The 72089-nt window shown below is 39.5% G+C and overlaps 1 protein-coding gene and 1 non-coding gene across 5 annotated transcripts; both read right to left on the reverse strand.

The window, feature by feature from the left end:
• Positions 1-4823: 4823 nt before the first annotated feature.
• scaf8 (SR-related CTD-associated factor 8) lies at positions 4824-35354 on the reverse strand. 4 transcript variants are annotated; one of them, XM_043263383.1, is made up of 21 exons: positions 35167-35346; positions 34056-34139; positions 29405-29499; positions 15299-15343; positions 14683-14844; positions 14085-14241; positions 12032-12159; positions 11783-11959; positions 11600-11679; positions 11066-11198; positions 10848-10979; positions 10618-10727; positions 10329-10522; positions 9690-9790; positions 9303-9416; positions 9052-9208; positions 8796-8926; positions 8299-8437; positions 8079-8144; positions 7749-7973; positions 4824-7058 (listed from the first exon to the last, which is right to left on the reverse strand). In XM_043263383.1, the coding sequence occupies exons 6-21, from the start codon at positions 14161-14163 to the stop codon at positions 5560-5562; spliced, it is 3465 nt and encodes a 1154-aa protein (XP_043119318.1). In that variant the 5' UTR covers positions 14164-14241; positions 14683-14844; positions 15299-15343; positions 29405-29499; positions 34056-34139; positions 35167-35346; the 3' UTR covers positions 4824-5559. The 4 variants fall into 4 exon arrangements, with proteins under 4 accessions (XP_043119318.1, XP_043119316.1, XP_043119317.1 ...); XM_043263381.1 differs by lacking the exon at positions 29405-29499 and having other exon boundaries at positions 35167-35354; XM_043263382.1 differs by lacking the exon at positions 29405-29499 and having other exon boundaries at positions 11078-11198; positions 35167-35353.
• Positions 35355-42151: 6797 nt separating this feature from the next.
• Positions 42152-42270, reverse strand: LOC122362403. The gene has a single exon (XR_006253103.1). It is a non-coding gene; the product is annotated as a 5S ribosomal RNA (ribosomal RNA).
• Positions 42271-72089: the final 29819 nt, after the last annotated feature.

Genomic DNA, 72089 nt, shown 5'->3' on the forward strand with positions numbered 1-72089 from the left:
AGTCCACCATAACATTTTCACAAGCAACCTCCATTGCCCTTATTCCTGCTCATAGATTGTGATTCACCCTCCGCTTTCCTCTTCTTCCTTATTGGCGACTTCTTTCGTGTAAATACTTTTTTGCGGGTCTTTATTAAGGTCAATTTAAGACTAAGACCAAGTAAATAAAACGTTGAGGGCAAATTGAAGGGTTTACAATGAGAATAAGTCTAGGGTGCAGGAGATGCGCTGTGCTAATCAGTTTGAAAATACAACTTGCAACAGCTCCATTAGTTTGCAATTCATTATACAAAAAAAGCTCAATGAGAATAACGGAAATACATGTTACTATACCTTCTGATCACACTGCAAAAAGTGCTGTTCCTCAATATGTGTCTAGTTTTTCCCAGTCTACATGTCTTGATTTAAGAAACTTCAGACATGTCGAGAAGCAAAATGACCCAAGTCTCGTTTTCTGAGAAACTGCTTAAAAGTTAATAAAATATGAGCCTGGTTTCTCCAAAGGCTTTTTTTTTTCTCTTCATTCTGTGAGGGATGGGGTTTTGGTTCCTTGCTGTTGTCGCCTCTGGCTTGCTTTGTTGGGGAAACTTCATTTCTAGCGATTAATCGCCAATATGATTACAGCGACCGTCTCTGCATTTAATAGAAAATTAAGCATTTAATCTAGTCATTATACATCATCATCACCCTATTCTCTCCTATTTGATACCGTTCGGTGCTTTGACACAATCTGTATTGTTAAAAGCTCTACATGAATAAAAGTGATTGGCTCAGAAAACTCAACTCGAATTTAAATGGAGAACGATTTTAGACTTTATTTGGTAACACTATTTCGATTGTCCACTTAATACATTCTGCTAACTGCAAGTAACTTTAGTGTAACTTTTGTAACTTTGATAACTAGCAGTCGTTAGCATTGGTAGCCTGTCTACTTAGTATCTTTTAAAAATTTCTTTTAATAGGTTCACAACATACTGCATACTATCAGAAACTTTGCAAGTGTATGTCAGCTTATTCTACTAAACCTAAACCTACCCTAACAGTCAACTTTTCCAGTTAGTAGACGTGTAGTTATCAACTAATGAGAATTAGTTGACAATTACAAAGATACGCATAGTTAGTAGAATGTCTAAAGTGGACTAAGCGCAACCCATTTATACTAATATTGTTCTGTATCTTCCAAGCGTAAGCTCACTCCATTATCCAATCGCTCCAAAATATTTATTCTATAACTACATTTAAGCATGCTATTTCATAAGACATTTAAGGCTGTTTAAATTCTTGTATTGAAAACAAGCCAACAGTACTATGGAAGATTAATTTTCTTGCAATGCGACATTTAACGTCAAAGCTTTATGAATTTAAGACTTTAAGACTTTCTGCTTTGATTTAAGACTCAAGGCCTTAAAGGGATTGTTGACCCAAAAATGAAAATTCTGTCATCATTCACTCGCCCTCAAGTTGTTCCAAAGCTACATGAATTTCTTTCTTCTGCTGAACACAAAATAAGATTTCGAAAACTGGGGGGTAACCATAGAGGAACAGCCGGAAGGTGAACAAATGATTTTTTTGGGTGTATGCTCTCTTTAATTTGTGGAAAGGAGAAGACTTATCACGATTTTACATGGAATGAATGCTACTTGTGCTTGTTTTATGTTGAACGATAGTGCTTTTTACATTGCGTATGTGTCAACAAATTAAAACCTAACAACTAATAAGCCGAGACAGATCTAAAGATATCTGCAAGATGTCACGCGTTTTGAGTAAATTGATTTATGATCAAATAAAGCCCAAACGTTTCATTTTAAAAATGGGAAGAACGCTTGCAGCAGCTACAAACAGATTCACTTTGAGCGCTGCTGAGATCAGTGTGTTTTAAGTGAGATATTGCAAGATAGCTTAACCAAAAAGAGTTAGAAGCACGGAGTTCCTGTCGGAGCTTTGGTCCTCAGAGAGCAGCTCAAGCCGAGGCCTCTGACGACGGCTGAAGAGGTCACAGAATTGCTAAGAATGCATGCTTCACACTCCATGCTCTGCCTCCAGTCCACGGGTTATTTTATAAAATACAAATGCAAAAATCTAAAACTATACCTGAAGATATGCGTGGAGATCAATACTGTTTCACATTAGCTGAGCCGCTAAATTTTGCTGAAAAACCTATTATGCACAATCCACTAAAGCAGTGTGATATTGATCGTGCATACTTTTTAGCAAGTAAATGCCTTTTAGCATGACTGTAGTATGCCTTTTAACTATGAAATCTTCACTGGTTTAATATATTTGAATGGTGTCAGTAATATTTCAATTATTAACCTGAGGCAACTTGATATATATATCCATTCATCCATCTATCCATAAAAGCCTGATGCATCAAATGATTTTTTTATTTATAAAGTTTTTTTTTTTTAAACATAGTATTTATTGCGCTATAGTTTCATTATGTAAAACCAAACACTATAAGAATTCATTTATGCCTGTATTTAAGATAATAAATATATATATAAAACTAACTCTACCTTATTTCATCTAAAGTTTAAATTAATTAAAAGGGCAAATGCGTTAATGTACTGAATTTTATCTAAAGGTTAAGTTAATTAAAAGGTTTTTTCCCTTCATACGCCAGGCCTCACATGTCGTACTGTACTTGGCTCAGTGCATCCATCATTATCTTTTGTTGTTAATGTGGCAATCTTTAGGATCTCCGTTTTCAATCAGCAGGTCATGGGGTGGTTATGCTGGTTCGTATCTGAACCTTGTAAGAACCTCCTTGAAACAAAAGGTAGATTTCTGCAGATTAATCAACTTTACAGCCTCAGTGATTTCCTGGTACTAATAAGACTGCGCCTCCCTGTCCGGTATTCATGCCAGGAGCAGATGGCCGGATAAACAGCACCATCAAACTGCCAGCTTATAAACCAGAAGTATGTTTGCTGACATACATTGCCAGTGCAATGCTAATTACTCTCATGATGCACCTGGCTATCTCATGAATCGTCGATGAGTCGTCATCGATATTGGCTTATAGGGTCCCACTTTATATCAAGTGGCCCTAATATACGTGTACTTGCATAGTGACTAGATGTCTACGTAGTATGTAACCACAGCGTAAGCACACATCGGTACGTAATACACACAGCTCTAACGTTTGTTTAACTACACATACGTGTAATGACATCGGGAATAACAGTTTTTGGTAATGAAAGTACAATGTGTGACAGAACTATTTGCGCTTTTTGATAAAGAAAGTGTTACACTTGATATTAAGTAAACCTTCCTATGGATTTTGCATGTAATTACTCTGATGTTACACAGCAGGAGCCGGTATAAGTTAGGCTTTACATTTAGATCGTAGCAGTGGGTCAAAGGTACTTTTTTTTTTACCTACTGGTTTAATGAATACTACATGCTACTCACACTCACGGCTACCATACTGCATAGGAATTGCGGCAGTTGGAGCACTTTTGGAGTTATGCAAGTAATCAAAAGAGCTGAAAAGAGTTTTGTCACATCGTAAAGCTCACGAATACATTCAAGTTTCATAAACGTTATCTGTAAGAATAAAGTGGGTTTTAACTTAAGAGACGCGATCGATTTAAATGGAAAGATTGAAATTGGGCTTTTATTTACATGAACACTCAATGTACATACATATAAAAAGTGCAACTATGCACACATCATGCACAAAAACTAATCATGTGAGATATAGCATTATTAAAAAAAAACAAAAAAAAAAACAATGCGGAACTTGGTTTAAAATTATATTGCAGGGAATGCATTTATTTCAACTAACCCTTTGAAGTTCTAATAACGAACTAGGTCTATTTGAGGTGTTATATGCATTTGGGCTACACATTAACCACAGTTTTGTTAAAGCATTTCTGGCTGCTTGGCAAAACGTGGTCATATTCCAACATGTCACCTACCTTCCTGTTATTCCAAAACTGAGAACAAGACTGAGCCTGTGCAGACTACATGTTTTAACAGTAATTCTAATTTTGGTTAGAAACATTTCATTCCTACTTCACAACTACTCAAGCTGTCAGTAATTGAATGGATATCTCAGGAACTACTAAGTTTTTGTTTATGTTGATGTATACGCAGACACACACACACACACACACACACACACACACACACACACACACACACACACACACACACAAAAGACACTGATGTGCGAATCAGACTTATTCCTAAATGTCAAGTAATTAGTCAATAAGACAGAGTTTTTCGTGACGTAACTTATAAGATTAGACCTACATTCAATACATTTTAGAAGAAAGCAGGTATACTTTAATCAAAATTATATTTCACAATGAAAAAAAAAAATACTCATTTGTAAATTTGCGTTCTAGGTTTTTTTTTTTTTTTTTTTTTTTTTTTATTCCTGGAAGTAAATGGCTAATTATTACAGTCTATTGCAACTATTTCACAATTTTGAAAAAAAGGTGGTTAACATTCTGTTATGTTCAGAAGACAGTATTTATGTAAACAATTTTTATGTGACTGAACGCTAGAAGTGTATGTTGACATTCGGTGTGTGTGTGACAAGTGAAGCGGTCTCAAAAACAGGTGTGTGCGTAACATATTTCCAATGCATTAAAACCATAATCCGGCACTAAAAGCAGATCTATTGGGTATAAGGGAGTAGGAGGAAAGCGCAAACCTAACAGCAAACATCTGGTGGCCACCCAAAGTTTAGTTCACAACCGAGAACATTTGATCTCTTCCATGACACTTGGGCCATTATCACTTGGCTCATGGCTTGAATGGTTTGTGTGCAGATGGTTTCTTTTCTCGATACAAAACACAGTCCTAAAGAATTTTTTAACAATCAGAGCATGTTTATTTGAAACTAAAACAAATTGCACCCAACATCCATATTTCCTTTGACTGCCTTTTCTGAGCTCTTGTATTTCCATGGAAGATTGATGAAGAAAAATCACAGACATTTAATATTGGGATAATACATCGTAGTTTAATTTTTTTTTTTTTTTTTTGTAAAGGATCCTTTTCAAAGCAACTAAAACGCAGTACTGTTCTCACTGTATTTGATGTATGTATATTCTGCTTTAGAGACAAGAAGCATTGGACACCACAGAATCATTCATTTCAAATTTTGCAGCTGCAGTTTTGAAAAGTAAAGACGAAAAAAAAAGAAAAAAAAAAGCCAGTGCTGATTTCAAGTAATCCAAAGGAGACAGCCAGCATCTTTACACTCTTCCATAGGAAGGTCAAACCTCTTTTCCTCCTGCATTTACAATTAGGCTACACAATATTTTGGCAAGCGTCAAAAAAGGAAAAAAAACACCTAGTTAAAACAATGGGGCTGCTTTAAAAACTAAAAACAGGGAGTAAAATAAAATATTAAAATCCCACCTACCATTTAGATCCTCTAGTGTGAGCCGCCTAGAATGCATATACATTTGAAGCTTCAGAGGCAAGAATCATTCGTTAAGGTGTCTGCTATAATCTAGAGAACTGAGTGGGTCCTGTGAGAGCTTTCAAAACGATTACAGAGATGACTATACAAAATGATCTTTACCTACTGAGTGATGATTATGTTTCCTCAGTGTCTGTTTTCTCTAGCTCAGGTTCAGTCTCAGCGTTCACCTTTGGCCCAGTCTGTTCAGTGTCTGTATCCACAGAGGAAGAAACAGACATTTCTGGGGTCTTCTCTCCTTTCAAGGGCTCGCTCTGGAAGCAGGTGGGTGTGGAGGTGAGGGATGGAGAGGGGCTGCGAGAGGGCTCTGCAGCGCTCTGGGACGCAGGTTTTGAATCGGCCTCCATTCCATTGACACATGATATACTCTCCTGCTCTTGACTGTCTGCTGTCTCTTCAGGGGGGCTGAGTGACTTGGGCCGTGACTCTGGCGGTACCTCTGGTTGTGGTTCAGCATCTCTTTCTGTAGGTTGCGGTTCCGGATGAGGGGGGTGTTGGGGCGACTTCATTTGCGCTTGTTCTTGTGCTTGAGGCTGAGCGACCAATGGGGTCGGCAGAGGGAGCAGCGGCTGCGATTTGGGGAGCAGTGGTTGGGGCTGAGATTGTGAAGAAAGAGGTGTCCAGCGCTCTTTGTCCTTCTCGTTCTCCCGCTCTCTGTCCCTTTCCCGCTCCCGTTCTCTCTCGCGATTCCGCTCTCTGCCGCGTTCTCGGTCCCGATTCCTGTCTCGCTCCCTTTCACGTTCTCGGTCTCGCTCCCGGCTATGACGATTGCCATTCATTTCGCCCCGGAAGTCCATGTCCCTATCATCGCGGTCCTTCTGCCTTTCCCAAGGCCTGCGACGATCATCGTAGTCCTGGTGCATGTTGGCGTTAAAAGAAGGCCCAGTTGCTCGATTCCAAGCAGGTCCCGATGAACCTCCGCTGCGGCCCTCGAAACGATTCTGAAAGTTCGGGTTGGAACGATCCTCCTGGAAACCCTTCGGAGGTCCACCAGACATCCCCCTCATGTCTCGCTCATCAAAGTCCCCCCTGGGTGGTCCCCAGCGACTTTCTGCTCTGAAACCGCCAGACATATTTTCTCGTCTTCCTTCTCGACCGTCGGCTTGCAAGACCGTTCTCGGAGGCCGTTCTAGTAAAGGTGGTCTGACTGGCACAGGCTCTGTACGCATCTCCAAAGGAGGCGTCTTTAACAACCCCGTGCTCTGCTTCTCTGGTGGTGGAAAGCGATAGTCCTGATCTCCTTCTTGTTGGGCACCTACATCTGACCTGGGTGGTGTTTCATTATCAGTCTTGGCCAGACTCTCAGCTCCAGCAGACGAAGGGTTAGGTGCCCTTGCAAAAGAGCCTTCAGCACGGTTGAACTGCTCCATTTGAGAAAATGGAACCCGAACGCGAGCTTGGGCTTGGAGTGAAACATCCAGGACACTGTTGGTCTGATGTGCAAGGCCTGGCTGCATGAGCAGGGGAAAGCGGCCCCCAGGTCCCTGGAGCAGGTTGGGTCGCAGTTCCAGAGGAAGCAGCCCTGCCATCCTCTGGCCAGAGAGAGGATGTGTTAGAGACGCAGATGGGTGCATGCCGAGGAGACCCATTCCACTGCGTACTGCGTTTTGCATTCCTGTAAAAAAACAAAAAAAAATTTAATTAAAAAAATTAAAAAGATAAATACAAAATATTGGTGTGAATGAAAATCTGCTCAATCTTCCTCTCTAGTAAATCCATAAAGTAATCACTGGTATTCATGTTTAGATAAAACGCAAATGCATCATGCCAAGCTTAAGGATATAACATACATAAATTGCTTCAAGGATATAACAAACTCATATAAATTGCTTCAAGATTCTCCTTTTGTGTTCACTGCTGTCAAATGATTAATTGTGATTAATCCAAATATAATATAAAAAAAACAAAAACATAATATGCGCTTGTGTACTGTGTGTATTATATAAAATGTAATAAAAAAAGTGTATGTATATATATATATATATATATATATATATATATATATATATATATATATATATATATATATATATATATATATATACATACACACACACACACACACACACATATATATATTTAAGTGCTCTTGTTTTTAATAGACAGACACACACACACACACATACATACATATATATATATATATATATACATATACATATACATATACACATACATATATACACATATGAGGCAAACTTTTATTTTGGACTCAATTAAACGCGATTAATTGTTTGACAGCCCTAGCCTTGCTGCATATAACTTGTATTGACATTCCGTAAAATGTTCTTATAAACCCATTTACCCTGTAGTGTTATTTCAGAAGCTGCCTCCATCGTTTCTGCAGACTGGGGCGTTTTGTCTGTGCTGCTCTGCTGATGCTGTGCTCCCACAGGGTTAAAGACTCCTGCCCCGGGCATTGCTGATGGAATAAAACTCCCAGGAATAGTACTGGTGGGAGGAATCATGGCTCCAAACGGAGAATCCTTGCTGTTCTCTTGAGTGGTTTGCAATGAAGGCTGCACTAGAGCTATAAAAGGCGACAGTGATAAAAGACCCATTTAGGAGCTTGAAAATTTGACCTTAAGGACAGTGCAAAATAAGAATGACAACTTTTAGAGACTGCTTAACATACAGGTCTGAGCTGAAGCAAGACTGGTTCCAACTGCAGACGGTCCTACTCCTGGCGTGGCCATGAAACCTGTGAAAGAGACATTTACAAACTTTATTTATATAGAGCTTCTAACAATACAGAGTGTGTAAAAGCACTTAATATTAATTTGGGAATAGAGCATCAATAATATATATTGACAACACTAAATACTCAATTTAGTATTCAGGTTGGCCGCGTGTACCTGGAGGAGGCTGTGAGGCATTAAACCCAGCCCTTAGAAATGGTGGTGGGGGACCAAAGCCGGGTGGGGGCATTGCCATGGTGACAGGGAAAGATGGAGGCACAAGGCCAACAGCAGGGACCGTCTGTGCGACTGGAATCTAAAACAAAATAAGCAACATTGTTGAGTAAACAGTAATTAATTATTAATTCAGCTGTGGTCATACCCTGCTGACTATCCTAAATGTGTCTTTACAACCTTTCTGGGCCGCAATCGTGCACTGTGCTGCTGTCTATTCAGTGTCTGAGAGCTCAACAAAAATATCTCAATGTGTGTCCTGAAGAAGGTCTTGCATGTTTGGAACGACATGATGGCGAGCCATCAATGACTAGATTTTCATTTTAGGGTATCCCTTTCAGTTACTGTCATAAATTAAAGGCTAAACAACACCATCCCTATTATCATCTAGTAATCAAATCAGTAAGAAACCTAAACAGGTTTTGCTCCTTTTGTCATACCTGCATGGGCATCATAGTGACAGGCTGGGTAAAGGCCTCACTGGATGCGCTGCTTGCTGTACTGGTTTCAGCTGTGACAGCCTGGCTCTGAGTCTCTTTGGCAGTCTCAGTATTTCTCTGTGATTCCCATTCTGCATCATTAAAAAAACCCCAACAAAACAGTATTATTATGAATGGGAAAAGTACTCTGTAGAAGATCAAATACAAACACACACACACTACAAACCAAACTTTCATCTGTTGTACAAGTTCTCACCATTGTTAACAGTCTCCTGGTCAATCATGCCTCCCTCTGCAAAGTCATCCAGATCATCCAGTTTTACCTTCTCCCATGGGATATAAGTCACCCCGAGGTCCACATCCCAGAACTGCTTATACTCCTGTTTCACCCCTTTATTAAGGGCCCAAGCAATCTACAAGCATTTCAACATGTTTAAGACATAGCCCTCTCCCAAAAACACTATAACATTTTTTCCGAAGATTTCAGTGAACATTCTTCACACATACTTTGATGACCTTTGAACCGATTTTGTAGGAGCCTGTGCTCAGTTTTTGAAGAGCACGGTATGCATCCTGACGATGAACCATACAGATGTAAGCACAGCCTCTGGGAGGAATCATCTAGAGAAAATAAAAAGTTAAAATTCAGATGTATGCAGTGAAAAATGTAGATTTCAGTTTCACCAGCTCTATTTAAAAACAACACCTGAAGACCTACCGAGCTGCCCAAAAACACTTACCGTTTTAGGGTATTCCTACTAATTAAACTTTAATTTAAAAATATCTAGGGACTCCAAAAATGTCTTTTAGGCTAGATGGCATAACTTACCTAATCAAAAAGTACCGTGACTTAAAGAGCATTCAAGTGCTTAAATTTACAGAAATTGAACTCACATTGATAGACTCAATCTGGCCAAACTCTTCAAAGAGGTTAGTAAGATCTTGTTGGGTGGCTTTCTTGTCCACTTGGCCCACCCATAGAGTAGTGCTGCAAACTGAATAAGGCAAAAACAAATAAGAGGTAAACTTTTGGGCTGCTTTACCATTCATGTGTGCATGTATACATATTCATACACACACACACACATATATATATATATATATATATATATATATATATATATATATATGGAAATGAACTTGTATTACATAAATAATTTGTCAAAAGTTACAATTTGTTGAAGACATTTGCAAGTACTCTTTGTAAATATTCATGTCTTCTCAAGTCTTCTCTTAGTCAATACATAACTGGCTAGAAAATGCATGTAACAGTTCTGTCAATGGTCCTTAAAGACTGGCACAGGACATGTAAATTACATCATAATTTTTGGACAAATTATCACTTTAAGCTCAAAGACCAAAGCAACAGTCTGTCAGTAAATTAGATGGTTTGTGATTTTCCACATATATGAAAAACTTTATTTTCTGTGTTAAATTAACTTTTAAACATGTCTAATTACTGCAAAGCAGTCATTTCTTAAACTTGTCCCTCTTTTAAATACAGAAATCACAAGCAGACCTCTGTAATCTTACCACTTAGAACCCTTGAGCGGATTGGAGGAAGTCCTTTTTTCTGCCGCTCCTTTTCTCTTTCCCGTGCTCGTCGTTCACTAGAATAAGAACGTGAGGACTTCCTCTTTCTGTCCCTTGAGCGAGACCTCGATCTCTTCCTGTGTTTGCGCTTTCGAGACCCCGAGCGAGACCTTGACCTCCTTCTCTTAGGTGACCTGGAGATGTAAAGAGATTTTCACATGAAGCCCTTTACCTGCGTTTAGAAAACGAAAACATGACGAGAACTATTTAACGACACTGCTACACCGACCTGGACCGAGATCTCGAACGTGTCCTTGAACGGGTGCTGCTGGTTTTCTTTTCCTCAGCCTCAAAGAGCTCCTCATCTACAGTATCCTGTCCCTCATCAATATCCATGTCCTGCAAAAATGCACAAGTGAACCTAATGCTCCACTAATGTTTCAATTATTAATTACAGACATCTAACGGCAATTTCACCACTTTAATATAGGCTTATCCTCAACGTTTTTCAGATCGTACCTGTTGCTGGTTATCAATGGAGTCATCCATTTTTGCTTCTTGTTCTGGGAGCTGTGGCGGGGCGCTGCTCTGGCCAGGAGGAGCTGAATTTTCAGTACCAAAGATGGCATCCTGGCCCTCCATGTTCATAGACTGTCAAAAATAACAAGGCACATTAATAAATATCAAGGTACAAAAATAACGTAAGGGCTCTGACATAGTATGTGAAGAAAGATCACAGTTTTATGTGCCTTCTGTTGATGCTGCTGGTGCTCCATTAGCTGCTTCTGAAACTGCTCGAGGTTTTGCTGCTGAAGATGCTCAGCCAGCTGATGAAATATTGAGCTATTGATGGACTCGGGCACCACAGGTCTGAAAGAGACAGTAAGTTACTCTACCCCAAAATAAACATTTTGTCTTTAAAATCACTCTCTTTAAGTCGCTCTAAACACATAAAAGCTTTGTTCACCTTTTAAGATACTTTGGATGAAAACCAGGAGGACTGTGACGGTCCCTTTGACTGCCAAGTAATCAACACCATGAAGGTCCAGAAAAGTATGAAAGATATTGTCAGAATAGTCTGCCATCAGTGGTTACAGCGGTTATGGTGGTACGAATATTCTCACCGCTTCATAATGTTACAGTTGAACCACTGACAGTGAAACGGTGTTCTGAAGATGAACAAAGCATTTACGTGTTTGGAATGACATGGAGGGCACGTGAATAATCATTTTTTTGTATCATTAGCATAGAAAAAAATAACCAAAACGTACAACTGAGATGATGTAGCATCTTTCTTAGAATCCTCGCTGTGTTCCGACTCATTCCCAAAATCAAACTGACCCAACAGCTTCTACGGCACAATGGAATAAAATGTGTTATGTAAGGGTTAAACAATTTTTATTTTTTTTTATTATTAAAAAGTTCAGTCAGCAATGTCCCTTAAACTCTGTTACCTTGTTAAAGGAGGAAACTCTCTGCTCCAGCGGGTTGAGCGTGTTGGCTGCGGCGGCTGCAGTAAGCTGCGCAGTCAGGGCCTGAAGCTGCACCACCAAACCTGCATCCAGCGCCTGTAGTAGAGAGGGCTGAGGTTTCTGCTGCTGCATCTGGAGGCTCTGAACCAGCTGCTGTAACTAGAAAAACACACACAAGTCAGAAATACAGCTGTGCAGTAAACATCGTTTTCATCTATAGAGAAATCTAACCTGCTGGCCCTGGGGACTCTGTAAAATCTGGGCAACTGCAGCCACTGTGTCTGTGTTGGAGATCTGAGACGCCCAGTCTGGGAGGCTCTGCACTATGTTGGCTGGGGTGGCAGGAGTTGCTGGAGTTCCTTTAGGGAGCAGGTGAGAATATACAGATTTAAAAGTTTTTACAAATATCTGTGCAGTATAGGAGCGTCGATGGATATAACAGACTTTTAAACAAGTTGTCATACTTGATTTTTCCCTCAAGGTGTCAGTGTTAACCAGAAGATGCTAAAAGTGCTAACAGAAAATACTAGAGAAAACTTGTGACTACGGGTTTATGCCATTTCAGCTGATGAACAATAAAAACACAGACAGCCAATCAGAACCTGCCCTGTTCTCATAAACTCCAACTGAAATCAGTAGACACGCTTGCGCTTAGAACAAAAACAGACAATATTGTTTGGATGCTAAAATCGTTATTTTTATAGTTATCTTTATATCATGCTTGGTGCAAAAAGTATTAGTCTGATTTAACCCATTAACTTATGGTCTAATTATGGTATTTTTTTAAATATTAGGTCATATTTAATCGATTACACAAAATGTTAAACAACATATATGAGACGAGTAAGTATCTGTGACTTGTCTCAGTTCTGGCAAAAGCACGTTTTTTTTGCTCTTTGAGTGAAGCAATAAACATCACATCTGTCATGTAGAGGAAACTCTTCTAAATCTCTAATATCAAGCCTTTCGCATCGCTTTAGTTCCAGAACTAAAAGCACAGTATTACAGTACTGGGAAGATTTCACGCGAACCATTTCCCAGTACCGTTTAAAGGGTTGCAAATCATGGCAGGATTTTCAGACCTTACTCTGAAGCAGGAACCAATTTAGTTCCTCTAAACAGAGTTCCAGAATCTAAAACCATTCCTAGTTCTTAGTTCCTTCAGTGCGAACACGCCAAAAAATTAATTGGTAGTTCCACACGTAGTTTGGGCACTATGAAATTGTTCCTGCGGTGTGAAAGGGCCCATTACTAAACATTAGACACCAATGAGCCACTCTTTAGTGAAATACAACATAACACTTATAAGCTCATTCTCTTAATTGTCTCATGCAAATAGTCCGTGATGTCGGTGTTAAGCCACAACACCAGTTATGTCACTTGCTCACCACGGGCACCATCCCTCACCATTGCTTTGAATTTTACAGTAATATAATTTACTCAAACTGAATGCTTAATGCTTAATGCAGCAGACCCAACAAACAACAACATCATCATCACTGATCAGATCACATTCATTTATGCCGAGCTGACGGACTGAAGAAATATGAAGAGAAAATTAAATGCAATTATTTTATTTCAACTTATTTTATTTTTTTATTTTACATCAAGCTGTATGCCATCCATGCCTCCAAACCATGTTATTTATTTAGCTATTAAACATTCTATGTTTCATAATTATTCGCTCTTCAGTCTTTAGGCTATACTGATTTTCAGTAGCCAGTTTACCTACCTAGGCTACTTAAAAGTTGTGTAAGTCAGGCCATTTGTTGTTTTATAACCGCCATATAGTGTATTTTAATTCGTTTTGTTTATAAAAGTTCTATCTTCTATGTTGGATTTTGATGCAGAATTGCCACTAATTTAAAAACGGAAGTAAAATGCGCTCGGTGCTTTTACAAGCCATTTGAGCAAAGAAAAATGAGTTGGTAAAAATGTAAACAAACAACAGCTTGATGCCAAATTGCCTCAGGTTTAAAAAGTGAAAGTAAAATATGCATGGTGCTTCACGAGCCATTTTAAAGCAAAGAAAAGTTTGGGAGAACTCGGTCACATTAAAATCAAGCACCTGCTTAATGCAGAACTGCAGCTGATTCAAAAAGTAAAAGTAAAAAGCGCATATTGCTTTTAGCTGCGATACCGTTGTTACTGGTGCTGTCGATTAACCGGTTGGAAAATTTCCTCACTGTCACAACCCTAATGTAGACCCTAAATAACAAAAAAAAACATGTTGCCATGACGGTGTACCGCTTCACTGAGGATGCATTATGAGTGAAAAGCTTACCGGGAGTAGTGCTATTGATGGGCACGGCACTGCTGGCAGAGACGGGCGTAACGCTGGGGGGTGGGAGCCCTGCTGCCATATCCAGAAGAGGCTGGATGATGTCACTCTTGAAGACATTGTTTTTCTGCCATAGATTTAGTACTCGGACAATCTTACTCTGCAACAAAACATTGAACGTGGAAAATAAGCAAAAGCGTCTAGACGAGACCCTTACCATTTGATTACAGAGGCATGATATTTACACTATCTGACACAGCTGCGTTTAAAACTGAACTGGAAGTTAAGTGCTGGGCGTCCGGTCAGAGGAGAACTGGCCCCAACTGAGTCTGGTTTCTCCCAAGGTTTTTTTTTTTCTCCATTCTGTATGCATGGGGTTTTGTTTCCTTGCCGCTGTCTCCTCTGGCTTGCTTGGTTGGGGACATTTAACTTTTAGTGATTTAATGTCGAATTGGTTACAGAGACCGTCTCTGCATTTAATGAGAAATTGGTCACTCTCGTCATTATACATCCCTGTCATTGTACTCTTCTACATTATACTGTACAGTGCTTTGAAGCGCTATATAAATAAAAATGATTGATTGATGAGAAACAAACGTACCTTGTCATCGGCTGGGCAGCGGTAGAGGTTCTGAAACGTGGTAATGATGTTCTTACTGAAGCGTGGAGCGAAAACGTCTTTCTCTTGACCAAACTGGTGACGAGACTGCCGTACAATGGAATCGATGACGTACAGACCGGGGACTTTGTATTCAGGCTTGCACTGCACGTTGAAAAGAAAGAAGTAATAAACGACAAAAAGAAGCGTGTGGGTTGTAGACTTTAAATCGCCACATAATGCATCATTTTTGGAAAGTAAACTTGACAGCCAGTGATATTCCATGCATGAGAAATTACGAACATCAGCTTTGTATCGTCACAGAAAGGCTGAGCTCTGGGTATATTTAAAATATCCTGTTCCATAAGAACTTTTTAATAAGATAAGCAGTAGATTTTACCTCACGGTTAGTGTTGCTGCACAATACTACTAAAAATCATACAAAAAGGAAAAATATATTCCCTTATGATTTGTGTGTTGATGCTTTTATTTGACTTTACTGAAGCACTTCACATATGAAAAAAAACCCCAGCTTGGAAACACATGACCTCTCTCTGGGCATTTATCGATCCAAATATCTATTAATTTGTTTCACATTTGCAAGATAATAGCAACTGACCTTTTGGATGAATTTCTCCACACTTTGGACGACATGTTTGTAGAACTGAAAAAAAAACAAACAAACAACAACAAAAAAAAATTTAATATAAAGGTTAAGAGGTACATATTAACTGCATAAACTGAACATGAGCATTCACATTCATCTGGGCATTGATCACGTGAACTAAAAGGACCAGAGCTAGACATGTGACAAAGACCAATAAACATATCAATTTTTAGTGACTCGTGACATGAATTCAATAGAAATGTGTATAATATTTCAACGAATGCTCCATATAGTCGCTTAAATGTAAGCTCATGAAAAATTCAAATACAACGTGATTCATGCTACACAAAACACGTTTTATATGGATATTATAGATACTGAAAATTGATGTCCTTGGCCAAAAACTAGATTAGTTAAATGTTTTTAATAGTGAGTTGTACAAATGTTTAAACTGCACGCTGGCCAACTTCCCAAAAACTCAATTGCTTGATAAAATCTAAACATTTAAACAGTGGTTGTAATAAAAAAAAATTGTTTAAATAATAGAACATACATTAACAAAGGACAAGTAAAAAAGGCTCCTGTTCAGAGTTATGTTTCTTGCTACCGACCGACTAGTTTGACAATAAGCACATTAAAGAGTTTACCTTTTTAACGCTAAAAGTAATAAAGCTTATTGTAATTATTAACGCACTATTGGTATCAAATAAAAACGAGAAACTGATGTTGTTAATCTAGTACTAGAACCTACACAGCTACAATGTTTGCTCATGTTGTGTGCATGACAAACACTAGCACAATCAAAACACACCAGAGAAACGCTAATTAAACCTCACGGTTTCAGTCACTGCTTTCCTTCTAAAATATTGGCTAAAATTTTCTGGTCTATCCTTTCTATAAATGAAAAAAAAAGCACCTGAAAACATTCAAAACAGTAAAAAAACATGATCCACACTATGAGCAAACTTTATAATAACCCTCTGGAGATGTTTTTACATGCCCTGACATTTGTGTTCTTTTTAGTTACTTCCTATTTAATTTTTTCCTCCTTCTCACATAAATATTGAATACAGAAAGCAAATAACATGTTCTAATAAAAGAAACAGTTTGTGCGGTAACGAATCTCCAAAACGATAGTGAAAGTAAAAAGCGATCATGCACTTTAAAGCGGTTTTAAAGCCCAGAATATTAAAAGCGTCTTCCTGATGCCTGCTTTTTATTTATAGCTGACGATATAACTTTAAGAGAAAGCACTGAAATATATATTTTCCTCCCCGTGTTTCCTTTCCACTGTGTGAGCTACTGAAATGAGCCCACACTGTGAAAAAGCCAATCAGAGCAGGAGTTCAACATTATAATTCATGACCCTTCAAAACGAGACCATTTTATTCCAGGGAGAAATGGTAGGGTTGTAAATGGACATGTAAAACCTTTTCATGAAAATGTCTAAGCCACATGCCTTCTGTGTAGATATCTGAGAACAATTTTAAATATGTCCTAACAGTCTTCAGAAGAAACACTACAGAATGTATGCGTGCCAAAAACTGAAAGCGCGTCTACAGTAAAGCTTGATAATAATTTATTTTGCCAACGTATTTGCTGTTTGAGAAAAAATGTGACCTACATTTGACCTTTAAAAAAAAACATTTAGCAAAAACTTGTATTTAGCATGACGCAGAAAAAGAAATATCAGTATTATGCAGAATTAAGGACCACAGCAAAAGATGATTCAGTATGCTTACTGCGTTTCCCTGATTGCATGCCGCTTTCTCAATAAATTAAATGGAAATTGTTCTACACAAGAAAAATTAAAACGGCTATGGTACATCTAAAATGATTTTAGCAATAAGAGTTCACCTGTTATAGAGTGACTACTGATAAAACAGCAGCTGTACAGTAAAACATGCTGAAGACAACTAGATCATAATCTGACAAATTTATGACTGATCCTGAAAATAAATCACAATCTGCATTTTTAGGGGGAATCATAGAGATTGTGATCTTTCACGTCTTCTTTATAGTACTTGTCACGTAATATCAAACAATCTCAATGGCTATATTAATGGCAAGATTCAATTAATAAATATATATATATATATATATATATATATATATATATATATATATATATATATATATATATATATATATATATATAATTTTTATATATATAAAAATTATAAAAATAAAAATAAATGTTAATAAACAAATTAAAATATACATGTACCAATATAGGAAAAGTTTTAATACAAATGCTAGTGATAAAGTTTACAAATGTTAAATTAATAAAAAGAAATTGCAACTTAATTTTAACCTATTCTTTTTATAGGGTTCTTTTTCTTTACAGCAAAAAACAAAAATAAAAATAAATATATAAAATAGAGCCATATAATTTTTCTAGTAGTCAAATAAAACCTTAATTTAATTTAGTCTAATCAAATGAAAATTAAACCTTATTGTGGCAAACAAAGTCCTGCACAACAGTGGTTTACCGTTAAAATGAAAAAAAAAAAAAAAAAAACAAATTTGAGTATTCCATTACATAAAGTTTTATTAATATTTATTCATAATAGTAGTGGTACTTCTAGTAGTATTATTGTCTAAAGACTGCAGTAAGCATAATACGTAAGCATCTCTGTATCCTTACATTAAACCAAACTTTTATTCAGCTGTGAAGAACCTGCACCTGCTTTGTGTGAAATGATGTTGTCTTAAAATTAAGTTCTTAAAAATTTTTTGGTAAAATGCTAATGACACTAAAAGATGATATTCCTGTGTTCTAGACATGTGCCAGTATTGGTTAAGGTGATGGATCATAATGAATACAATATTGTTATGATGGGCATTTTAAAATACAGAGAATTATTCAGAATTCTGAATGCATCTTAAGAATACTTTCCCCATCCGCTGGTCACGATGGACAACATATCTGTTTGCCGTGTCACTGATGCAAGTAAACAAGCATGGATGAGAAGTGCACTTTCATCTAAACATTTATTAATCCTAGGTAAATCCAATATTTAATTTTATTTTAACGTGTTATATAATTAGCTAATATTAAAAAAAATAAAGTAAAAGCTTTTGTAACAAATAAAATTTTGCTCGTTGGGATTGTTAATGTATTAACTAAAGTTAACTAATGAGATCTCATCATAAAGCAATGGTCTTTATAATTTTTTTTTTTTTGCACTTTATGGTGTAAATAGTTTTAATGTTTTACATATTGCTTTATTTTATTTAAATTTACAGTTATTTTTGGTTAGAAGTTAAACCTGTTATTACTGTATTCGAACAACACTTTTTTGCAACAATTTCAATATTGTGAAAATACTGCATACTAAGGGTGGGAGAAAAAAAAAAAAAAAAGATTCACAGATTCATGGCAGTTCTGAGCTTGTTTTTTAATGCTAGAAACGCAGGGGGCTTGACAATGCATGCTACTTCCTGCTGTGTTTTACTGAAGATATGCTCTCATTCACTCCGTTGGCACTTGCATCTTAGAATACTTTTATATGAAATTGATGTGTACACAGTCAATTATGTTTTTTTTAAGGCAGGACAAAGCATCTGATGCATCGAAATAAGTCTGAAATAAAGCTTTAACTGTCTATGAGCTCGACAGTAATAAACGGCAATAAAGCTAAAGAAAAAAGAAAAATCCATAACTATTGTCTGTAAACATTCGGATACTTAAGGAACATGTTTTAAATGTAACTGAATAAAATCAAATTGAGGTTAATTTCGCAAAAAATAAATTAGATTCAAATTTTATATGAAAAGGTAGCCGTATGTGGTAACATTGAAAACGGAGAAAGTGAAGCACTGAGATTAAGGATACACAATATGAAAGTCCTTCTCATGGCTAATTCCGATAACCAATACATTTATATTTAACATATAATCTGCAATTTGTGCACCCAGGAGAATACAAAATGTAAGATGTACTGATGAAACTGATATAGTAGTAGCTCTGGATCTGACTACAATAGCAAACATTGTAGTCAGTCCTGCAGTATCTGCAGTTAAAAGCTCATTAACAACAAATGTATATATTCAAGCATTTCATGCATAAAGAAATGCATCTATTCAACACCTTTAGTGCATGAGGTTTAAAAAGGTTTAAATAACACAGCGCTATGGAGGATGATTTCTTTTGATATTATTACTAATATTTGTGTTTAGAGCACGCTGAGCATGCTACAAAGACACTAGCAGCCAGACAAGTGACAGATCCTGAGTGATGGCGTCAAGCACACACACATTCTACAACACAGTTGTCTAAAGATTTCCGGGCCCAGAATTCCGGTTTGTAATTGTGCCGGGCCATTCTAGGCTTGGTTGGAAACTAAAACCATACCTGACAGTTCGTAGAACCAATAGACCCGATACAGACCACGACACAGACTGACGTCACTCGGAAAGAGGATGAATCTCAAATAAAATCAGATTGACTGATTGATTTACCAGCAAGCCAACTTTATCGGATCCAGTTATCAGATTTCATTTATTTAAATGGAGCAATAAAAATTACGTCATTTTCACCCATATCGGTCGATAATCCCTAATTGAGTTGATAATGATAACTGAAATCTAGAAACCAAGACTCATACCTCTACTTTTCAGATGGCAGTACTAACACGCATACATTCATCCTATACATCTTAACCAAAATTGGAGTTTCTATGCATTTTGTGTATCAAGAATCGCTTTGGAATTGGATGATGACTCCCAGAATCGGAATCGAATCATGAATACAATTAAGATCATGGATGGTAATTGTGTGTTAAAATCTCATGCGACATTTTGGGGAGATCACCCACCACTATGGCCCAATTATCTGATCAGTTCACTTTACAATTAACCGATGAGTAATATAATCTATAATCAAGGTCAAAAATGTACTTTTCTATTAAAGGGCGATATTTGCCATCTGGAGCTGATTTGCTGGGACGTTTTTTTGTGAAATACATTATGTAAACTGTTACAATCAATATTAATAAAATAGATTGTCAACAACAAAAGCCACCTTAAATGCACAGGCGGAACAGAAGCTGAATCTGATATGCCATTTATATTTATATTAGTTTTTAGATTGTAACGTTACAAGGTAATGTGAAGAATAATTTTTTTTTTGCACATAGGCTATTATAGCTTAAAGTAACATTCACTATAGTTGTTTTAGCCTTTAATGTGAACCTTGTTTATTAAACAACATGGGCAGGATGTAAAGTTAACTTTTTTAAAATGCATTCATAAGTTCTATAGAAACTGTAATGCTCAATGCTTTAAATCTGATGCAAAGTGAGTAAAAGTACTTAATATAATGCCACAATTGATACCTCACATTTCATTAACTGCCGAGTAAAAAAAGATGACAAATGCACACCAAACAAGCAAGCTGAAACCTCTTCAGCCGATCTCAGTCCACTTCCAAATAAATTTCAACTTCACTATTGTGACACTGTCACACAAAAGAGGAGGCTTGAGGCATCTCATTGACAGCTGCCACTGGCAAAGTGCAGAAAAGTATGAAGTACTTTGTACAAAAAGTATTCTTGTAGCTTCATAATCAGAGAGTACACCAAAAATGAGTTCATTTAACGATGCGGCACTGTAAAGTCAGTTTGTGCTTCATTCTGTCTAACACAGTTCTGTGTATGTAAATAGCATCTACTGGATGATCTACAAAATGGTGCTACGGAGGCTTCAGTGTCGAATTGTTAAACACGTTATTTTTGGTTTCTTTCTGTACAAAAAGTATTCTCAACCACTTGTTCAATTTTTGACAGTTGAACCACTGATGGCAAGCTTGACACTTGTACTCATTTGGCAGTCAATGGGCCAGTCACAAGCCTCCTGTCCAAGGACGAACAAAGCTTTTACGGGTTTGGAATGACCTAGGGACAAATGATGAATGAATTTTCATTTTGGGGTGGAGTCCCCTAGTTCAAATCAATTACTTTTATTTATATAACGCTTTTAACAATACAGATTGTGTCAAGGCACTAAAAACAGTATCAAAAAGGAGAATAGAGTGACCGTAATGTATAATGACATCGCTAGAAATCCCCCAACTAAGCAAATCCAGACTCAAAGACCATTACCGCTCCCTTATCTCTCTCCCACTTTGCTTCCTGTCAGCTTTGATCTGTCCCATCATAATAAATGCAAAAATGCTTAAAAATTCCAATGATTAAAACTTACGGAGTGTGTAGCAAAATTGTATTTCAGCCATTTATTTTGTTGACCATCATCCTATTGGATTCTATGTATTCCTGTCTGATCAAGAATCCGGTGGGAAATACGGCTTTATTAACACTAGTCAGTGGTACATGAAACTACCTTTATTTAAGAAAAACGTAGTTTAGGACAACCCTAAGCCAAAAAGTCCACTGACCCCAGTACAAGGTAATGTTTAAATATTCACTAAGCAGTAACAAATGACAAGAGATTTATTTTCTAGTTCATTAGGACATGAAGATTTTGATGGACTTTTGCAAGACTGGTTCTCTAAATCCAGTGAACAATTCCTAGATTTCTGAAAAGAACCAAGTGTCCCATAACAGATAAGGGGTCGTAACTTGCCTTTACATTTCTGTGTGTATAGTCCACTTGTACATTTAACATTTGTGACGCGCATGCATTATGGTTGCAGAAAACCCGGGAGAGTTAGCGTTTATAGTGAGAGAATTACACTGATATGATAGTAAATAGATTTCAAATTAGGAAATAGAATATTTTGATTCAGTATTTTTTCATTAAGGTTAGTGAGAGGATACGTCTTACAGATCTGTTTGCCATACCACCCTGTCAGTGGGTAAATGATTAAATGGCCAATCATGCAGTGGCCAGAGATATGTGACTCCGTTTGTGAATCCCAGGCTGAAGTCGCATAATCTAGCTCTGAGATAAAGAAAATGCAATAGCTACAAAAATAATGACAATAGGACATGTGTGTTTATTGCTGGAGGATCGATTATATCAGTGAGTGTTTTCAATTTTTATTTTTAACATGATAAATTCTAAAATTAATTGCTTTATCGACACTACGTTTTATTATTTTGTGAGAAAAAAACTACAGAAGGTTTAGCTTCCTGAATACTGATTTCAATCATCTCTGAGTTTCCTTAAGGTGCAGAAAGACCCGCTGAATCGATCAGACCTTAATAGAAATTAACAAGAGCGAAATTTGTGACCGTGCTGGGAAAGGCAAGAAAACAGTGACTTTAGCCGGGTTCCGATTTCTGTATGAATCATTTCGTGGCATCACCAAAATTCCAGAATCAGCTTAAGTAAATTTTATGCCCAATATGTGAAGTAATTTGGTCTTTAGATGCTGTGGGATACATATTTGCTGTCCACATGAAAACGCATATGCAACGTTTTCACATTTATGACCCTGAATGAACAACCGATATCAAGCTCATATTCTAATAACCACTACATAGTAACAATAATGTCAGATAAAATAGCTCAAATAAATAGCTCAAAGACATTAACATCCATAACACCAGAATGTTTGAGTTGTAATTCCCATGGGATCCAAGTAGATTTCTTGCAAAGCAAGAACGCCGTTCACGCCAAGAATGATAGCTACAAAAGACAATGCTAATGCTACCACACCAGTAAACGATATTGTCCAATATCAGTGTAAAATATTGCTTATTGACATTAAAATAAATCTTCTATCTTGACTAAAAAATATATATATATATATATATATATATTATAACAATATTTTTGTTCAAGCTACATTTCAAGCTACTCTCTGTTTCATTAGTGGAAATTCAAATGGGAGATTCCGAAAATTAGATCAAAATTTAGCGGAAACAGTAAGAAAGAAAAAGATTGCAAGCAGATTAAGCATCTTAAGCAAAGTCCTCCGCAGATCTCTAGAGCACTCCAAAATCACTGACAATTATATTCTGCTGCTGTGGCAATGTCACCCTTCTGGAAACAATGGAATCTTTGCAAGCCTTATTAAATTTAACAACATACATAACATGATATTTTGATTAAAATTAACAATTTTGTAGCTATATAGTCCCACCGTATCCCACTGGATTTTGTGAGACTATAGTGGGTGGTCATCAGAGTAGGGCCAGGTTTCTTCAAAGAAAATATTGACAATAATTGTATTGATCTGGTTAACTTGGATCAAACCTATTCGGCGTCCAAATAGAGCGGCCTAAAAATGTCTGCACTGATGTTTACCTGAACTTTATAGTGGTTTCAACAGTCTTTGTACTTTCTACAGTAATTTTGGAATTTGGATTTATACTGTAATACAAATGCACTGTAAAAAAAAGCATATTTTATTTTACAGTAGTAAGATTACAAAAATCTATCTTAGTATTTGGTGCACAAAGCATTCCCAAATTCATGCTGAACAACACATTCTGATATGGAGTTTGCTGCGTTAACGGTGAGCTGAGCTGCTCTTTGAAACACCGGATAAGCTCAACAGACTATATACCTACGCTTACTACATAACAAACAACCTTTTGAGATTAATGAAATCACGTTTAACGTCACATTAACCTTTTAGGTCTTCTCACTCCAAGTGCGCATGCATGAAGGCGAGACTCGGCTTGCACTCCCTGCAGACATACTGGATGTGCAGAGCTTTTTGCCTCTTACTTTAATTTCCCCAGCAACTTTCATGGTATCAACAAGCAAGCTATTTTGTGCATACTGTGGGACTGCTTTAGGTTAGTGAGAAATACATAATAATAAATACTGCATGAATAAGAAAAGGCACAAGATGCTATTATACACAGATAAGCAAATTGAGTAAACGTGTCTGAAGTAAAATTGGGGAGGGAAGCAATGAATGATAACAACTGATTGTTGTACACCCAAAGCACTTCTCAATCGCGTGAGTGATCTCTCCTTAACCACCACCAGACACAAGTTGAGAGATTTAAGCAGATTTCAGCTCACGAACTTGGAATTCAACTCAATTTGATATGGATTCATTTTATATCTATATGATATGTAAACCAATTCTAAAGCAGTTCTGAATTATTATAAAAAATAATAACTTATGGGGTGTAATGATTTGCGTATCGTAAGGTTCACAGGCATTTTCCAAATCAAAATGATCATCCCTATCCCCTTGTTAGTGAAGACTTGAGTGAGCGGAGCCTTCATTAGTCGTTTGGAATGCACTCATCAAAGGGAGTGATGTAATTTCCTCATCTTTAGCTCTCTTTAATGTACTGAAAAAAGGACCCACAATTTCCAACACTTATTTTAAAACTTTTTGAGGGAAAATCATATATTTTAAAACAGTAAGAGTATTTGGTTCAATTCTTTCCCCTATAATAAACGATACAGTGTCAATAATATTTGTCCAATAGTTATACAAAAAAAGCCAGAAAGTATGGATCAGATTTGCTGGAATTTGACAGCATCTATCACACACTGGAGAAACACCTTCATAAATCATAGCCAATATGTCTGGCACATCTAGATGAACTGTGTAACCGGTTAAGGATCCCATAGTTCATCGGATATTTCCTCTTAAACATCCCCTTGCCAAAGAACCTTAATAGCGTCTATAGACACAGGCAATAAATTTGAAAGTAGATTTGCAAGATTAAGACGTTTAAATGTACAAAACGGTCTAACAAACTATTCAAAGGAGTATCTTTAGGTAGAAGAAAATTTGAAAACACGGTTTGAGCAAAAGTACGAGCTTGTAGGTATCTGTAAAAATGCTTGCTTTGAAAGAGAAAACTTCTCTTTAAGCTGTTAAAAGGAGCAAATGTTCCATCAATGTATAAATCGTGGAATGTATTAATACCACAATTAGACCAAAATAGAAAACCCCTGTCCAAATATGAGGGAGAAAAACATGGTTACTGGCTATTGGAGCATAAATTGAAAATGGATGAAGACAGTTTAAATTTAGTGATCTTAACTATCAAATTCCTAACAAAAGGTGAAGTCGAACATAAAACGTGGGAATGCACTAAATTATTCAGTGAGCTGGATTTAGCAGAATTTGCTTCCGTCATAATCCATAAGAGAAGACATTCTAAATTCTTATTATAAAGCCAACATTTTAAAACTAACGCTGGTGGCCCAATAATAGAACCTTAAATTTGTAATGCCATTCCTCCCAGGATCTCTGTAGATATGCTTTACATAACCTGGGAACCTTTTTATTCCATAGAAATTCCACTATCTTGGAGTCTAAGTCTGTGTGGGAAAAACATGAAACATCGGAAGAAACGTAGCAGAAGAACCACTTTAACCGCATTAATTCAAGCTCCCAAAGAGAGATTTAAAAGAGACCACTGTTCGAAATCCTCCTTCGTTCAGCACATCAAAAGGAGTCCAAACTGCTTTAAATAAATCTACATATTGATGCGTGCCGTTGATTCCAAGATGTGTAAAACGAAAAAGAGCTATTTTAAAAAGTTAGGCTATTTAAAGGAAAATTCTTCGCTAATGAATTAATGGGAAATATTGGGCTTTCGGTTAAGTTTAATTTATGACCAGAAATTTGGCCAAAAGATAGTATGTCCAAGCCAGCAGGGACAGAAACAGATAAATTAGAGACATAAAGTAGTAAATCACCGGCATGTAAAGAGACTTTTACAAAAGATGGCTTAATGGACATCCTTCTCTGGTGGAACAATATAAACGAAAATAACCTGAATTTGTTATTTGTCCTTTCTGCAGCCTGTAGGGAAGAATTATGGAACTTAATCCATTAAATAAATTTCTTTCCAAAACCAAATTTAATAATAAAATAATAATAAAACCCTATCGAATCAAAGCTTCCTTTATATTAGCCTGAGAGGGATTATAAATTATATTATAAAATTATAGTTGAGCCAATGAAATGGCAGTCAAAAGAACACAAATTTTGGGAATTTCATTAGAGGAAGCTTTCTTGCATAACTGGTATGCAAGCAGACTACTAGCTTTGTAGCCATGTTTGAAATAAGGGATCTTGTTTTTTGCAAAATTTTAAGTTTTTCGCTGAGTCATATGAACATCAAACTCCGCCTGTAAAGACAGGCTTTCTTTGCATACATCAGGGGATGGGGCCTATAGAATATCAAGCTGAAATATTAGCTTTGCTAACATGGCTAACTTTTCACTTTTCCGTTTCCTCTCATATCTGATATATGAAACTATTTTCCACTCTAATGTAAGCTTTTAAAACTTTCCCACAAAACAGTTTTATTTACACTAATGAAAAAAAAAATCTATTTGTTGACAGATGAAATGAATAAAGCCTTCATTTGCCATGAAGTGTGTGGCTTAATGGAAACTATCAAAATGAATTTTCTAACAAACTGGAGGATGATCAGCAACAGTAATAGCTTTATAGCTACAAAAAAGGACTAGAAAGGTTAAGTAATGACCAAGCACCAGAGACAGAAAATTCTTTCATAAATAATTGGATAACTTGGATTTAGACAGAGGAGAAGCGTTCGAGGAGGAGCTATCCATCTGTGGATTAAGGCAACAATTAAAGTCACCTCCAAGAAAAAGATGGTAAAAAAAAAAAAAAATCATCCCAGTCAGGGGTATACACATTAGCTAAAACAATGTTGACTTCATAAATACACCCAATAACGATGACAAATCTACCTGAAAATTTATATCACCCCCATTGGACAGTAAAGATCTTGAGTGGGGCATGAGGCATAACACATTAAAATATTAATCAGAAAAGGATCTGACTGCAATGCAAAACCCAACAAACTTACACATTTCCCACCCCGCCCAAGCATCTAAATGAGATGCGTGCACCTTCCTCTCACCAAAAATGTATCGCTTTTTTAGTAGCTGGCGAGCTAGTATCCGGCGTACAAGGAATTATGACATTTCTTTTCGATTTGTGCAAAGCATCAACTCAAAGTCAAACAACAGAGATACATCCATAGTAGGGACTTACAACATTAAGGTGTAGAGAAATATAAAATAAAATAAAGAGTACGTCACAAGTCTAACGACTAATCAAGTTATGTTGCCGGAAGGAAAAAAAAAAAGGCAACAGAACAAGCAGCGCACTAGAACACCTCCTATTCAACCATGTTCGGAGACACTCCTTTCGTGCCTTTTTTTCATTTAACAAAGTCTAGCACCAGAGTAGGATCATCAAACCTGTGCACTTCACCTCTAGGTAAAGCCATCTGTAAGATGGCCGGGAAAACGAAGACCGAATTTGACATAAGTAAAGTTCCCTCTTCACCAGTGCAAAAGCAGCCCATTTCTTGGCTACTGACGGCGCAAAGTCTGGGAACATGGAGAGCTTCTTTCCGTTGTAGAGAAGTGGCGATGTCTGCCATGTACTTTACAGAATTTGGTTTCAGACTGCTGACTTTAATGATGAATGGACGAGGAGGTTTTTCTGCTCCAAGTTCATCTCGAAGTGAACGGTGAGCACGATGAAGTGCTGGCTGGTTGTCGAGCTCCATTAACTCCTGAAGAAACTGCGCTATGAATTCGGACAAATATTATTCCACCTTAAATCGTCCCTCCAAGTCTTCTCATTCCTTGGAAAGACTTTCCACCTGATCAGTCAACTTGTTAACTTTAGTTTGTAGTTTGTGTAGTTGGTCGCTTTGGCTGCTGGCAGTTCGTTCTAGACCCAGTAAACCCATTTGTCTTTCAAAAGATTCTAGGGCGCCCGTTATCTCTCTGGGTGTCAGACACAATTGAGATGAAGTTACTTATAACATCTGACCGATTTTCATCCATCATTTCTCTTGGAAAACCACTCTGGTAACCACTCAGGAGATACTCGGTGCTTCCCGCGGCCTTTGACTGAGTCAGGTTTAGCTATTTGCTAGCCATAGCACAAGTCACAAAGCAATGTCATAAAAACCCAAAAGCAGTAGCAAACAGCAAAAGCAAACAGTTTTTGTATATATCTCCTAACGAATCCCTTAACGCCGTGAAGATGATGAGGAAATTGCATTGCTTCCTTTGACAAGTGCATTTCAAATGACTAATCAAATGTATATTAAATACTGGAGAACAGGTAAGACAAATATAACCATGTAATCTAGTGTATGCATTTAGAAAAACACCCTTTGAGTTCATTTTTCTATACAACTAATACTAACAATATTTTTGGGCATAATGTCTTTCCTGAGATGCCAATGTTATGTATTTTGACGTTTTTCCGTGTCTGATCAATTAAAATAAATCTGATGTGTATAACACATTTCATACCCGTGATACAATTGTGTGGCCCACAAAACCCTCTGTAGCAAAAAAAAAATAATGTACAGCTCTGAGTAACGCTAAAATATAATGCAATTGCTCCTCAACTGAAGAGCAGATAACTGGTTCTTCTCCAGACTTTGCCAGTGGTCCATGATTTCCTTATTTTATAATCTTTGTTCATGTTGAGTATGTACGTTCCAGTTAACCGATGTATAATAGACAGACTACAACTTGAAAGTGATAAGGCCTAAAGGCCTAAACCGTTTTCTAATAATTACTGATGAAGCATAAACACAGCATACTTCACATATACAAAAAAAAAAAACCATATGCCCTGACTGGCTTTCAATATTAGATTTGATACTGTAAATTAAATTCAAATGTTGAATCATGTAACAACCAAAACCGGCTGATAAAGAAAAACTGATTATAATTCATAACAAACAGACAAAAGTTTTTTTCCCAATACTTCCGAAAAATTTTCCCAAAAGTCAAAAAGAGGTAATTCTTAAAAGTTGATGTTCAAAATGACAATCAACACATCTTCCTCAGAGACATGCCATGCTCACGAACTACATTTCTCATTTCGCTAAATGCAAACTAACAGCCTAAACTATCTAAAACTGAAGTGTGAAATCTCCCAACAAACAGAACTTCCCAGACAACGTCGTTACACCAAAGATGTCAACACCGTGAAGCGATACTACGATTAACACCTGCGGGAATAAAACTAAGCATGGCCATTCAAAAAAACTCTTTAAATGCCATCGGTCCACACCCGCATTTAATAATTACAGTTGTGAAGCGGTGGACCTAGGGGACCATAAGGGCCCCTCTACACTTCTGCCCGTATTAAAAGAGTTTTGAGTCAAGTCTTATGCGGCTTCTTCCATCCTCCTTTTGAAACAGCCCATCTCCTACCTAAGCTGGTTAGGGGTTCCCTTATCTCTTTGAAACTCTCTCTCGCCCCATCCTCCTGCTTCACTTTCAGTGCTTTGGGGGAGCTGGGAGAGCTGCTGAGGGAAGGGGAAAGAGGTGTTATTCACAGAAAAACAGACAAGACATTAGGAGTTCAATATACCAAGTATGCAACAACGGCAATGTCGCAAAAAAACTAAAAAAAAAGAGAGATAATGTAGTTAGAAAACTGATGCACATGACCTGTATTCAGCTTTTGCCATGATTTATACACAGAATGAGTGAAAAACAGAGTAAAACACATTGTAACAAAGTACTGGAGTGATCCGTTGTATTTTGTATATGGCTTTATCCGAATCGGTTACTCTAGCACTCAAAGCAGCTACTCTATGTTTTAGCATTACACAAATCTGATACCTTCAAGCTGATGGTTTTTATTATTCAGGCTTGCCTCCAATTGTCATTTATCTCAAAGAAAAACCTTAAGACGATACTGAAAGCACAAAACCACAGTACTTAAAATGACACCTTCTAGCTGTACCCAAAAAAAGTTCCAAACTAATTGACAAGTGCTTCTCTGGTGGAAATAAAGGATCTGTTTGGTTCCTCTGTCACAGTTAATAATGCACATAGTAGCCTCGGTGGTCTGTGTCTCTAAGCATGTCATTTTAAGCTGCTGCACCGCTAGTGTAACTTTGTTTTCAATTTGCACAAGTTGTAAGGGTTCCATTCCGTGTAACAGAAACACTAGGTCAACTACTGATTTCTGGCAAACTTAACCATGAATGCTCTTGAAGGTCTGTATTTTTTCTCTTTTTTAATGAAGACAAATTTAGAATAGAGAGATTTTTTTTATATACACTACATTTTAATCGTGCTATTTTCGAAAAAACATTTCTCATTATATCATACTAAAAACTCTACTCTGTATTATAATTGGTATTAATCTCTTAAATACGCCCCCCATTTCATCAAGACCCTTCTCTCTCCTCTCTCTCATTCTCCCTACATGACTTTGGTGGGAGGGGCAAATATTGCATAAATGGACAAAAGCCATCAACAAAAAGGTCTCATTTGCACCTTCTTGTATCAACCTGTATCAGTGTTGTACAAGTCTTGTAATGTAATCCAGCCTTTAGTATTGCCCTCAATAACATAAATGTGCAAGTGGTACCAGTTGGAAAAATAGTACCAGTGCATCCCTAATATGCTCTTTGAAAACAGCATCTCTATGTAATTTGTTCTTAAATCATGGCCATGCTACACTTATTTATATACCCGCTTTTTGTGGTAATGTTCGATGTAAAAATGATAAAAGAAGTATCTTTAGTCCCCCCCACCAATTAATTTTTTTTTTTTTTTTTATGAAAAATACAACAATAAAACAATTTACAATTCGATCCACCTAACCTCCATGTCTTAAGTGTGTGGGAGGAAACCCAGGCTGCCAAAGAGAGAACACACAAACCTCGCGCTAAAAAGCTCCCATTTTAAATGAGTGAAATCTGACTGCTATATAAACTGCACCAAACGAACTTAATAGCTTTTATTTCTATAAAAATGCAAGTCAACAATGGGGGCAGTGGGCTAGTAACGTAACTGGTGTATCTTCAAACACTGTGTGAAACTGGTAACACAGTACTGTATTTTTGTTCAAATAAGACATTTTGTTAACTAAGACAATAAACTACTGAAGTCAGATAAAGCACTGCTTAACATCTAAACAGAATAACTTACTGGTCAGAGCTGATAAAAAAAAAAAAATCAGCCAATAAGTCATGCACATAACACTGGTTTATACGGTCTTAAAAAAAGTTTAGGGTGGGTTGCGATTTCCAGCAGTTCTCCAGCTACCTAACACTTTCAAATATCTAATTCAAGTACATGAGATTTTATTGCCTAAAAATGCAGCAAAAGAAAAACTGCTACCAGCTTGTTACAATGCAATAAGATTCCATTGACAAACAATTTTATCTATTCACACCTAGACAACAAGGTTACATCACGCATCAAAATGAACGTGCCAAATCCAAGCCAATCAGAAGACCCTAGCCCTGCACATTTTGTACGTCTCCCACATCCATCACACCTGATTTACCTCAACAGTGGGGTCTGTGTCAGATACATGGAGACATACAAAATGTGCAGTGCTGTACTTGGAGAGGTTTGAAAACCACTACTCGATGAAATGGATAAGTACATAAAACTGTAAGTAGACAAAAGAGAGCACCCACTTTATTCGAAAAGAGAGCGCTTACCAGCTCTTTAAAAAAAAAAAAAAAAAAAAAAAGTTTAGTATGTCTAATTAAATAGGATGCAAAATAAATAAAAGTAGAATATGCAAACATTATCATCTTGTATTACTGAAAGCATAACAACTGCTTGTTTATAGCAACAGGACAGTAGAAAGATCACTTTATTACTGATAAGACACATTAAATGTTAACTTATGAGGCAGGAACAGATCCATTACAGTCCTCTAAAATCATGCCAAAGAGGCATTTAATTTTTTAAACCCCACGGTATGTTACAACCTTCACAAATATCACTACTTGTGTTAAATGTCGAATGTCAACTGAATATGTTCATGTGGACATGAGCTAGGGAAAACAGCTCTTAGGTGTATTTAAGGATCAGGAAACCCCGAGTTTCAGCACTGCTTAATTCACACCGTTATGAAAAGCGCTACAAAAACGGGGGTGTTATCGCACTGCAGAGAGGAGGAAGTGGGAAGTCCCATCACCTCATTTTACTTCCATGGAGTTAAATGTACAGCTATTTGCACTCTGCATAAAAAAAGTAAATAAATATATATACACATTTTAAGATTCACCTATCAATTCTTTTGAAAACAACTTAAAATTGATTGGTTTACCTCATACTTAATTTATAATTATTTTACTTTTGGTGAGAAGAAGTTATCGCTTTTACTCCAACAAAGGGCGAGATGTATAGGTGGGCAGTTGGTATAGCACCCCTATGCCAATCGCCGTATGACATCAAAGTAACATCGATTAGTAAGAGCGATTCGAAAGCATGCCTCTCTGCAGCTCTCGGGGGCACTTTGATGACATGTTCGCAATGATCCAGCATGAGAAAGCAAGAACCATTTCTTTCTGCACCTTCACGTTTTGAATACCAAGTGTGGAAACTCTTCGAATTTTACACTACCTGGAAAACACGACTAAAACTGTATGCAACGTAAACGGAACTTATTTCAGAGAGCGCTCCTACTCATTTTGATTATTATATTCATGTGCAAATTCAGGATTTTGGTACTAGAAGGTTTCAAGGTCCTTTAAAATATACACCTGTATGTGTATGCGCCTGAAATATACGTTTTTGTTAATATGACTGTATGTGATCAGTCTCTTCAAGAGTATGATAAAGTATTTAAAATCTTACAGTCATAAGCAAACAAACAAAAAAAAAAAATCTAAATATATTGCACTAAATCGCAATAATCAATTACAGCATTAATTCAGTGTTGAATCGGCCGATCAGCGCTCCGTCCCAGCTCTAGTATAGATAGACACTCCTGAACAAAATCTTAAGACCAGGGAGAAACATTAGAAGTATTCGTACTTTATGCCGGTTAATCGTAACTAGGTTGTAATTACTGCTTCAAAATGCCAAAAAAAGAAACGGGATCAAGAGACAAAATATAGAAAACAGGCTGTTACGGAAAACTGTAACACCGTAGCCTTAAAAAGTTTAAATCTCCACAAAAATATGTCTTTCGTGTCATTGTTCTACGGGCGGCAATACTGTCATCGTTTCCTGACGGCAAAGACAAAAAGTCTGTCTGTCTTCGAGTTTCGCTAGGATTGTTGAGGCGCACAAGCAAGTGCCGGACGGTCCAAAAGAGCAACCTTACTCTCCTGGAAAAAGTCTTTCATCAGTCGTTTGTTGTGATCCACAGAGTAAAACGTTCTTCCACCTTTTAACGTCCCACGTTTGGTGCCCTCTTGCGCTTGACATAACTGAGGATCTTTCAAAAAAAATGTAAAATAACCCTTTCTTGTTTAATCTCTGCAGTGATGGCATGTTATGAGCGGGGCTCAACAACCCTGCCGTGTTCGAAGACAGAAAGACTTTTTGCCTTTGTCATCAGGACACCATACTGCCTAAAGAACAATGACATAAAAGCCATATTTTTGTGCAAGTTTCAACTTTTTAAGGCTATGGTCTTAAACTTTTGATCAGCTGACGAACAGCATGTTTGATTTTAAATGCAGTTTTTTAATAAATTGGATAATTTATATTTTTTTGGTTTCTTGGGTCCTGATGATGATAGCCTCGGGTTAATACATTGTCATATTGCGCTACTGATTCTCAGACAACCTGAGTAAAGGAAACTACTAAAGATTCACACCGGTTCAAAGAGGTTGTATGTCAACCCTATGACAGGCTCAGCTTGTAAAATGTTACATTTTTATTTTTAATAATTATAATCCATATCCATTCATTTTCATTTTAGGCTGAACTATAGCTATGTCTTTCCGAAATTAACCAATAATTCCATTATTGGGATGTGCAATGCTCGAGTTAAAATGCGTTGGGGATAACTCTCATCATAAATGGGAATTCAGTTATAAGCTGAGGGACTCCATACAAATGTTTTAATGTTATGTTACCTCGTTATTAAACTTACCTTTAAAGCTTTAATGGCTGATTTTGTAATCTGGGTCATCTTTGCTTTGGAGATCGGTGGCTTGTATTCATTCAGTGAGTACAGCTGAAAAACAAACGTTGCAATTTATACCAACGTGATCTGGATGCATTCATGCATTTACAACACATGTATACACACACAAACACACACTAAGTGTTTCTAATTTAAAAGTGGATTCATACAGAAAACTTATTTTGTTTAACGATGTGACATAAGTAAGCTACTTCATTCAAAAAGTTAAGTCTATCATAAAACTGAGGTTGAAGTCATTTTACGCTTTCAAATTTGGGTCTCAAAGGCTTTGTGTGTGTGTGGTAATCAATTATTAATCAATTCTTAAAAGAACCACTTCGTGCAAAGAACATTTTATTAACCTGAAGAACCTTTTTGTCAATGTAGAGAACATTTTTGTTCCTTGTATGTTCTTCACAGAACTACTGATGGCAATAAAGGTCAGTAGCACTTCTGATCGTCCGCTGCTAACTGTTAGCAATCCGGTTGCAAAAGAAAAAAAAAAACAAACAAAGGCCGTGTCTCAACGCCTCATTAGGACGATCTGCAATGTTTTGGGAAACACGTGCCTTTCCCGAGGATGCGGCAGTTTTGTGCTCTTTTAAAAAGCGTTTGTAATGCCGAAGACCGCTGTTAACTAAGGCCCATGATGCTCTAACGTTGTCTAGGTAGGCTGCTCGCCAAGCAGCACATGAAGCTGAAACGTTAGCATGTGCATTAAAGGGTCTTTATAAAAATGGGACTAAATACAGCCATGCAATAAAATACTATAGATAATTAAATACACGCATATTACTTTAAACTGGTTGGCCAGTTTTCGTCAACACGCTGAGCACCGATGACGAACAAAAAGCCTAGCTAACTAACGTTTACGGTAATGTGGAGTATGAAATGTCTTTCGATGTTTAAAGCGCAACGCTATAATTAAATTACACCTTACACGCTTTTACAGGTTAAATGTTGTGATTATGTAAGCAATATATGGCCTGCCCTGCACTATGAAACCGGCTTGATGACAACAGCGGCCTACCCTCGAGTTTATCGTGTCTGCAATTATACAAATGAATATCATACAAACCTCGCCGTTAAACGCCTTGACGGCCTCCATTGTGTGTGGATGTGATACTGTTCTTCCAAACAGATCGAAAACGTTTTGCCTCTTCGTCCCTACAGCCGGCCTGACACACGCATGTCCTGGAGTTAGCGGTGGTCGAGATGGAGGAGGGCGCTAATATGGCTGACAACGCGAAGACAAACACAGACCGGAGCATCGCTGAGTCGACTCCTCCAGAGAGATTCAAGATCCGATGGTCGGGGAAATGAACAAGGCCCATCTCTCTCGGAGCCTGAGGTGTTCAAAGGGGATTTAAAGCAGAGGTGTAAAACACGAGTACTTTTACTTTATTACTGTGCTTACGTATTTTGGGGGGATTTTTACTTTATTCAAGTACAATTTAAACTGACTGTAATTTTACTTATTTCTGAAGAAAAAACTGTACTTTTTTACTCCTTACAATTATATTTCAAACATTCCATTTTTATTTTATCTTAGCACTTTAAATATGGTAAAAAAAAAAATAAGCTCAAACAAGCAAAGATTTTTAATTAGTATAATGCAAGGGAATATGACCACTGCAGAGTGAACACGATGGTTGTTCAAATATTCGTATTCAAAATATTAGTATTTGTAAATTACTTCTACTTTTTTAATACTTGAGTACAAGTTTTACTTTTATTCAAGTACGTTTTTTGGCCAGTAACATTTTTAATAATTATATTTATTTTCAGTAAAAATATTTTGAGTACTTTTTACACCTCTGATTTAAAGTTGTGAGTCAAATATAAATGTTGCATTGTATTTAGCTATACAGTATTAAAATATATAATTACATTTATTCTACATTTCAAAATAAAAATAAACTAAATTAGAAATGAAGTCTAACGCCCCACCAACAGAGGGAGCCCTCACCCAAGTACTAGCTGTGCTCAACCCCTTCCTTCTCCACTCCTTTCCTGTTTGAGAACTTTATAACCATAGGTCCTCCATGTATTCAATGCGAAGTATTGCTAATTTACCTGCCTTACTAAGCATCCTGTGTATGATTTTGCCTGTTTTCCTGTTTTTCCATTCCCGGACTTGCCCCTCTGTATTGTTTGCCTGATTGGATATTCTGGTTTAGAGCCATTGCCTGCCTCCTTATCCTTTTGGATCTACCCTGTACATGTTGATGGATCGGAATGCCTTTAAAATTCTGACTCTCTGCCTGCCTTCTTGTATCTGTTTGCTGCCTTTGTCCTTAATAAACGACCGCACATGGATTATTACTCAGCCTCCGCGTCCATGTTACAGAAACCTTTGCCTCCCACAAATCTTGCGGACATTTCCAATCTGCAAGCGGTGTTCACTTAGATAGACTCTAGAGCCGCTCTGATCCTGATTGACAGTAGCATTGTTTCAAAATTCAACATTCCCAGTCAACCCTGTACCCCATCTATTAAAATCAAGTCCATCAATCTCTCCACCTGGGCTTCCCTCATCAAGAATTTCCCTATACATCGTGGACTCCCCCAAGCGTATTTTTAGTAATTATGGGATTTCCTTGGCTCTCAGTTCATGACCCCATATTTCCTGGAACCACGGTAAACTAGTAAATTGGTCAACCTTCTGTCATGATTGATGCTTTCCCACCAAACAAATACCTTGTCTCACGTCCAGTATTGAGAGTCGGGAAGCTCACCAACCAGTTAACATCCCCTTATGTTATCATGATCCCTTGGAAGTATTCAGCAAAACCAAGGCCATGCAACTACCTCCACACTGACCTGGGGACTGTGCTATTGACCTGCTTCCCAACTCCATGCATCCCAAAAGCAAAATTTACCCACTATCTACAACCGAAAGCCAGGCAATGGAGGAGTACATCATTGAAGCCCTTAAGTCGGGTTTCATCCATTCGTCTACCTCCCGAGCCACTGCAGGATTCTTCTTCATTGAGAAGAAGAATTAAGACCCTGCACTGATTACAGAGGACTTAACAATGTAAGAGTAAAATATGCTATCCACTTCCTTTAGTTTATCTGCACTGGAACAACTACAGGAGGATACCTATATACAGAATTGGATCTAAGGAGCGCCTACAATCTGATTAGGATAAGGGAGGGCAACGAGTGGAAGACTGCTTTTCTCACCACCAGGGTGCACTATGAATATCAGGTCATGCCGTATGGGCTCACCAACTCACCTGCTGTTTTCTAATTCTTTATCAATGAGATCTTCAGAGATGTCATAAATTAGTTTGTGGTAGCCTACATCGATGACATCTTAATCTACTCAGGAGGCTAGCCAAGCTTTTGCCACTTTGAAGGAAAGATTCATGTTGGCCGCCATTCTAAAACACCCTGATTCTGACCGGCCATTTACAGTGGAGGTAGATGCTTCTGACTGTGGTATAGGATCTCTCACAGAGATCCAACCAATCGTGCAAATTAGCATCCATGTGCATTCTTAAAACTTATATCAGCAGAAAGAAATTATGATGTGGGGAACAAAGAACTCTTGAAGGCAGCCATCGAGGAATGGCGACAATGGTTAGAGGGGGCCGTGCACCCATTTCACGCCAGAACAGATCACAAGAACCTAGAATACATCAAGAGTGCCAAATGCCTAAACCCATGCCAAGCCCGCTGGTCATTTTTCTTCATCCGATTTCAATCAATGATCACGTATAGACCCGATAGTAAGAATAGTAAAGCTGATGCCCTCTCTAGACATTATGACCGCCACACTGAAAATCTTGACCACAAAATCTTCTCCCACCATCCGTCATTCTAGCTCCAGTGTCCTGGGACATCCTGGGACACACTGCAGTAGGGAACAACATCAGTGGTCTGAATTCCTGCCCAGGGCAGAATATGCCAAGAATTCACTTACCTACTCTTCCACAAGCCTCACCCTCTGCTAATGCATCCTGGGGTTCCAACCTCCCCTGTTCCCGTGGTCTGGAGAACCCTCCTCATTCCCAGAGGTGGTCAATTGGATTCGTCGTGGCGAAAGGTTGTGGGACAGTGCACACATCTGTCTTCAGAGGGCCATCAGGACACAAGAGATCCAGGCCAACAGACAATGTTGTCCACATCCTCTCTACCAACCAGGACAACGGGCCTGGATCTCGACAAGCAACATAAGTTGCGGCTACCAAGCAGGAAGCTCAGCCCCGTGTATGTTGGCCCTTTTAAAATTCTGGGAAGAATTAATGAAGTCACATACAAGCTAGAGCTTCCCGCTAATTATTGTATCTCTCCATCCTTTCATGTATCCCTCCTCAAATCGGTCCATCTGGATGCCAATCCTAGCCATGAGGCCACAGAACCACCACCACCATCCAGCAGAGGGAACCCTCGCCCAGGTACTAGCTGTGCTCAACCCCACAGCTCTTTCTCCACTCATTTCCCATTTGAGGGCTTTATAACTAAAGGCCTTTGCCTTTTGGAACTCATGTTGATGGATCGGACTGCTTTTGTGATTCTGACTCTCTGCCTGCCTTCTCAGATCTGTTTGTTGGCTTTGTCTTCAATAAACAATAGCACATGGATTTTAACCTCATCTTTGCTGCTACCAATACCTCTCGAATTTTGCAAGTTTTCTACTTGACGCTACTTTGTGTAGTATATTGTCCTGCACTTGTGTTGTATGTCTTGCACTGTGTTGTCTGCAATGTTTGCACAAGATTGCACACTATGCACGTATGTGGCTAGGACAATTACTTTAGTCCTTAGCTTTGTGCCCCGTTATGTAGCTCTGTGTTATTGTGAATTTTATTTTTTTGTAATTTTTGTAACTCTGTGTTGTTTCTGTTGTTTTTATTGTTATATGTAGCACCAGGGTCCTGGAGAAAGGGTTCATTTCACTGTATACTGCATCAGCTACATATGGACGAAATGACAGTAAAAGCTTCTTGAATCTTAAAACTACCTTTTGCCATGAGATAACACTAGAAAAAAAAGTGAAACAGGAAGTGAACACGGATGCCAGAAAGAATGATTATTTTTTTTATTATTATTACAACAACATTACAGTCAAACCAGGTACATAAACATAATTTCATGAATCCAATTTTATTCAGCCTTGGTTGAGCTTAACTAAACATAATAATACTAATAATAATAATATTACTACTACTACTACTACTAATAATAATAAACATCAATTTATAGCACTGAAAAATCTTGTTTGAAATTAAGTTCAATTAAAATTTCTTCCCTTTTTTCAGTCTATAGTTATGACAAAGGTGGGTTTTTTTTTCCCCTTTAACTAGCAGTCGTTTGCTTTTAGTTCGTTTGAGTTTTCCCTCTTTCCCTCACTTTTAAATAGTCTAGTTTAAAATTACAGAAAAATGTACACAAAGTTTAAATAGCTATACAAAACTAAAAATCAGTCGCCCAAAGAATAAGGAACAAATAATTATGAAAAAATATTTACTAGCAAAACCAATAAAAAAATGAGGCATGGATTGCATACCTTGATGTAAAAGAACAGGAGGGACAAAAAGTTTTTAATGAAAAAATATGTATATTTTTTTACATTCCTTTAACATGGATAATTTGACATGGTTCAGTGTATTTTTGTCCATCTTTTAGTTTTAATATTTAAAAAAAATACCAATTTATACCAAATTACCAGTAGATGGCTGCAGAGCTCCACTGTTTGCTATTTTCCTAACTGAAAGATCTTTTCACAAGTTTTTTTTTCCCCCAGTTGGATTATGAAATCACAGTTGTTATTGTTACACATTGTTATTAGAATCTTACAGAAAGACCAGAACAAGATGTTACAAAGAGAAAAGTTGGAGTCTTATAATTTATTTCAATCATCAGTTTTTTATGTAATATATACAAATTTATGGTCTGGAGACCCTGCTTAAAAATGGGCAAAATTCAAAATCAGTAACAATACAGAACATAAATAGACAGAAATGAAGTGGCAAAATCCATAAAAAAAAAAATAATAATTTTGGTTAAATTAAATTTGTAGAATTATATGAAAAACTTGAATGACTGAAATAAATGATAAACTCTAACATTTCTCTTTGCAACATCTTGTTCAGGTCTTTAGGTAACATTCTAATCATAATGCACCATTATTAAATAACTGATTTCTTTAAGTACAAAAAGTGCAAAACTTGAGGCTTGAATCCAACTAAAAAGCTTGTGAAAATGTATCTTTCCGGTCAAATAGCAAACGTCAAATAGGGGAGCACTGCAGCATCTAGTAAAAGTGAGAGTTTTTTTTTTTTTTTTTCATTTTAAAACATTTACAAAATTACATTTTGTTGCCTGAAGACCTTGAGTGTGACAAGATGTATAAAATCAAGATGTATAATGAATAATTTATTTATATAGATTTTAAAAAACGAATAAGCTTTGCTGTATTATAAACCAATGAAATTGGGGATGGGTGAAGCGACATGTGTCACCCCACCTTACTTGAATTACTTGTTACTTGAATGAGTTTCTGTTTGCCCATATTTGGTTTTGTTCCTGTTCTCATTAGTTCTAGCCTGCTCAAATCCAGTATTGAGTGTTGTACACACACACACACACACACTTCCTATTAGTATTTTACCAAAATAAAAATAATCACACACACACACACTTCCTATTAGTATTTTAACAAAATAATAATAATGAGATACACACACACATTTCCCATTTCCTCTTTTGACGTTCACCTTTACTATGTGGTCCATTTTCTCCTTGAGAGAAATGGTCTTTGACACAGTGTCCTCTGCTATGGCAGATTCCACTGTGCTGTTGACATTTTGGAAAATATCGAATATTAAATTCATGTAATCAATTTGTAATTGAAACAGGAATTTTTATTGAAGAACTTACATTTCTTCATACCTCAAACATCTCAGGCACCTCACAAGGATATCGTGCTTCCATTCCAAAGATTAGGAAAAATAGGGAGAACCTAGTTGTCTGGGTTTTGGTTCTTAAACCAAACATTACTGCATCTAGGTACTCAATACCTGTCAGTATAGAAATATCACTTAAAGTAGTTTGCTTACCATCAACTTGGAATTTGGAAGAAAACTACATATTTGTGCTCTTTTTTTATGCGAAATGCGTAAATTCCTTGAGATTTAATAACTGAATTTCGGCAAGAATGAAAATTCAAGTGACAATGTGGCATGGTCATGCCCCCAATTTATAGCTAAATTGATTTAGCTCCAAGATTAATTTACATTAACGATTAATTGATTTCATTAGTGCTTTCTGCAATTAGGATATAGTTACTACAGCAACTGTATATTTACCCTTGCAACTTATATTGAATTTGAACACTTACCAAAACATTTTTGTTTTCACAAGAATGTCTCAATACATGTCATGAATTTATTGGTTAAAGGATTGATACAATTTTGCAATATATTAGATATTTATTAAATATTTATTCAGCCATTATTATGCCATTTATATAATATATTTGATAGAGTTATAAATGCATTATTGTATTGGAAATGATAGAAAAACATGTTTTTGACCTCAAAATAAAACACTTTCTGTACATGTGCTCTGTACATGGCTGTGGGGACGAGCAGTTCCCTGTCTCTCAGTCTGTATGAGTTATGTTGTGACGACAGACTAGGTTCTTGCTTGAAACCCTTATTAGCTCTGAAAAGAGAAAGCAGCAATGAAATGGTTAACTAGTTAAGTGGTTAACTAATCCTGAGCCCCTCCCCTTCGTGCGGGTATAAATAGGTTACAGCTATTTGACGTTCTCTCGTGAAAAAAGAGAAATTGATATGTTGTTTTATTGTAGTGAATGATGGCACAAATGCTGCACTCAGGCCAGGTTTGACGGTAGGGTGCATTTTTCTTCCCTGGAGGAGAAAGCAAGAATGACGACGTTGAGCTGTCCTCCGTCACAGCGACGAAGCAGAAAGGCGGCACAGAGAAGGGCAAAGCAAAGCAGCAGCAAATGTAAAAGGGTAAAGGAGCGAGCCAAAACAGTCGGGCCCTGGAGAAGAGCGCTCGCTGACTGGTGAAGGAAAAGCAAAAGCTTACAGCACCTGGTATTCCCAGGCGGTCTCCCATCCAAGTACTAACCAGGCCCGCCCCTGCTTAGCTTCCGAGATCGGACGAGATCGGGCGTGCTCAGGGTGGTATGGCCGTAAGCGAAAGCAGCCCGCGAATGCGAGCTATTTAAAGAAGGCACCGGCAGCAGGCCAAAGACGCACACCAGCTTTTCCACTCCACTCTTTTCATGTCTTCTGCAACTCTTCGACATTGTCTGCCCGAGAAAAAGGCGCCCCACCGGCAAACTTGGCCGGAGCGCGGCGTTTACGCCGTCCCTCACCACGCCAAAACAACACGTCCATTTCCCCTTCTTTTTCACGCCTTCGTCCCTACATCAATGCCTTCCTTCCTGAATAAATCAACTCACATTAATTCAGTTGGAAGACAAACATCGCTGACGCTGCGAGCCACACTGAGTGCAAGTAAACGCAAGTCTATTTCTCAACGATATCAAATTAATCAGGCACCTTTATTTACATTTCAACCATATCCTGTCAAAGCACTCAACGCTATACAATTCGGAGCACAGAGTGTCAGTAATGTACAACCACCACGATGAACACTCCATTTCCAGCTAAAGGCGATTAAAACACCCATTGACATGAACAATGAAACGCTGTTCGGAGCGATCACCTGGCAAACAAACTAAAACTTCTTTTGTTCTTTGACACAAACAAAATTAAATAAAATCTTGACACATGTTCATAAATAGTAAAAACTACTCCCAGCTCTACGTGATCACTCCAAACTGTGTTTCATTGTTCATGTAAACGGGAGTTTTTAATCGACTTTATTTGAAATGGATTGTTCAACGTGGTCGGTGTGCAATACTGATACCCTGTTCTCCGAACTACTAAGCGAATAAGATCAAATAAAGTCCACCACATCCACTGTCCTGTAAATGGAGAGAGAAAAGGTTTGTCGGTCTGACACAGAGTGTCAGTAATATACAACGACCACGTTAAACAGTCCATTTCCAGCTAAAGGCGATAAAACACCTGTGAGGGACTGAGAGGTCAAGAAAAGGAACACCCAGGTTTACACAAAAAAAAATGGGTCTTTATTTACCCAAATCAAATAAGTCAAACTTGTCGCATAACCAAAACAAGTGAAAACAACCAAACAAGAACTCACACAGGGGTAAGCTGGCCAATTACAACTCCCCAAATAAACAAAACGCACAGCTTATAAAAAGGAAAAGATGGGCCCATTACAACACAAAAAGGGGAGACACAAAAAAGTTACATTACATTAAACACAAAAATAAATGACAACATCAAACAATACAATTCAAAATTAATATTAAAAGAAACACTAAATAGATAACTACAATCCAAAACCCCCAAACAATTAAATTAAAAAAAATCCTCAATTCTCTGTTTCCCCCATTCCACCTTAGCCAATGGTACATCCAGGCGGAACCAATAAACAAATCCCTTGTTCCCGCCAGGACTCCAATTTCCCCAAGTATCGCAACTCTCCCGTCCGCGGCTAGCCAGGCCGGTAACTTAAACTCAGAATAGAAAACAAATATTAATAACAAAATACAATGCAATCCATCTGTGTGCACTCCAAATGAACCGCGATTGTGAATGAAAGTGATGAAAAAAGGTATGCAAACCAAAATAAAAGTAATAATTGTTTATTAGATGCATGTTGTGTATTGTTACTATAAACGTGATTAAGAAAATAAACCAAACAAAGAATGGAAATGATAACCTTAAATCTATATGAAATGTATAAAAGAAACTGAGTGAGCTTTGGCTACCTTAAGGATCTTGTGCGGCCACATCTCGGGCCGTCACAACACCCATTGACATGAATAAAGAAACTCCGTTCGGACTAATCACGTGGTCACGTGTCAAACAAACTAAAACTTCTAAAAGTTCTTTGACACGAACAAAGTTAAATAAAATCTTTGAAACATGTTCATAAATCGTAAAAACTACTCCACGCTCAACGTGATCACTCCAAACTGTGTCTCTTTGTTCATGTAAACGGGAGTTTATATCAACTTTAGCTGAAATGGAGTGTTCAACGTGGTCGCTGTGCGATACTGATACCCTGTTTTCCGAACTACTAAGCGAATGAGATCAAATAAGTTCCACCACATCCACACTCCTGTAAATGGAGAGAGAAAAGGTTTGTCGGTCCGACACAGAGTGTCAGTAATGTACAACGACCACGTCAAACAGTCCATTTCCAGCTAAAGGCGATAAAAACACCCATTGACATTGTTGGGAAAATCTTCCTTGTTTCCCTCCCAGGTTCAGGTCTGTCAATGATGAGATTTACTCTTAAATTTACTATTTTAATTAGTTTAATAAAGTCAGAATAATTGAGACTGAGCTCAGGATACAGAACAACAGCATTAAAGGCATGCAGGGCAGTCCTTTATGCTCACACTACATTTCACACAATATTTATATTCTTGTGCTTGGGTCTTCCTCCCACTCAGGATGTCCTTCACAGAACCAGGTGCAGTTGTTTTCTCCCTCTCAATCAGTAGATGGGCTCAGCAGCCTCCACGTCCTGTTTCTGTAGATAAGACATTTTGCACAGCACATACACACATAATATCAAATAGAAAAACTCCTTTATGAGGCCTGGGCACAGTGCTTCTATTGAGTAAAACTTGTAAAACATAAATCCCACAACATGAATAAAGAAACTCCGTTCGGACTAATCACATGGTCACGTGATGACGTGTCAAACGAACTAAAACTTCTAAAAGTTCTTTGACACGAACAAAATTAAATAAAATCTTTGAAACGTGTTCATAAATCGTAAAAACTACTCCACGCTCAACGTGATCACATAACGTTTCCCACGTCCTGATTTTTCCATCTTGTAAAGTAAAGATTTGTAAAGATTTTTCGTCTTTGTAAAGTCACCCTGTTCAGTGAGCACACAGACTGCCTTGCGTACTTCTCTGATATATTGCCGTGGGCAGCCACTCCACTTTACATGATGCACGCTCAAAATGAGGATGGACGTGGGCGGGATGAAGATGTCACAATCTACTTCCTCATATTTGGTGATGGATTCCAGTGACGTCTTGTCTGTTGAAATGTTTAGCGAAATCAGCAAAGACAGAATGTGCTGAGAGAACTTGCTGCAGTCTCCAATGGGACAAAAGTGCAAATGAGGTTGGTAGAGGTCAACTGACTGATAACTTCCGCGACTTGATCACGCCCAAAGCGACCCTGTCACATCTCTGGACTTTTGTTGTTGTTTTTTTGTCTCGAGCCACGTGCTGTCTGTGCCCTGCCTTCCCTTGGTGTTTAATTGTTCAATTGTCTTCAGCCTTGTCTCGTTAATTTCCTTGTGTATTTAAGTTTATTTGTATTTTCGAGTCTCGAGCGTTCCTTCTCTCCCGAGAAACCACGGAGAACGTGACAGGCCTGTTAATTAAACACCAAGGAAGGCAGGGCACAGACAGCACGTGGCTCGAGACAAAAAAACAACAACAAAAGTCCAGAGATGTGACAGACCCATTGAAAATAAAGAATCTAAAAAAATACCAACTGATCAGCACAAGAATACTGATCCATGATGTTGATACAATTTTGCAGTCACAAACTGGCAACATGGCAACATATCCAGGAATTTAACTTGTCACAAGATAACTAGTTACGTCGCACTATATATATACACATAATAAATATATATACACATAATATATACATAATAAATATACAAAGTAAACATATGTAATCAAACACTTTGTATTCAATTAATTGTAATTAATCATTTGACAATCATTATCTTATCAATATTACAAACAATATATCATTTGACATAGTCAGAAAATAACATTGTGTGTCATTTTCACTAAAAACTTCCTTCATCAAGGAAGGGGGGGGGTTGGGTGCTGGAGCGGCGCCAGGTAAAAGAGCTACTGAATCACTTCCTCAGATGGGTTGATTGTGGCAAATGGAGCTCAGCTTTGTGCTGGGCTCTTTCTGTCCCATCAGGTCTATGGCTGGCGCTGACCTCACTGACACCATCTCTCTGTTTAATGTGTGTGATGAGAAAGGAGACTTTTTCTGAGTCCACATTGGTAAAGAGGGTTCAATCCCAGAGGCTGCAGTCAGTCGACAGGGCTAACAAGGTGGGACTGGAGTTAGATAAGTTAGATAAATTAGCCATTGAGATAAATTTGGGTTTTCTGTATGATGGCTTGGAAAGACGGCTGTGCCATTACTTGAACTTCTTTTATAGGGCATAGGACATAGGACATATATATATATTGTGACGGGAGGAGCCAACGACAGACACAGTGGGCGTGGCGTCAGGCCTCGGAGAGGTTTTTTTTTATTAACAGAAATAAAATAAATACAAAATAAAGTGTCCAGGGGAAAAGTGTCCAAAAAAAGGGGATCTGGTGTCCTCGTCGTGCGTGCTCGGGAAAGTGCAGGTTGAGGCCGTGTTCCAGGGGGGAAGGGTCCAGGTAAGGGGCGGAGTCCGGCGGTCGCACGCGCTCCCCTTTTTCTGGTCCGGGGCGCGAGGGGCGGCGGCTTCTTCCGCGGCGTCTCTCCGCTCGCCGTTGCTCCGGCGGCAGAGTGGGATGAGCTCAGTGTTCACGGACGGCGGGGTGAGGTCCATCGCGCACCCTTCCTGGACCCACGAGGACACCAGCGTGCATGCACGGGGGAAGAGACCGGTCTCCCGAGGAGAGGCGCGTACGGCCCTTTAACGGCGACGGTAACGAGGCTAAATCCACGTCAGGTGTGCCTCGTCACACGCCGCCAGACCTGAACAATACCACGCCCCTCCTCTCGAACACACCCACTCCCGTCGGGAGCCTGGTGAAGGGCGGCGAATAAAGGACGGGGTGATGGTGACGATAAAGAGGAGGGGCAGCCGACTTGTCACAATATATATGTACTGTTTATAAACTAGGGTTGCGCAATGTATTCAATTCAATTCAATTCAATTCAAGTTTATTTGTATAGCGCTTTTTACAATGGCTATTGTTTCAAAGCAGCTTCACAAAAGCAAATCATTACACAACAAAAGCAAATCATTACACAACAAAAGCAAATCACTACACAGCAGGATGAATTACAATAAAATTCAAGATAGAATTAGTCCAGACGGAAGGTTAAGTTTTCCTCGACGTCATCGCAGGAAAGGTCATCTCTCACTGGGTCCACTGGAGAGGCTCGGTACCTAGATGCCTCGGGATGAAAGGATAATTAGCGTAGCGGCCATTCATACTATTGGGAATCACAATGTACTGTAGCATAGGTTTATGTGAATCTTTATGAGTATGCTTTGCAAAAAGATATGTCTTTAGTCTAGACTTAAACTGAGAGAGTGTGTCTGATCCCCGAACATTAGCAGGAAGGTTATTCCAGAGTTTGGGTGCCAAATGTGAAAATGCTCGACCACCTTTAGTGGACTTTGCTATACGAGGAACTACCAGGAGCCCTGAGTTTTGAGATCTTAAAGAGCGTGAAGGGTTGTAGCGAGACAGAAGGCTGGTCAGATAAATGGGGCTAAACCATTTAGAGCCTTGTAGGTCAGTAACAGTACTTTATAATCAATTCGGAAATTAACAGGCAGCCAGTGCAGGAGGATAAAACTGGGGTTATATGATCATATTTCCTTGTCCTGGTAAGAACTTGACCGGCTGCGTTCTGCACTAACTGAAGCTTGTTTATTGAAGATGCTGGACAACCAGCAAGCAGCGCATTACAGTAATCCAGTCTAGATGTCATGAACGCATGAACTAGCTTTTCTGCATCTGAGAGAGAGAGAGCATGTTTAGCAATATTTCTAAGATGAAAGTAGGCAGATTTTGTAACATGAGTGATATGGTGTTCGAAGGACAGGTTGCTGTCCAATATCACACCCAAGTAACTGTCGGAGTAACGTTTATATCACATCCATCTAATTGTAGTTTGAGCTCAGAAATTTGCTGTGAACATGAATTTGGGCCGATAAGAAGCACCTCTGTTTTATTAGAGTTTAATAGAAGAAAATTTCTAGTCATCCAGTCTTTTATGTCTTTAACACACTCTGTTAATTTAGACAATTTTGATAACTCATCAGGCTTAGATGAAACGTATAGCTGTGTGTCATCTGCATAACTGTGGAAATTAACCCCGTGCTTTCTAATAATGTTCCCCAGGGCAGCATGTATATCGAGAACAGTAAGGGGCCTAAAACTGATCCTTGAGGCACTCCACACTTTACAGGGATTATACTAGAGCGGTCTCCGTTTATATCTACAAATTGATAACGGTCTGATGAGTATGAGTTAAACCACTTTAAAGCCTGTCCCTGTACACCAGCGGTGTTTAAACGCTCCAGGAGATTATTATGATCTATAGTGTCAAATGCAGCTGTGAGATCCAATAAAACTAGTAGCGTAGACGCAGCCTCGGTCAGAGGCTAAGAGCAGGTCATTAGTGATTTTAACTAATGCGGTTTCTGTGCTATGGTGCGGTCTAAAACCTGACTGAAACTCCTCATAGACGTCATTCATCTTTAAGAAGGAGCATAACTGCGCTGACACAACTTTTTCTAATATTTTTGATATAAATGGGAGATTTGATATCGGTCTGTAGTTAGATAGTTCATTAGGATCAAATTGTGTTTTTTTGATCAGAGGCTTAATAATTGCTAATTTGAATGGATTAGGAATGTGACCTAATGATAGGGAGGAGTTAATAATATTTAGAAGAGGTTCACCAGCAGCTGGTAATATATCTTTCAGAAATTTAGTTGGAATAGGATCTAATACACATGTGGCAGATTTAGACTTATTGATTAGTTTATTTAACTCTTCCTGTCCTATGGTTGCAAAACACTGTAACTGAATTTGCTGGGTACTGAGTAAGGCTGGACTATAGGACAAAGTTAAGGGTTGATTTTCCGTTATTTTAAGTCTGATATTATCTATTTTATTAGTGAAGAATTGTATGAAGTCATTGCTACTTAACTGAGAGGGTGTGCAGCGTTCTATTGCTGACCGATCATTTGTTAATCTAGCCACTGTGCTAAATAAAAATCTAGGATTGTTTTGGTTGCTTTCAATGAGTTTACGGAGGTGCTCGGCTCTGGCTGCTTTTAGTGACTGTCTATAAATGCACATATTGTCCTTGTAGGCAATTCTAAAAACCTCTAGTTTAGTCTTTCTCCACTTACGTTCTAGTGAACGAGTAGCTGTTTTTAGAGCGTGTGTATGACTATTGTACCAGGAAAATATTACATATTGTTTTATTTAAGCATATAAACTGACAATTATGCATTATCATTCTCATTTGCACTTTTAGATAACCTTTGACATCATACATATATATATTGTCACGGGGCGGATGAAGCACAGCACAAACAGAGGCGTTTGAACCCCGGAGGGCACGTTTATTCAACAATATAAGTGATGCGTGAATAGTGAGCCGGTGCACAACCGCTGTCAGTGGCGTTATCTTCTGGGTGCTCGGTGCTCAGGGTGCAGTCGGTGAGTACGGCAGCGGCGAATCTTAGGGGAATTAGCTCCGTGTCGTGGTTCAAGGACTGGCTTCTAGAATACACAAAAAAAAAAAAAAAAAAAAAAAAAAAAAAAAAGAAACAGTCAGAGACAGTATGTGGGAGTGTGGTCGCTCACTGGAGCGCGGGCCTGACGTGGCTTATCTGGCCACCGGCAAACGAGCTCCAGATGCGGCGAGTCCGGTGATCAGTGGCTTTTCCAGGTGCTCGTGGTTTAATCCCAGGGCAACGCTGATGGTAGCTCGGGACGCCCGTCACAATATATGTATATATATATATATATATATATATATATTGCAAATCTCATATAATATAGTGATGCCTGAAATTCACTTTTAGCATTGATTTTAGGGTCTTTTGCGTAAAAGTGAATTCTAGCCTAACAGAAAGATTTCAATTAGTAAATAATTGTTAAATATTAGGACAGATTTTGATTTGACAATCATTGTACTCTTGGAACTAGTCAGTAATACTGACATTTTCATTGTATTAAAACCGTCAAAGCATCATACGTCTGAGCTGATCATAACGGATGGTTTCTACTTAGTCTTAAAATTTTTTGGTGTTCCAAAGAAGAAAAAGTGAAATGACATCAGGGCAAATAAATGATGACAGAATTTTCATTTTCTTCCTCGAATTGTTTCAATGCTCTGAGACAGAAAGCGAGATTGTATTGTGGTGTGAGTGATATCTGAACAGCATTTCACGCTTCTGCTGGCCCAGACTTATCTGCGTCAGCTGTGTGCTGTTGTGGGCCAAAGGGTAATGACCCAGTTGAGCTGCTCTCACCCTTGATTGGTCCTTCCCGGAGTGAGACAGCCAGCCGAGAGAGAAAGTGAGGCATCTGTAAAAACCCTTCAATTGAGTTCCAAAAGATAGTTTGGGAGGAGCATGCTGATATAATTCCACCAATCACGACAAGGACATGTAAAATGCCTCCACACTCAATTTGACAATTCTTCTGACGTTCCTCCTCCGTCTCACCTCCTCCTTTAATTGTAATTCAGCCCAGGGGAGAAACTTTGAGTTGGATTTGAGTTTCATGCTCCATTGAGGACACAAATCCAAATGTTTGTTCCGTTTCATTGCTTATTCTGATTGAAATGTGAACATTTTATCGTTCTGTCTAAACATGTTCATTTGAACACTTTTAGAAACTTTTTCACTTCCTCTCTGTCTTTGATTAAAGCTTAAATCTGGGGACACAGTAAGTAACATTAAATGAATAGTCGTTCACCAAAAATGAACATTGACACACTTATGTCATTATAAACCTGTATGCATTATTTCATAATGCAATGGAATGTGATATGTAACTATTTTACATTTACAAGGACACTAAAGCTTAAAAAAAACATTAGGCTATAAAATATTTTAGGCATGATATTTATTTGCTATTTAGGCTTTAATATCTCTTAGAACGACAGATCAATAAAATGGTAGAATGAACGGATGGACATGAGTGAATCATTGAATCATTCACTCCGCTCTAAGATTCGATTCAGGCTGTTTGGAAATTTGGCGGTTTCTGTAAGTTTACTCCGAGTTGTTTTCATCGATGACACGGTGACGCTATGTAACTATAGTTGACTTAAATCTTTTTGAATAATACATTTCAAGATCTGCTTATTTTTTTGTGATTTGAAGTCGCTGTTCGTTTAGGGCCGGACGCGTTTTCTCACGATTATTTCGTGATATCATTATTTACTGACTATCAATGCTGACTTGCCATGTTTCCAAACTCATTTACAGTCACATGCTTTGAAGCCTACTACCTTAAAGCTGTTTGGTAGGATTAACAGCGGACTGTGTGTAACATACTATGATGTAAAATGAACACAGCGAACAGCAGCCATGTTCAGTTGCACCTGAACGTTCTGTTATTATTATTATTATTATTATTATTATTATTATTATTATTATTATTATTATTATGACATCATGTTTTGAAAAACAGTTGTGTTGTAATCTTTACTCTGTTTTAGCCACGTTGCCATGGTAATGGACATTAACATTAACAAGGTAAGTGCAGTAAACAAAAAATGTATTACGATATAAAATCGCTATTTTTTTCGTTATATACCATAAAATCAGTGCATTTCTGATACTGGTCTTCTGTGTCTCTTTTTATACGTTATACTTTATCTACATACACTGTTTGAGACTTTACCGCGGTAAATGTGGGTTGTATAACAACATCCAACTAACAAGGCAGGTTCAGTAACCCAAATGTTTATTACAAAATAAAATCAATTTTTTTTCATTCAAAAGCATAAAATCTGTGTATTTCTAAGACTTCTGTATTTTTTTTCTACATTTCATCCTCATGCCACTGTTTGAGTTTTTACAGTGGTAAAAGTAGATGACAACATTAAATTAAGAAGGTATTGTGACGAATGTCCCGAGCAGCCATCAGCGTCGCCCTGGTAAACAACGAGGAGCACGTGCATGCACTCATTACAGGCTGACCGGTCTCAGCTGTCACTCATCAGCGGGCCAGGATAAAAAGGCTACGCGGCATGCTGTCAGTGAGCTTTTGCCTCCATGACTCTTGTCCCCCCGCAGAAAGCACCCTCCGGGATTTTCACTTGAGCCCTCCTTGCTGTGTGTTTCTTCACCCTGTCACAGTATGTTGAATAACCCAATTGTTTAATGCAATGCAAAGTCGCAATGCATTTAATTTCAATGCACCACAAAATCTGTGTATTTCTGATACTGTTTTTTTTTTTTCTCTGCTTGAATCTCTCCATCTACATGCCACTGTTTATGTCTTTACCGTGGTAAATGTTGATGACAACATTAAATTAACAAGGTATGTTGAATAACACAAATGTTAAATGCAATGCAAAGTCTCAATGCATTTAATTTCAATGCACCACAAAATCTGTGTATTTCTGATACTGGTCTTCTGTGTCTTTGTTTATTTAAACGGGAGTTTTTATCGCCTTTAGCTGAAATGGAGTGATCAACGTGGTCGCTGTGTGATACTGATACCCTGTTCTTCGAACTACTAAGCGAATGAAATCAAATAAGGTCCACCACATCCACTCTCCTGTAAATGGACAGTGAAAAGGTTTGTCGGTCTGACATAGAGTGTCAGTAATGTACGACCACGTTAAACAGTCATAAAAACACCCATCGACATGAATAAAGAAACACCGTTCGGAGTGATCACGTGTCAAACAAACTAAAAGTTAAAAAAAAAACTAAAAACTACAACAAGTAAAATGAAATAAAAACGGAATCAATTATTAAACAATGCAAACATAGACCAATTGAGTTCAACGAATCATTGATCCTGAAGACATGGATCAGCATGTTCAGGTCGTTTGATTAGGGTCAGAGCTGAAATTTACAGGAGAGTGGATGTGGTGGATCTTATTTGAGGATTCCTGACGCAGGAAAAGGCAAATCACGGATTTTGTAGTCAGGCACCCGAGAGGAAACAAATGGGGGCCTAATGTCGAAGGACTTAAAGCGGCCGTGCCTAGGATTTCTTTAAACAAATAAATAATTAGCTCTTCGGTTGATTCTTGAATTTCTTAAATCATTTGTTTATTTATTTATTTTTTCCCCGGTGCAGTTTGCATTCAAGCGGTTGGACTGACAAACAAGACTGGCAACCTCTCAAGTCGAAGAGAAGGGCCCGAGTTGCAAAGGAACGTGCAGCTCTAAAGAGGTCGCTGTAGAGAGAGAGAAGGTCTGTCTATCGCTCCCTGGAGGAGAAAGCAAGAATGACGACGTTGAGCTGTCCTCCGTCACAGCCACGAAGCAGAAAGGCGGCACAGAGAAGGGCAAAGCAAAGCAGCAGCAAATGTAAAAGGGTAAAGGAGCGAGCCAAAACAGTCGGCCCCTGGAGAAGAGCGCTCGCTGACTGGTGAAGGAAAAGCAAAGCTTACAGCACCTGGTATTCCCAGGCGGTCTCCCATCCAAGTACTAACCAGGCCCGCCCCTGCTTAGCTTCGAGATCGGGCATGCTTTTTTTTTTTTTTTTTTTTTTTTTTAAATTATAAAAGATTTTTCACATTTACAATAAGTACAAAATAAATATCTGCATTAAATTTTCCAGCAGCCTTTCTTTTACAATTTTTCAAAAATTAAACACAAGTTCATTGAAATCTGTAACAGAAATAAACATACTTCCATCAACAAAATTCTTGCAAAAATCAACATGCATATCAGTTTTTATCATCCTTATATGTTGTTTTATCAAATTCTTAAAAATACACCATACATTTTCTTTTTTTTTCTCAAAGAAAGCCTTGTTTCTTCTCAAACGCACTGCATACCTTGCAAAACTTAACATAATGTTCAATAGCTGCACATTGCCTTTTACATTCTTTGCTTTCACCATACCGAACAAAAATATCTTACTCCACTCTTCATCCACAAAAGTAATCTTCTCCCAATTCTTTTTAACACATTTGCTTAATAATTCATGGTACTGTTTCAAACCTTGACATTCTACGTAAAAATGCATTAGGTTTTCGACTTCCCTCCCACACACATCACACTCTCTCGTAATACTTTTGTCAATCTGATGCAAAACCTCTTTTGTATATACTCTATTATGCCGCAGGAAGAAGTCATTTTGTTCACAATCTATTGAATTATATCTCACGTCTAGGTTCTTCCACAACATTTCCGGCTCTATCTCTGGATATACACTCCTCCAATACACTTCGGCAGCAGGCCTTCTCACCTCTTTTTCCACCATAATCCTATAGAAACATTTTAAAGGAACCTTTGACAAATCTACTTTACACCCACTCTGTATAATATACATTTCAGGAAACTTGTAGTCTTTTGTTTTAATCTCTTGATCATCCATTAAAGCACTCCAGTCTCTTGGAATACTACTCTTAATCTTACCAAAAACATTAAGAATTTCACCTTTCCTCATATTTTCGTTCTCTTCCAAAAACCATGTCCAGGATTGCTTGTGCAGGCAAAAAGCCTGGAACAACTTCATAAACATAATCCTTTATCTGATATAAACCTGCTTTCATGAAACTTTTGTTTTCCAACATTCGTCCCTTATCTGTTATCTTAGGATTCAAAACACTGGCTGATTTAGTACTAACTCAGGCATGTTACACTTATAAGACACATGTGGCAGAAATTGAACCCATGCTTGAAAGACTTCTTTATAAAATTGTGGCACATCATTTATCATGGACTCCTTTAAACACATGAAAAGATTACTTTGACTACAAGCCCCAAACCTCTCCAAACAATCCTTCATACAATATCTCCAACCATACACTTCTTTACTATATAAAAACTTGTTAACAATTTTAAGTCTTAAAGCTTTCCTCCTCACATCCAAGTCTACCAACTTTAGACCCCCTCCTTATTATCCGCTATCAACACCCTTTTTGAGATCCTCACATTTTTCCCACCCCACAAGAAATCTATTACAATAGAGTTTGCCTCTTTTAGGACCCACTCTGGCATGTCTAGCACGCTCAAGGAATGGGCAAATCTTGACATTAACAAAACATTGATCACAGCCACTTTGCCTTTCAACGTGAGACCTCTTAATTTCCAATAGTTCACAGTTCGCCTTATCTTTTGAAGAACTATAGTCCAAGATACATCTCTCGCCTTATTATCTTTCCGCACCTAAATTTACCCCCAGTACTGTAATATAATCTTTAACTATTTTAAAAGGAATATCACAGTTCAAAATTTTATTTTCGCCAAACATCATAATTTCAGACTTTTCAACATTTATTTTTGCCCCTGCAGCTCTACCATAAGTATTCATATGCTCCATTATCCTCTTTATGCTGTCCATGTCTCTCACAGTAAATGTAGTATCATCAGCATATTGGTGAATTAAACTGACCCCATCTCCTGCAAAATTGATGGGCTTCAGCTCTTATACGTTTTTATTAATGTTGCCAAAGGCTCAACAGATATACTGTATAGCAGAGCAGACAAAGGGCAACCCTGCCTTATAGACCTCTCAATAGCAAAATCATCCGTTAACATACCATTACACTTCACCACACTGTGTGCACTATTATACAGTAATCTTATCCATGCTTTAAATCTACTACCAAAACCAAAAGTTTCCAAGGTTTCCTCTAAAAATTGGTGCTCCACCCTATCAAAAGCTTTATTTAAATCCAAACTTACCAGAATACCTCCTTCTTTCTTCATATAAAATATCACATCTCTAATTGTACTTATAACATCTGCAATATCCCTCCCAGGTATACTATAAGCCTGTGTTTGTGCAACAATACTCCCAACTACCTTTTTAAGCCTGTTTGCTAAAATTTTCGCCAATACTTTATAATCTGTATTTAAGAGACTGATTGGTCTATAATTTTCTAACCTTAACCTACTCCCTTTATTTTTAAATAAAATGCTTAACACACCTGCCACCATTGTCCCAGGCACTTCCTGCTTTTCCTCCATATACTGGTACAGCTGTAACAGTATTGGCCCTAGAACATCCTTGAAAACTCTATAAAACTCTCCAGTTAGGCCATCTGAGCCTGGGCTCTTATTAGTGTTCAGACCAGAGATTGCCTCATTGACTTCTTGCATAGAGATATCATTATCACAAAAAGTCCTGTCTATATTCGATAATCGAGCGCTAACTGTACTCAGCACCTTTCCCATACTCTCCAAATGCACCCCTTCTTTCCTAAATAACCCCTTATAAAAAGATTCAACGGCATCCAAAATCCCCACAAAATCACTCACCTTCTTTCCTTCTCTATCTTCTAATTCAGTAATACAGTTCCTGCTCTGCTTTTGCTTCTCCATGCCCAAAAAAAAGATGTGCATTTCTCACCCTCTAAAGCATACTTCACCCTACTCCTTACAATAGCACCCTTACATCTATTAGTTTCAAATTTCTCTAAATCTGCTTTAATTTTTAAATAATTTGACAAATCATAATTAGGATCACTGTTTATTTGTTCCAGCTCAACAGAAATTTCATTTTGCAAATTTTTATATTTTCTCTTCTCCATGCTATTCTTTTCCTTTGCAAACTCCATACTCAAAAACTTTATTTTCTGCTTTAAACTCTCCCATCTTACACATGTGTTTTCAGAATCCTCGCTTCCCATCCATTCAGATCTTATACACTCATAGACCCTAGCTCTGTAATTTACATCATTCAATAAACTTGCATTCAAACACCAAAGCCCCCCACCTTTTTGCTGCATTCTTTGACCCACTTGGAATTCCAGGACAGCATGGTCACTGAAAGCTGTGAACTTGTAAGTTATATTATTAATATACTGAACTATGTTCTGCCTTACCAGACACAAATCAATTCTGCTTTGTTTTAGACTATTGAGCACAACTTGCCTTCTTGAATACCCTCTTCTAACAGGATTTTCTAATCTCCAGAGATCCACTAGGTTTACTCCATTCATTAGGTTTCTAAGTTCAGTCCTTGAAGAGTCTGTTTTGTAACTCATGTCATTTGCAGCATCCAATCTACTACACCAAACGTTAAAATCACCAACACAAATGCAGTTATCCGTACATAGCCCTCTTAATTGTTGGAAGAACTCCCTTCTATCCTTTTCAATGTTTGGAGCATACACATTAATCAACTTGAAAACACAATTCTGAAATTCAAATTTTATGATTAGCACTCTTCCTTGATTATCAGCATAAACCCCTTAACACTTTGTACTACATCACTTTTACACAAACAAGCCACTCCACAAGCCCTTCTACTGCCATGATTAACAAAAATGTGATGAGGCCAAATCCTTCTCACCTCTCTTAATTTACTGCTATCCCAGTTTGTTTCTTGAAACAATAAATGTCAGCCTTCACAGTTTTTAAAACCATTTCAAGTTTACACATGTTACGAAGACCATTAGCATTTAGGGATGCAATTTTAATCATAGCAGCAGTAGGCGTGACTTTGAGATAAATAGATAAACCTCATTTCTTTTTCTTTATGCTTCCTTTCTCTCCTTGTCAGTCAGCAATCTTGCATATTTTCACATACCCCCTCATACAGATCATAGTCATCATCATCTTCATCATTGTCATCATCTTCATCATTATCATCATCATCCTCATCCTCATCCACATCAACAACATCATTTACAGTTCCATCACGCTTGAGAGCAGTCTTAAACGAGGCTGATGACTGTGGTGACTCATCTGCAATAAATGTTTTAACCACACTCCTGTCCTTTTCTTTACTGCCCACTAGACGCTGAGAGAGCCCTGATCTAGCACTCTGAGAGAGGAGGTGCCTCGCTCAGCTTGAGCTGTGTGATCCTTCAGTCCTGGATTAAAGTCATCAAGGGTGTTCCCCATTGTGTCTTCTTGCATGGGTCTACTCCCATCCTCATTTAATCCACTGGACGAGTTCGCACCCCACAACACATCACCATAATGTACATCACTCAGTTCTTTGCATTCTCTAGCGTAGTGTCCCTGTTTTACACACTTGTAGCAAGTAAATTCAGGCAGTCTCTCAATACATGTCCAGGCTGAATACAAATACGACACACTTTCACTTGTCTGTTATGAATCACTCGAAAGTGTTCCGCACCTTCCAATGTTTCAAACTTTGTGGAGTATGGCAAAGATTGAACAGTATCAGTGAACTTAACTCTACAGAAGCGAGTCCCATCTGCAATGTCTGTTCCTGGCCATCTCCTCCTCTTGACTGAAGATGTTGCTTTGACACCCCATCCTTCCAGTTTCTCCAGAATTTCCTCATCAGTGATATACACGGAAGATTCATGAATGAAACAACAAGTTCATCATTGCTCAGATCTCTAGCCAAAATTTGACAGTTTTTGATTTTGAATCCATCAATCAGCCTTTCTTTCCCTTACTGTGGCTCATTGTAATCTCATATTTTTTATCTCCTTTGAACCGACATCCAATCACAGCCCCACAAACTTCATTAATTCCTCGAAGTAGCTCCATCATTGTGACTTTCTCATCTCCAACAATTTCCACACTCAAAGTTAAGCTCTTTTCAAACACCTTTTCCTCCATCCTGTCACACTTGCCTCTGTCCTTTTCGGAAATCACCTCTGTTTGTGGCACTCCATTATCTCCTTCCATGTGCTCCATTCAATGGCCGACCACAACCTCAATGGTGAAGAAAGAAAAACCAAACAAAACAAAACTCCTCCCGCAAGCAGCAGCCGCTGCAGGGGGAGGAAGAGACAACTGCAAAGATTAAAAAAAACTCAGAACTTTGCCAAAAAAAACCAAAACAACTATTTTCAAAAATGATCACCAAACAAAATTGCAGCTCAGAAGTCCAAACTCTCCCAGAACACGCCCATCAAACGAGATCAGGTGTGAACAGAGTGGTATGGCCGTAAGCGAAAGCAGCCCGCGAATGCGAGCTATTTAAAGAAGGCACCGGCAGCAGGCCAAAGACGCACACCAGCTTTTCCACTCCACTCTTTTCATGTCTTCTGCAACTCTTCGACATTGTCTGCCCGAGAAAAGGCGCCCCACCGGCAAACTTGGCGGAGCGCGGCATTCGCCGTCCCTCACCACACCAAAACAACACGTCCATTTCTCCTTCTTTTTCACGCCTTCGTCCCTACATCAATTCCTTCCTTGTGTTTGGAAAATCTTCGTTGTTTCCCTCTCAGGTTCAGGTCTGTCAATGATGAGACTTACTTTTAAACCTAAAAATCTTAATTAGTTTAATAAAGTCAGAATAATTCAGACTGAGCTCAGGATACAGAACAACAGCATTAAAGGCATGCAGGGCAGTCCTGTATGCTCACACTACATTTCACACAATAGTTATATTCTAGTGCTTGCCTCTTCCTCCCACTCAGGGTGTCCTTCACAGAACCAGGTGCAGTTGTTTCTTCTCGACCAGTAGATGGGCTCAGCAGTCTCCATATCTTGTTTCTGTATGTGAGGATCACACCAGGTTTTAGAGTTGTAAGGGCTCTCACCAGCACAAACAAAGTTTAAAGGGAAAAAATGCTTTTAATAAAGAGCCAAAAATATATATTAATACACAAAAATGATCAAATCAATAAGCAGGCCTTATAAAATAAAAATAACAAAACATACAGAGAACAGAAAACTACTAGCAACTCAAAGACGACACCAACTCAAACCCAACCCCAAAATGACAGAGCACTTATATACAAACGGACTAATCCAATAGAAACAAGGAGGGAAACACAGGAAATCAATATTTTAAATGCTTGCATAAATCTAACAACAACAAATCATTTCATAACAAATAGTTGCTTAGATAAATCACAAACGGAGAAAGAAATATAGCAAAAAGGGAAAAAATAAGATTAACAAATTCAAAACAGTTGACCACATCAGCGCTCCCCTACAAGTTCCCAGCTGGATGGAACAAGCCGGCGGAACTAAAAAGAGCAGCCGTGGTGGCGGGTCGCCCTTTAAACTGCCGGACCTCACAAAGGAACAGCCGGTACCTCTGCCACTCTCCACACCACCCGCGACATGGTAACTTAACTCAAAGAAATATATATTAAACCAAATAAAACACAGTAAACCAACTTGTGTGCACCCAAACGGTTAACTGCTTTAAAATAAATAAACTAACAAACTGTGTATGAGTCTTATTTCAAATAATAATAATGAACCATTTAAACAAAATAAATAAATATAGATTAGTGTATTGGTGTATTGTGTATTTCTCACCCGATCGTTTAATGTGCGGCCACCACATGGGCCGTCACACTGTAGATAAGACATTTTGCACAGCACATACACATAATATCAAGTAGAAAAACTCAGAGCCTTTATGAGGCTTGGGTACAGTGCTTCTATTGAGTAAAACCTGTAAAACATAAATCCTTTAAAACATAAATCCCACACTTCCTTAATAAATCAACTCAAATTAATTCAGTTGGAAGACAAAAATCGCTGTTGCTGCGAGCCACACTGAGTGCAAGTGAACGGAAGTGTATTTCTCAAAGATATCAAATTAATCAGGCACCTTTATTTACATTTCAACGATATCCTGTCAAAGCACTCAACGGTATACAATTCGAGCACAGAGTGTCAGTAATGTATAACGACCACCACGATGAACACTCCATTTCCAGCTAAAGCGATAAAAACACCCATTGACATGAACAAAGAAACGCCGTTCGGAGCGATCACGTGGCAAACAAACTAAATCTTCTAAAAGTTCTTTGACACGAACAAAATTAAATAAAATCTTTGACACGTGTTCTTAAATAGTAAAAACTACTCCCAGCTCAACGTGATCACTCCAAACTGTGTTTCATTGTTCATGTAAACGGGAGTTTTTAATCGACTTTATTTGAAATGGATTGTTCAACGTGGTTGGTGTGCAATACTGATACCCTGTTCTCCGAACTACTAAGCGAATAAGATCAAATAAAGTCCACCACATCCACTCTCCTGTAAATGGAGAGAGAAAAGGTTTGTCGGTCTGACACAGAGTGTCAGTAATATACAACGACCACGTTAAACAGTCCATTTCAGCTAAAGCGATAAACACCTGTGAGGACCGAGAGGTCAAGAAAAGGAACACCCAGGTTTACACACAAAAAAATGGGTCTTTATTTACCCAAATCAAATAAGTCAAACTTGTCGCAACCAAAACAAGTGAAAACAACCAAACAAGAACTCACACAGGGGTAAGCTGGCCAATTACAACTCCCCAAATAAACAAAACGCACAGCTTATAAAAAGGAAAAGATAGGCCCATTACAACACAAAAAGCGCCTCGCGCAACATTTGCTTTTAGACGGAACCCCGTCAGCGAGTCAGGTGACAGAACGGGTCGTCTTTGACCGGTTTCTCCGAGCTCTCCCTCGCTCACACCGACAGGCGGTAAAGATGAGAACCCCACAACGACCATGGAGCTCGTCGAGGCAGTGGAGCTAGCGGACGCAGCCCAACATCGGGAGCCGGGGGAGCGAGCGCCGCTGCCTTTTCCCTGGAGGGTGGTCAAGGAGCAACCAGTCAGCAGGCCAGCGGTTCCCTCTGCACGCGATGAGCCAATGCCGACGGAAGACCCGGTCCGCCCCGGCCGCGCCTGGCTGGCAGGCTGCATCGTTCACCACGAACCACCCAAAGGAGCCCCCGAGGTTTAGGTAAAAGTGAACGGCAAGCCCTTCCGAGCCCTCCTAGACTCCAGTAGCACAGTCACCCTGGTGCGAGCGAACCTCCTGGCCCCGCGGGGAGAAAAAAAGATTTACATCCCCATCACCTGCGTGCACGGGGACACCCGGCAAGTCCCGGCTCGGCGGGTCAACCTTTCGGCCGGCGTGGGTACCTGGCCCCTGGAAGTTGGAGTGGATCTCCCGGTCCCGGTGTTGCTAGGAAGGGACTGGCCAGGGTTCGATCGCCTGCTTGGAGCCGCCACCCAGCCTGTCAGCCCCAGAGGGAACCGCCTCCGACGGAGACCAGCCCGCAAACCGCAGGATCATCCCGTGTTGCTGGCCTCGGACAGCGGGAGAGATGGTGAGTCCCCCTCCCATCCTTGATGTCTTTTAGCAGGTTTTGGGAGGAGGCTCCTTCGCAAAAGCCCAGAAAGAGGATGATCGACTCAAGCACTGTTGGCCTCAAGTGCGAATCATCGAAGGACGAGAAGTGCGACCTGGGCCCCATCCTCTCCCGCACTTCATCGTCAAAAACGGCCTGTTGTACTGTGTCGCCCAGCGGAGGGGGGAGGAGAAAATGCTCCTAGTAGTTCCAAAATCGAAGACCGAGGCAATCCTGGAACTGGCCCACTCTCACCCGATGGCAGGACACCTCGGGACAGCTAACACTGCTCAGCGCATCCGTGATCGCTTCCACTGGACCGGCCTCGATGCTGAAGTCAAGCGGTTCTGTCAAGCTTGCCCCACATGTCAGTTGACGGCTCCTCGAACTCCTCCCCCCAGTCCACTCATTCCGCTGCCCATCATCGACGTGCCCTTCGAGCGTATTGGGATGGACCTTGTCGGGCCGCTGCCAAAGTCCGCCCGGGGACATGAACATGTGCTGGTCATAGTCGACTATGCCACCCGCTACCCTGAAGCCGTTCCTCTACGGAAGGCCACGGCGAAGACCATCGCCAAGGAACTGTTTCTGTTCTTCAGCTGGGTTGGCCTCCCAGCCGAGATCCTGACCGACCAGGGTACCCCTTCATTTCCGGCTAATGGCTGACCTCTGCCGGTGACGGAGTTTTCCTTCAGTGTTCTTTTATAATTTCTATACATTTATGAGTTAACTACATGTTACTTTTGTGCCCTTCTTAAACAGAATGGCGTCTGCTGTTGGAAGATTGCATGTGAAGGCAGTGGGGGCTAGGTTGCGTGCGAAGGTAGTGGGGTCTGCAAAACATACATCAGACTTGAATAAAGTTTTTTCCTGACACCTAAAATCCTGCTGTACGAGTCTCTTTGCTCAAGAAGTGAATTCGGCTCCAAATCAACAATAACTTTCCACAACATAATTTGGCGCCCAACGGGGGCAGGACAGAGGTTTTGAGAAGAAGAAGAGACAAAAAGACGATTGCCAAGGAGGGTCAGGAGGCTGACTACACAAACTCGGCTGGCGCCAGAAAAATAAAAGGTAAGCAGTTTTTGCTTATATGCCTCTTTGTGTAGTCTGCTGATTAACCAACCTATGGTAATTATAAAGAACCTCTGCTGCGTGGAACCCAAAATACACAAAAATGTATATATAAATGGATTTTAGGTGTCAGGAAAAGGAGCAGTCATTTTGTTTTGTTTATTGGTTTAGTTATGTTTTGTTTAGCTTGTTATTTTAGTTTGTTTTAAAATTATTTTCAGTTTAGATATTTTAATTTTGAGTGAATGCATTGCAATGGACACTATTGGCTGATGAGTGAGGGCTGAGAAAAGGCAGTTCACTTACAGGTAATAGTGTGTGTGTGTGTGTGTGTGTGTGTGTGTAGGGGCGATGGAAAATCTGGGGATTCTAGGGCTATCATGAAAAGTCCCTAAAAGCCTGCAGCGTGCTGTTTTTTACTATGAGGGTAGTGGAAGAGCGAGCAGAACTGACAGGTCACTCGTAAGGAGTGTTTATGTTGTTTTTAGTTTGCGCGCCTGCAGGTATCAAGACCTGAAAGGGGTGTGGAAAAAGGTCCTAATTAGGTTAAAGTCCTCTTGTCGGGCAGAAAAGTCCTATGTTAAAGGGAGGTGTTGGTCAGATAATTCTAGAACTCATAATGAGAGATAGAGAAACACAAAACAGTAGAAATGCAGCAATTCAACATAACAGGAAATAGCTGACCCTCAGAAAGGTAACGAAAGAAGAAAACAAAACTGATAATAAAGTGACCATGACAATATTTGAAAAGTAGTGTATAGGGCAGTTTTAGTGCCGGATATATCGATGCTGAAGATTAACAATAGGTAAAAATCCTGCAGCGTCTGTCTTTATTTTTGGCTGGCCTTGTCTTATATGTTGTATGTTATGCGTTTGCTAAAAGTTGAGTGAGAACTGTTGAAAGTGTGTTGTGGAAAAAATTTCTCCAGGAAGGGTCAGGGAGAGATTGAAGTTGTGTGTGTGCGAGTGAGAGCTGGTTATGGAACTGGCGGATGGTGTGTAAATGAGAGTGGGTATAACTTCTGTCAGTGAGACCAATTGCATAAATAAAAAAAAAAAAAAAAAGGAAAATAATAATAATGTAATAATAAAATAAAACAATAGAAATAAAGAAGAAGTAAAGAAAAAGAAAGAGAAATAAGAACAAGATTTGATTAAAGGGAAATTGAGTGGTTGGATCACTTGAGAGAAGTTATATGATGTGCTGTGGGATAATATGTGAATGAATTTAAAGTGTGTGTGAAGTTTTATATTATGTGATGAAATAAAATAAAATGTTGTACTTGTTTCACAAAAAGAGCTCTTGGTGCAAGCAAATTACAAAATGCAAATTGATAAATAAAAAAAAAAAAATCAGAGAAATAATAAAATAAAAGGGAATATTATAATATAAGGGTGTGGTGTGGAAGGAAAAAGAAGAAGGAGTGAAGGGTGTCACCAGGGTGTTGAGAGAGACTAGAAAAGAAAAAGAAGGTAGAGAAAGAAGGAAAGAGTAGAGTGCTGTAATGGATGAGGAGGGAATGAAATGATTGTTGACCTATGTGTATATGTATATATATATAGATAGTAGTGTGGAGTCAAACGGTATTTGGATTAATTGGAAATTTGAAACAACTATGTTTAATATGTATTATTATTTTGCTTGATTCTGTATGTTCCTTATTTGAAATCAGGTGGCTGCACCGAATAAGAGGAGCTGATACAGTAAAAACTACCTGTTCTATCTAACTGTTGGCAGGACTTCCTATGTGGTGCAAAAGCCATTGAAGAGCTGAACACAAGGGGGCAAGTGAAAATTTAATACTTGTTATTTTTGGAAAAATTGTATTTTATAGGAAAAAAATTAAGAAGAAATAGTAATGAATTAGATTTAATATGAGTAAATCAAGAAATTAATTTAAAATAAGAACATAATAGGTGCAGAGTGATAAAGAAATGCAGAGTGGAAAGGTATAGAAAGTCAAGAGCAAAGGAAAGGAAAAAGGAGGGAGAGTGAGAAGGAAGTTAGGCAAAGTAAGGGGGGTTGACCTGTGACATTGGAGCAGGCTCTTGTGACGGAGCGTTTGCAGAAGGAGGGAGATAGAGAAACGGGGGAGTTATAACTTACTTGGTGGTGACTTTTCATTTTGACTGAGGAAATAATTAAGATTAGAAAGCCGGAGTAAAATAAATTGAATAATAGATAAATAAAAAGGACAGTGAAGAAGTTATTATTTGAATAGTATTGAAATAGAGTGGTGATTGAAGAGTTATCAATTTAACTGATAATTGAATAGAATAGATAATAGAATAGATAATATCTATTGAATAGATAATAATAGATAGTTGATCACAAATTTGAGATTTAAGTATATGACATAGTACTTGATTTTAATTGGTGATTAATTGTTGCTTTATTTTTATTAGAATTTTTATTTGAATTCTGGGTTGAAGTTTTGAAAAAAAAAAATGGCATCCTATGAGAAAGGAACCCTGTAGTGATTGGTCTTCAGCAACCTTTATGCAAAGATATAATCGTCGCATATCAAAAAAATGGGAGAAGCGAAAAAATATCTAAACACAAAGTGGCCTGCAAAAGGAACATTTAATGTGATGGTGTGTAGGAGATGGAAGGATTGATTAAAAATCACAAATCCAATGACAAATCAAAGAAAAGAGAAGAAAAGAAAGAAAGAGAATTGGGAATTTTGAATTTTGAATTTGTTCAAAGATTATGGAATAAAGTTAATTAAACAGGAAAGACAGGAAAAACACGAAAGAGATGAAGAAAACCCTCCACCTTATGACCCATTGTGGAGTAACCAAAAACAAATGGCTCTCAGAAAAGTCCAGTTTAAAGGCAAGATAGAAATCAACGACAAGATAGAGAAGGAGGAAGCACAGACAAACGCACAAGACTGGAAACAACCTGAATGGAAAGAGAATCGAGAGGAAACTCCAACATGTTCGTACAGGGAAAGAAAGACAGCAGGTGAGGAACTAGAGAAAAATCCAGAAGGAGATCCAAGCTTGATGACCCTCTTCAGAAATGCCATAGTAGAAGACATGCCTACAGTGGTTAAAGAAAAGCTGGAAGACGTAGTGGGACTCAACTCCAAACCACAGAAAGAGTTCTGTGATTATGTGGCACATGAAGTGGACCAATACAGGAAAGATGAAATGAAGCAGAAGAACCAAGAACGAGAGCTCCTAAGAAACCTGAACAACCTTCAACTAGAGGAGTTAACGAGCAAGAAGAAAAAAATTCAAGCTCCTGTTAGAGAACAAACCCAAGCTAATACGATGGCACCGGTGTGGTGGCAGCTCCAGCTATTCAACAAGCTATGATAACACCATCAGGGCAACCAACAACAAGACAAGCAAGTAATGGACATGATGGAACGACACCCAGCACAGCAGCTGCTCTTACTGTAATATATTTAAAACCAGACCAACAAAACAAAAGAGGATGGACAAGATCCTTGGGAAGGGGAAGAGGACAGCAAGTGTATAATCAACGCAGTATGAATGGACCACCTGGAGTGTGTTGTGGGGGGTGTGGACAACCAGGACATTTGAGAAGAGAATGTCCAGCCATCCCAAGACAAGTACAAAAAGCCTAAGGACAAGGACCTGTCAAACCCATGGCGAGGCCCTGCACAAGGATATTAGGGATGCCCAGAGGATCCTACGGGGAGGTATCAGCTTCCAACAATATCATGTGATGCTGATCAAGAACCAATGCTGCAAGTCCAAATTGAAGGAAAGACCACTTCTGTCCTTCTTGACACCGGCGCAGCCTTCTCCTGTCTAAGAACGTCTCGGGTTACTTGACTGTAACCCTGTTCCCCTGAAAAGCGGAACGAGATGCTGCGCTGAATGCGCTAATGAGAACGTCTTTTGTTCGACCGGTTGTTGAAGCAGCGCGGTGTCAAACACGCCAAAGTTTGGCTTATATAACCTCGGTCAGGTGACGCCACCTGATCATGAACACCTGGAGGTTATAAATAGATGACGTGGAAACATCCTCAGGTCAAATTTTTGTCTGAAAGGACGTCCAGTCACGCCCACAGTGCGATTGATTGGCGCAGCATCTCGTTCCCGCTTTTTCAGGGAACAGGGTTACAGTCAAGTAACCCGAGACGTTCCCTATCAAAAGCTACTCTCGATGCTGCGCTGAATGCGCTAATGGGAACAAGAATACCAACGCCGCCGACTAGGAGTGTCTGGACCCCAGCATTGTGTAGTGTGTGCGCGCAACACTGAAGAGGTCTCAGACATTACTCTGGGATGTCGACTCAAGGACATCACGAGCCCGGAGTAGCATGGACATCCAAACTGTAAAATCTAACAAATGTGTGCGGAGAGGACCAACCTGCCGCATCACAGACTTGCTGCAAGGGCGTGCCTCTTGCTAAAGCCATCGACGATGCAACCCCTCTGGTTGAATGAGCTCTAACTCCTAGAGGCGAAGTTTGACCACGCGCCTCATAGGCTAGGGCAATAGCATCTCTCACCCAGTGTGACATAGTCTGTCTAGTGGCAGCCACCCCCCGGTTGCGCGCCACCATAGCATACATAAAAGCTGCTCTGACTTACGCCACTGGCTAGTGCGGTGGACGTAGATCTGGAGAGCACGTACTGGACACAGTAAGTGAAGTTTCTCCTGCTCCGGTGTCATGAATGGCGGAGAGCAGAAGGCTTCAAGGATGACCGGATTTATAGTCGAGAATGGAACTTTCGGAAGATAACTAGGGTGAGGATGCAAAATAGCTTTTACCAGCCCAGGGGCAAAATCTAGGCAGGATGGCGAGACTGACAGAGCCTGCAAATCCCCATTCTCTTCAGAGAAGTAATAGCTGTTAGAAAACCATCTTTAGGGTCAGAAACCTGACAGGCGCTGACTCTAGTGGTTCGAAAGGGTGTCCACCAAGCCTTCAAGCACTATAGCTAGATCCCATGAAGGAACTGTCGCCCTAGTGGGCGGCCCTCAACCTCTTAGCTCCTCGAATGAAGCTTAACAACTAGAGGGTGTTTCTCGGAAGCCCCTTCAATCAGAGCATGGCAAGCGAAATGGCGGCCACGTAAGTTCTGAGAGTATTAGGGTGTGTGCCTGAGGACATTTTCTCTTGCAGAAACTCTAGCACTGAAACAATCTGGCAGTAAACTGGGTCTGCATGGTGTGTTGTACACCAACTTTCGAAGATGCGCCATTTCATGGCATATGTTCTTCTAGTGGAGGGAGCCCTAGCGCTAAGAATAGTCTCTATTACATTGGCTGAAAGGCCAGCATCACTTAGTTGGTCCCTCTCAGGGGCCAGACGTGAAGATTCCAGAGCTCGGGACGGGGATGAAATATTGTCCCCTGTGCCTGAGAGAGAAGGTCCTCCTCACCGGAATCGCCCACGGCAGCCCGCCGAGGAGAGATATTAGATCTGAGAACCATATTCTGGTTGGCCAACGGGGCGCTATGAGTAAGAGGCGAGACCCCTGTTGACGGACCTTGGCTAGGACTCCGGGGAGCAGAGCAATCGGAGGAAATGCGTAAAGACGCATTCTGGGCACACATGGGCCATCGCGCCCAGACCCAGGGGGAGCTGGATGAGTCAGAGAGAAGTAGAGGGGACATTGTGCTGTCTCCTGTGAAGCAAAGAGGTCCACCTCTGCTTCTGTAGAAACCTTTCCCAGATTTGACTGACTACTTCGGGTGGAGTTTCCATTCCCATGTGTCACAGCTTGTCTGGACAGCAAGTCTGCTCCCCTGTTCATGTGACCGGGAATATAAATCGCCCTGAGGGACAGGAACTTGTCCTGCGCCCAAAGCAGAACCTGCTGTGCTAGCTCGTTCAAGCCGGGCGCGACCGCAGTCCGCCCTGGCGATTTATGTAAGAGACTACTGCCGTGTTGTCCACCCGCACTAGGACATGGTAGCCTCTCAACTGCTGGAGGAAGTATTTCAGGCCAGAAATACAGCCTTCATTTCGAGGCAATTGATGTGCCATTCGAGAAGATGACCTCTGCAGATCCCTTTGGGCTGGACGGCCATCTAAGACCGCTTCCCCAACCCGTGAGGGATGCGCCTGTCGTTAGCATCTTGCGACGACAACACGGACTCCAGAGTGGGACCCAAGGTCAGAAACCGGGTCTGAACCACATAGATAGGGCACGGCCCTCGACGCTGCAACCTATTTTTTGCCTCTGGGGATTGGCCCTTGGATGAAATCCCTGGCTCTGAGCCACAACTGAAAACGATCTCATGTGCAGGAGGCCCAAAGGTATCACTGTGGGGAAGCAGCTGCCATGAGACCTAGAACTCTCTGAAAGTGATGAACAGTGACTTTCTGGCCTAGCTTGATGCTCTTTTAGGTGTTCAGAATGGATTCAGAGGCGTGCAGGAGACAGCTGTGCCTGCATTGTGGTCGAATCCCATACGACCCCCAAATATGTTGTCCTCTGAACAGGGAGAGAACACTTTTCTTGGCGCTGAGTCTCAACCCCAGCGATCCGAGATGAGCTAGGGCGACATCCCGATGTCGGCCGCAAGCTCTTGAGACTGAGCCAGAATCAGCCAGTCGCCTATGTAATTTAGAATGCGGATGCCCTGGAGTCGTGAAGGAGCCAAAGCTGCATCCATGCATTTTGTGTATAAAAGGGTGACAATGCTAGGCCGAAAGGAAGAACTGATACTGGTAAGCTTCGCCCGAAAGCGAACCTCAGGAACTTCCTGTGTTGTGGCAATATTTCTATGTGAAAATATGCGTCCTTTAGATCGATTGTCACAAACCAATCGCCTGTTGGATTTGAGAAACAATCATTTTTATTGTTAACATCTTGATCTTGTATGTTCTGAGGTGATGGTTCAATCTCGAAGATCTAAAATCGGACGCAGCCCCCATCTTTCTTGGGAACGAAAATACCGGCTGTAATAGCCTGACTGTCTGTCTGGTAGAGGAACACGTTCTATGGCCCTTTGTCCAGCAGAGTTTGCAACTCCTGTATCAACAAATGAGCTCGTTCCGGTTTCACGGAAGTGAAAATCACGCCGTTGAAACGCCGGAGGACGATATGCGAACTGGGAATCCTGTAGCCTCTTTCTATGGTCTTTTGGACCCATGGGGAGATATTTGGCAGAAGCTTCCACGCTGCCAGCTTCTCTGAAAGGGGCACTAATTTTGACACTTCGTTTTGTTGGGGGTTGTTAGATGTTCGGCGCCCTGAAACGCGTGGCAGGAGGCGACCGAACATCCAACGCTTCGTTGGAAACCGCTGTTCTCAAACACCAGTGGCGCGGAGATTGAAACAATGGCTTCCTGAGGGTGCCGGGAAGGAGCCTTTATTTTCTGTTGGAATTTTTCGCCTCTCCCGGGGAGGCACCCTCACGGTGCTGAGTGCACCGCATCAGGGCTTTTTTTGCGGAGATTATGCTCCGCAGGTCCGGCCCCTTGAGGCGGACTGTGAAGCGCGCGAGCCGCACCCCAGTCTCTACGAGGGGTGCTGGCTCGCCACACTGTCCTTCTGTGCGCCACGCTCAAAGGAACCGGACCTGGTCTGACCGGGTGGCCGACGGTCCCGACTTTTGAGCACGGCGGGAAGAAACCTCACAAACGCTTCCTCATAGCGCCGCCCCCAAACCTAGTGGCGACGGCATTAACTGAGTCGCCAAATAGGCCGGAAGGCGAGACAGGGGCATCAAGGAGGATGGCGCCGTCTTTTGTCCTGATGCCCGTGGAGGTTGAGCCACAGATGTCTCTCCATGGACACCATAGCAGCCATAGAACGGCCGATGGCACGGGCCGCCTGCTTGGTCGCACGGAGAGACAGATCTGTGGCTCGGCGCAGCTCTAAAAACGCCTTCATCGATGGACCCGCCTGTGCTCAAGTCCTTCAGCAGGTCCACTGACCCGCTGCCTGAAAGGCTTTCCCACCAGCGAAGATGTCATACGGCACGGCTTGGTGGGGAGGGTCGTCGTTTTTAGGGACGGCGAAGTCCCAGGGAGATAGCCCGCAAGCCGTCTCTTCCACCTGGGGCATCATCAAGCCAGCTCGCGCCTCTCGCATCCACGATAGTCTAATAAATCGACGCCGATGGCACGTAAGACACGGGATTTAATAAGGCTTACTCCACGAGCGCACCAACTCCCTCGTGGAGATCGCCAAAGAAGGAGAGACCGCCGCTGAGGCCCCTCCCCCGGCCACCCGACAGAAATCTGTCGTCCAGTTTCGAGCGCCAGGGGTTCTCTCGCTCCTGGGGCCAGTCTAGATGTAATCTTTCGACTGCATGAGTTACCACCTCGGCAGCTCCTCACACGATTTATTGTCGGAGGAGCGCCTCTGTGGTGGCACCTTCGCTTCCTCAGAAGCAAGAGATGAAGTCTCTCGGTCCGTTTGCGCAGAAGAAGCGCCGGGCGCGATAGAGAAACGGACGCGAGGGCTTCGCGATCCGGCGAGCGCGCGAGAAAGGGGCTGGTCCGTCTCACGCTGCTCAGCCGGATCGGCACGCGATCCACTCGACCTTCCTTAAAAAAAGGCGAGGCGAGCGCAAGCACCTTGATGGAAAACAGATCACAGTGCTCACACTCGCCTCGAGCCCGAGGATCGCGTGCTCTTCCCAAACACTCGAAACAAAAGTTGCGATGATCGCCTCGAGAGCTGCCTCTGGCACGGAGGCAAGCATCTCCTTCCTGATGCGCTGGTTACGTCACTTTTTTTTTTCTTTTCTTTTATATATATTTTATATACTTCTTTTTTATTTATTTATTTTTATTTTTTTCAGTTATTTATTTATTTATTTTTTCTCCTTCTTCCTCACACACACTCCACACACAATGCGGTCCTTGAAGACAAAAAGACCTGAGGATGTTTCACGTCACATCTATCTTTATAACC

The sequence above is a fragment of the Puntigrus tetrazona genome, chromosome 17, assembly GCF_018831695.1.
Source record: "Puntigrus tetrazona isolate hp1 chromosome 17, ASM1883169v1, whole genome shotgun sequence".
Taxonomy (NCBI): domain Eukaryota; kingdom Metazoa; phylum Chordata; class Actinopteri; order Cypriniformes; family Cyprinidae; genus Puntigrus; species Puntigrus tetrazona.

Excerpts from the sequence above, each read along its gene's own strand:
- scaf8 (XM_043263381.1), bottom strand. The coding sequence starts at position 35,196 with ATGGAGGCCGTCAAGGCGTTTAACGGCGAG. Across the intron at positions 14,242-14,682 it reads GCTGCCCAGCCGATGACAAG|AGTAAGATTGTCCGAGTACT; the intron begins GTACGTTTGTTT and ends GTTTTGTTGCAG. Across the intron at positions 10,980-11,065 it reads AACAGAAGGCACATAAAACT|TCTATGAACATGGAGGGCCA; the intron begins GTGATCTTTCTT and ends TATTTTTGACAG.